Below are 72089 nucleotides of genomic sequence, written 5' to 3' on the forward strand. Positions count from 1 at the left end.
TAAGTGATGATGAATCGTCAACTAAGTATCTACTTAGCAAACTGGAATTGTTATGAATTTAAGTTTATCTTGTGTTTTCAGGTTAGAGAAAGTGATAGTTTAGATTGGGAATTTACCAAGAATAACTGTGTGGTATTCACCTTTGTTACCTGAAAATAAATTGGGAATAAAACACAGATGCTAGTCTGCAAATCCAGAAACTGGGAAAAGAAAGCACACTTTTGGCCAAACCCACAAAATGTCTTTGGAAAATGAGCAATGTGTTTGATCTTGAAGTCCAACTTCAGGCACTCTGAGACTCTGAAATGCTCATTTTCCTTACTGCACCTCAGCCCTCCAAGGGCATAACCTGGTGAAGTCCCCTTGGGTGCTGAAATTTCTGTAAACCAGTCCTAAAGTTGCCAGTGTACCTGTTGTACTTCCTGGCATGGACTCCCATCGCAGGCATCGCCCTGCCCGTCCCACCTCTGAGCCCAGCCCAGGAGGTGATCTCAGAAAAGCCAATGCCAGGAGAAGTCTAATGGACAAAAGTTTCCAGAATGTGTCTTCTTTGTACTAACAGCCCAGTAGTTCCATACTCCTCTGGAGAAGGGAGGAGAAGATCTGACTGCAAATCCTTACTATTTGGGAAACAGTGGGAGGAATCAAACCCACATCTTCTATCTCCTGGAAGAGGACCCCCTAACAAGAAGTGCTGAGTGAACCAGTGCTTTCTGGTCCCACTCATATCTAGTACAAAGCCAAATGTCTCTGAAAGGCTGTCCCCTCCACAACATGTGATAACCAAGTTGTTAGGGAACTCCCTCACTTCCATTTTGTGGGTGCTGGCACACCTTTTATTAAAATATTTCAGTTTAAAGCAATATGCTGGTCTGGGCATGTAACATTTGAATGGAGCTTAGCACAATAGGGCCCCATCATAACTTTTCTGTCTCCTCCAGGTGCATAGCTGGATCAGAAATCTCATGAGAATGAGCTTACTCATGAGATATCTGTTAATTCTTACTTCCAGGTGTTCTGTAAATAGTATGAGAACTGCCTTTCTAGCAGTTTTAGGGAATTTGGCTCCCAGCCATTGCTAGAAAGGCCCAGGCTGTGATATAAGTGCAAAATAAGGGGGAAATAAAAACTCTCCAGACCATTAGAAAGCTCATTTCTCCAGAAGCTTGCTGAGGTAATTTCTTTGGCTCTACTCAGGTGAATTGGCTCCTGTTGTCAATTATTGCAGACATGTCTTTGCAAGGTGCCTCACACAAGGCACTCTCATCTGTAGGCAGTTTCTTAAATGAAAGTGCCTTGACAGAGTTGTTCTGTGGCATCTTTGAGGTAAAGAGGGCTATACCCAAAACTGCAAGGAGAGCTCAGGACTCCTGCAACAGCCCTTTGGTGGGGGGGGGAACCTACAATGGAGACTCCCAGCCTCACTGATCCTATTCCTTCTACTTCCCTCCGAGGTGCTGGGCTGATGCATGTTTTTCCCATCTGACTTCCTGCATGAGTTCAAGCTACCTGGTCTCATGTGTCTAGCTTTTAGTAACAGGTGCAGGAGCCAGAGGCTCTGCCTTTAAGTGGGGCCTTTGGGCCCACTGTAATGCAAATACTGCCTCGAAAACAAGCTGGGCATTGGCAGGCAAGTGGCTTTTTTACTTTCAAGAAATCCCACAGCCTCTCTGAAAGTCATTCAAGCATATCATCCTACCTCCAAAACTAAATAAGAAAGTCATGTGCTGAGTTTTGTGCTCCGCAGGCCCCGACTTGAACACCGGATCCTATCTCATATGCAAATTATACTTAGTCCTGTTATCAGAAATACAAGTTAGCACATTTCTATAAACATCCTTGAGTGTTATTTACACTTAATATGCTTGTGAGGATGGGTCGGGTTACCTGACTTATTGACTGGAGAAAGTGATGAGCTTTGATGAAAATGAGAGCTCCTTAGCCTGAAAAGATCACATGAAAGTTACTACATGTAGCAAATGAAACAGTAATGAAACATTTAAGGTATGGCCTTGCTTTCAGTGGTAGTAGTCAAGATATTGTGTTTTCATGATGGCACTGATGTCACTTCCAAATCATTTTTAACAGTCATCAGAAGTATGAGAGGTGACTTAAAACACCAAACAGAGATGGGTCACTACAATAAGGAATTGAGTAAGTAAATGGTAATTACCACAGAAAATACTTTGTTGAAAGAATACCTCACACTCAAAAGATGGAAAATGTCAGAATCAAGGTTATAGACGCAAGCTTAATTCTGTTCCTTCCTTACACCTGCACCATGAATATGAATTATGATATAGTTTGTAATTATATGACCACATGTTATTTTTCCATAAAATCCTTGACGTATTCAGAATGCAAGACAATTAGATGATTAGATATCTAATCCTCTATCCTCTAATTCTTTAATTCCTCTTTCTTCAGAGGAAGCCCACCTTCACTTCCAGGGGAGCCAAAGATGCCAGGTAGTTGGATGCTGGACTCCAGTGGTGGAGGGAGGAAGGTTTAATGTAAATATCTCCCCTCAGCTACATAACAGAGCTTAGGGATTGCTGACTGAAATTCAGAGAGCTGGTCATAGAAGATGGCAAAGGATGACTGCCAGAGAGGACATAAGCAGTGGAACACCAAAAGATCAGAGCTATACGGATTCTGGGGAAACTTGAGCCATGAATGCAGAGGCTTGAAGTACCTGGTGATCCCTGCAGAAATGGTTCTTGTGAGGCATGTTGTCTCAGAAGAACTGAAGTTAGTTTCTGAGACACAAGACACATGTTCTGTGGCTTAGCAGTTTCCCTTTTTGATGCATTGTGATAGGACTTTACAATAGCTTCCAGAAAGCCCTCCTACTCTAACAGCTCCTCAGTAAAATGCTGTGAAAAAGAAACTTGGGTGTGATTATCACACAAGAATGTCCCATGACTTGTAGGCATGAGAATCAAATACTGCTTCTACAGTTGAATCTGGTTCAACAAATATTGATTTGTCTTGGGGTTTTTGCCCCTGCTGCTTTGCAAATTCAACTGTTTTGCAGTTGTAGTTTACATCTCTTTGATCCTGATTGGGTGATGCTACCAAAGTCAACAGTTGTTTTGTCATGTACTGTATGTGTCTGTGAATCTGAATGTTGTGCCCATCTTTCACTTGGTACAGTGTCCAAAAAGCTGGTCCTTTAATGTGGCTTAGTGTCTAATAGTCAATGATTTCAAGAGAATTTAGGTGCCTATGTGCTTTGGGACTGACTCAGTCATCTTCTAAACTCTGAGTAAATGATCCACTGTGCCAATAAGATAGCCGAAGTGACCTCTGAAGAGCCTCATGCAACCAGAAGGGTCTGAGCATGTGGGACTTTAGACTGATTGTATAGGAGTCTATGTATGATAAGGACTTTTGACAGCATTTATTGAGAGCACCTCTGGAAACTGCTGTACATATGACACACTAACTCCAAATGATTTTCCAGTGCCTTATGTTACAGAACATCATGTCCTAAATTTCTCACTGTATTTACTTTTTGTGTTCTTCATGTTATAGCAAAGCACACATATAAAAGAAAAAAAAAAGAAAAAGGACTTTGCAAACATTTGTGGGAACAGTGGGGATTTGTATGCAAATGAGTAGCCACAAAAAATTCTTCATAAACAGCCTAGAAGTTGAAATGCATTTTTATAAAAACTTTGTTAAATGGTAAAAATGTTATCAGACACTGAAGTCCTTACAGACAGCATGTGCACCCAAAATGGTTGAAGATCAAATACTGTATTTTGTCATATGGACAATTCCAATGCAGACAGAACACCCTGTAAAGCAGCTGAGGACCAGGGGCTCTTCCTCTTCCCTTGCAAACAGTTCTGTTGGTAGCAGACAGGAGAAATTGCAGTGAGACTCCTCTGAGAAACAAATGTGACAGAATCTAGTAATTTACGTTTATTTACAGGTGTACCATCAGATACCACGCGTGTACAGGAGCTGATTATTTATTTCCATGACTGCACCATCCAAGCATCTCAAACATTTATATATTGCTTCTTCCCTAAGCTCCATGTAACAGGGAAGTATCTACTGATCCCATTTTACAGGTCCATCGCTTGAACACAGCCATGACAGTTCATAATGTTAAGGCTAAGCAAGTGCATGAAGGGGCAGAGGGACATCTAGCGGGATTTCCACTCTCTGTGCATTTGCAGGCTATCAGAAATCTTCCCAGACTGTTCATCTGACATATGACTCACAACATCAGGGAAAGGTACCACGACTTTTAAGAGCTCCCTGCAAGTGTGAGGTGAAATGCTGTATCTCAAGTTTCTGTGGAGGAGGTTTAAAAGACCATGCTTTTTCTTAGAGCTCAGCTGATGTCCAGTAATGTTTGGCTGTGGTAACTTCTTCTGCATCTTTCTGGAGTGACTTGTCCAAGCTCATGCTTGAGGTCTGTAACAGAGCAGTACGTCTCACCTGTGATCTCCAGATCAGCACCCAAGTCCCTGAACCACCTTCATCTGGTGAGGTTATGGAGTCTGATGTCTGATTCAGAAATTGTCTGCGAATCTTGTGTTTGTGACCTTCTGAAGATTTGGAGCCTGGTGTGGGAAGGGGTAAGAGGAGCTGTGACTAATTGTAGGAAATCTCACCTTGACAGACTTTCAGCTGTAGTGAGTTTGAAGGCATTTTGAAGGTTATCTTCATAAAAAGGACTGGAAACTTGCTTTGGAAAAAAAATTCTGATTAGCAGCTTATTTCTCAACATGACTGATTATAATACGTTATACTGCCCTTCTCAGCTGGCATAAAACAACACAGCTTTGTCCACTGAAATCAATAACTTATGACAACTCATACCAGCCAAGGGTCTGGGACTAAATTACTGTGCCAGGTAACCAGTTTGCAAGCTCTTCATTTTCTGTAGATACCCTCAACTTCTTTGTCTTTGTAGAGCAGAAGTTCTCTGCTGGCCCATATATGAATTCTTTCTAGCCTCTGACTCTGTCTCTAGGCAAGACATCATGGAAAAAAGAGCAGGACTTTGCTAGGGACACAAAATTGCACTAGAAGATAAATATCTTTCTAGATTTATACATTTTACAAAGAGCTTATACCCTAGCTGTATGCTCTGTGAAGAAGTTTCTTTCTCTGTAAAATGGGATGTGCTGACCTCACAAAACCCCTTAATTAAAAGCACTATTTTGGCATTTTCCCCTGAGAGATTCTTTGCTATCACAGGTCCTAGCAGTGCTGGCATTTACTTTTACATCTCTCATAGCAGCTTTTGTGGCTTTCGGCATTATTGGGCTTATTCTTCCTAGAGCAGGTGTGAATTTCCTAGGACAGGGGAGGTGGGGGAAATGGTTCCGTACACTTTTTATAAAACAAACCTCAAGATATTCCCTGACCCCTGCTAGTCAGGGGCACACAGATACCCCCTTCAAAATGGATGAGAGGGGAGGAAGAGGAGGAACCTAACAGCTGTAGCTATCTAACAACCTTTACAAACAGGTGCTGTGCAACCAGCATTAATGTGGGACAGAGTCACCAGTAACTGTCACTGATGATGGTGTTTGTGATTGCAAGACAGGATTTGATATATGAGTTGCTCGCTTCCAAACCCATCTTCCTATGAAGACAGATCCAAACACAGTGAGAAGTGTGAGAAGTCCCCTGCATGGCTCTGATACAGATGGAGATATCTTCTTCCTCCTCAATGGGCGAATTTCTGTCTCTGGTTAATACTTTGGGTTAAAGAAAATTAAAGCCTTAAGCATTGAACTATCAGCTGTGGACAGCCATACTGTTGAGGAATCAATGATAGATAGTGCAGGCTTTCAGATTGCAGATGCAGTGCAGAATGGCTCTGAACATCTGGCAAGTGTTTACAGGGACAATGATTTATTTACATGGCACTAGTGCCTAGGTCCTCAAGGATGGATAAGGCCTATGTTACTCCAGGCTTTGTAAGAAGAAGGTGAGCCCTTGATCTGCCATTCGTACTCATGCTGCACATAGTACTTGACCTCTCATGTACTCCCAGGGAATTCAGCTGATGGAAGCCTAAGCTGTGACCACTGAGTGGGCAATAAAGTGGCATAAGGATTTCCAGAGCCCCTGCCCAGTTCAGTGACAGTAGCTCTTCCACAGTGATAAGTTGCATAGAGCTTACTGAATGCTCCCCGTGTAAACTAATGGAAGGGGGTGACAAGTACTTTGCCCTGATTTTGGTCTGACTTTGCTGCCTCTTACTTGGTGACTAAAGACCTGGCTAGACACAGAGGAGAGGTCTGGTTGTTGTCTATATATGGATACAATAATGTACCTTCAGTAAAGCAGGGGATTCTGACTCACCACTTTTCCCGGTCTGTTCATGGCACGCTGCACCAAAACTGTCCTGTGCTCTGTGCTTCAGGATGCTACCATGGAGCAAGCTGTGTGTCTGTAATGAAGAAGGGACATTATTTGACAGAAGTGAATGCAAAAAATTAGAGATTTGTAGTCTTTTATTCTGAGAATATATTTAGAATGCCAGGAGCTAATTCTGTCCTTACAGTTTCACTGGAAAAGGGCTGGTACAGGTGTGAAACCTGTTGTTAGGCCTAGGACAAGGGGAGGTAATATCAGTTTTTTGGTAGTTACACAAATCCTGCGTTTTCTTAGTCTGACTCTGTTCTCATGGAAATCAACTGCAAATCTCCTCCTACTTCTGGTGAATGTAAGATCAAGCCAAGCACATGTGATCCTAGTCAAGCTAACAGGCAGCATATCTGAGGACAGGGTAGCCAAATGGGTGAATGTCTGCAGGACTGGCTCTTTAGTTTTCTTTCTCCAGAGGTCATAGTCAGAACTTGCATTTTTCTTCTGAATCTATTTTGACTGTATTTCTACGCATTATGTTTGATTTGGGCAAAGATGATGTAGAATCCAGTAAGAGAGTGGCATATTTCAGAAAGCACAATTACCTTATTGAGGGTTCTCCTTATTAACACTGACTTGCAAGGAACGCTGATCATCCTTTGCTTTGCATTAAGTTTAATTGAAGAGTTGACCCAAATTTGCTAAAATTTAGATGCATTTTCCTTTCAGTCAGATTATCCTTTGGAACTGTGAACAAACCCTGCCTGACAACAGAATGGAATTTTCCCATGGATCAGCTAAAGCTGACTCACATGAAAGACTTGCCCAAAGTGGTCATGCCCTCTGAGCAAATACCACAGGCTTGAGGATCTCTGCTCTTGGCCTAACAGCAGTGCTGGGATTCCAGAGACCCAGCCTAAGAAGGCAGATTTTATTGGAGAAGGGGAGGTCACCTACCTGTGACCCAGCCAATCTGATCCTCTATTTATCCACGTTGCTTACTTGCAAAGGTGGTGAATGTTTTGTGCTGTTACTGCATGTTGTGAGATATTTCCTGTTCTGCCCCTGTAATACACCAAACAGCACTGGCTGTTTGCTTAAGCAGGTAAAACACACAACAAAAGTCACTTCTGTGACTCAAAGGGGAAAGAAAATCATCTGATCGTTAAAGCTTTCAACACTGGGTTTTAGTGCTGTAGTGAAAATCCTTAGAAGGGTGCAGTGGAAGCTATGCACCCTTCTAAGATAAATATTTCCTTGACTGGAATTGCTGAGTATATTGCAGAACAACAACCAGCAGGGCTTGTTTACTCATCCCTGCCATGTATTTCTGGGTGGTTTTCCTTTCTTTTAACACTACTTGGGAATGGATCTCTCTGGATGTCCTTGCTTATTAGAAAGACAAGCACATGCTATGCAAAGTATCAGACCTACAAGACAATGATGCAGATAGAGTCAGAATTTTGGAGTGATGCTTCCAGCACTTAAAAAAATAAATGCAAAAGAATTTCCCTTTATCAGAGACACACACACAGAGTTAAATCTCCTGGCAAATGTTCTGCTGATAACCTACAGCTAAAAGCATTTTGAACTAACCTTTGCTTTCCCCTCTGTGCTTTTTGTTTACTTTCTGCACTTTTTCTCAGTGAAAATAAAACAGTCAGAATAACTTCACTTTCTGTTTTCAGCTTGCTTCTACTTTATTTCTATACTCCTGTAAAAAAGTCTTATGATAGAATTGCCAGTATTTCAGGAAGCCATTTTATTGACTGGGTATCTGTCCCTCACTTTCCATTTTCTCTTCTCTGATTACTCTTAAAGAATAATTATATAAAGAATATATTAGAACCATTTATAGAATGGGTCTAATTTATTTGGCATTTTCCCTTTATAACTAATTTGGTTCATTACTGCACTTGAATTTGGTTGTCAGTAAGATCACATGTGATCTGTGGCAAGATGGAACTAAAGTCTATGTCCACATTCCTAAAATGTGCGGCACTGGGGGCAGCAGACTCAAAATTACGCGCCAGCTTCATTTAAACAGAAAAAGTCCAGTGGGTTTCACCCAGTTGTGTGTAAAAATCCATAACACACTTGGTAGTCCCTGTGTTATTTATTTTAAATTATATTCCATTTCGTATTATTTCCATCCTCTGTTTTCAATATCCATCAGATTTTTGTATTGACAAATGTGTTACATCTACAGGAAGTTGTTGTGAGGAAAACCTGAGTTTTTTCTGTATGGGCTGAGCATAGCTGTGGCTTCTGACCCTGTAGAGAGTTGAGTTAGGGATTATCCTATTGGATGTTTCTAATAAAACTACTAGCAATCAGAGAGCTTGTTTATATTATCACTATGCAGTTCCAGGACTAACATCCCCATGGATACGAGTGGGGTAAATTCTGAGTGTCTCTGTTTGTCTTGAACTCGCTGCTGGTTCAAGGTGTAGCTGCAGAAAGAGTGAGGTTCCACAGAGATTGCAGCTGATCCGAACCAGGGCTGTTCTGCCCCACCTCATGCCCCTTCTTCACTCCCCATCTGCACAATGAGCTAGCTCAGCCTGCCAAACCTGCAGGAATCCCCTTAAAAAAAGTGAGTGAATAGTTTTCTTCCAGCTTAACAAGCTGAAATGACTCACCTTGGCATGGGATGAGCATCAGTGCTGGCACAAATGAAAGGACAAAAATTTATAGCTGCTGTCAGGAATGAGGATGGGATCATGGCAGCCCTAAGTTAAATGGACTGCGCTGGATGGGAGCTATGCCTTGTAAGGGAAGTTGTACTTCTTCAAGTGTGTGCTCCCTCTGCTCCCCTTGCCTTGAGGCTAGCTGAGAACAGCTCACTTAGTTTAGCTGAGCTGAAATGAGTAAATGCATCCTAAAGACACAGCTCCCCAAGATATCGGTGAGGGATTGCTCGTCTGGCCAGGTTGTCTGGGCTGCTTTAACTTGCTAGAGCAGTAGATGCCTAACTCATTTGAGTAGCTTTCTGTTGAGTTAGTCAAAGTGGCTCACAGAAGTGAAATGGCAAGTGCTAAAGCACAAGGCTGGGGGGAGCACATGGTGGGTGGACAGAAGTAGGAACAAGCCACCACAGCAAATACCCTTTCCTGTGTGGAGGCTTGAGATGCTATGCTGTAGATCTGAGCTTTTTGACTTAAAAATAAACAAAAATATATTTTAAAGGCAAGCATTTTAAGTTAGATATAAATACATGAATAGACGATCACTAATAGTACTTCTAGAGGGGCTTTTTTCCACATTGTTTCAGTTTATAGTGCATCTTGAACTGGCAGAACTGAGGGTGTGGTGACCTACAGCACAGGGATGCAAAGGGGTGGTTGGGCCAGGTCGGGGAACACTGAAGGTCAAACGGTCTCTTATTGGCTTTGCTAATTGGGAGAACATTCATGCAACAGGGATCATAGCTCTACCTCTGATCACTGGTCCATAGTTGCTGTCAAAACAAGACTGTCTTTCCATAATCGTTAATATTGGATGTTTGCACCACCTGATTGCTCACCCCTTTTTACAAGATCTGAAATAGGCATAGGTGTCCAATGGCTTTTCTACCAAAGGAGACAGAACACGTGATATGCTGATGTCCTTGCTGTTATGCCATCCTTCACCCAGACTTCCCCTGGTCCACCACAAAGCCTAACCTTAGAACATTAATGATCAGATTTTCTTGGACAAATTTGAATCAACAGAGTGAATTTTGTATCAGACTACAGCTTTGTGCCTCATTTCTTTAGGAGATTTTGATCCAATACTAGGAGCCCTAGAACTGGATTTGCTGCATCATTGAAAGGCATGGTTTTAAAATCAAAGCGAAAGTAATCATCAAACCTCACAGGATAAGCAAGATCTACATTAAAAAACACTTCTCATCAGAGCTCCATAGATCTTCAAGATTTATTTAGTTTTTAAGGCCCAGGCCCAATTTCTGGGCTTGCCTTTTATACTGAAGCAGAGGATGTTGTATGTTACCCTGTTGGCTGGCTCACACTTTGTTTTCTGGCAAGCTGATCTATGCAGTTCAACAGAGCCTAGGACTCTGACACTTCTCTGGAAGGATGACTGGTGAGTTGCACCTAGGAGATGCACTGAGACCACTGCCCTACATGCTGTAGGAAGAGGAAAAGGCTGGAGGTATTTCTAAGCTGGCAGAGTTACAGCTGTGACAATATAATGATGATTATGATGATAACTGAAGCAAGGGATTTAGGGGGACAGTTTCTACTGCTGGATATCGTGATATCACTGGAAAAACATAAAAACTGTCAATCACCCAAGCCCTTTTCCATATGCCAAGGTAGACACTGGATAAAACCTTTCCATGGCTTTTTCTCTGGAAAGCCATATTTCCTCATATCCATGAGCAAATTCATGAGCTTATAGCAGTGTTCATCCAGCTATTCTCTAGCCTTTGGTACATTTTCTTTTTGACTGTGCTTTTGTTAGTGGAGCTGTGATAAGGGAGACCATGAGAGAAACTGCCTTCACTGAAACCAGGCTAGGAAGTGACAGAGAAGGGGGAATCGGTGGCAATCACACTTGGTAGAATTAGTTTCTTTCATCCTCTTTTCTTTCTTCTGAAAAGAGCCTGGTCCTTCTTCTGTCTGGAAAGTGTTTTCTCTCTATGTGCCTGATTTCTTATGGGTCCAGAAGAAGCTAACGATGAGAGCTGGCCAGATATGGGAAACGGCACCATAGCAGGACTAAGGGCAGTGTCTGAGTGAGAGAATATTGTTTTTTGGAAAACTGCTGGAAATACTCATCTGGTCCTTTTGGCTGACACTGCTTGCCACGTTCAGCCCATGCTGCGGACAGTCGCTCTGGCTGGACGACATGTCCCCACGGTGCAGGAGCACAGGTGGCTCTGCGCCGCTCCGTGCTGCCGCCTCCTCTCTGTTTTCCCTCTGTTGTGATTTATTGGGTTGGGTTCTGTGGCTGCTTCTTGGCTGAGTGCAGCTAAGGTATGTAAATTGCTTTTTAACAGCTAATACGCACCCACACATACAGTTACTTTTAAACAGCAAAACAAAACAATATGGTCAGCAGTGAGTTATAGGAGATCAAGAGGACATAAAGAGGTGAAAGTCACCCACTGCAGGCCAAGTCCTGCATGCAGTTAAGGCTCTGCTGAGAATAAACTGAATGGACAGCAAGTCTGATAGCTTCAAACTAGGATTTTACAGGAGGGGACTGTCTCTGTGGATATAATGCATACTTTGTGATCGGGACTTTTCCAAATCAGTTACATTTACTCTTCACAGAAATTTTTAAAATAAAAACACAGTGTTTCAATCTTCAGTGACATCTTGCTACTTGTCCCAGCTCTATCAATTTTAAACATGACCTGCTTTTTCTTTCTGCTGGTGTGTAACTTTTACCAACCAGAGAAAGGAAAATGATCACAGGAGGAAAAATTATTATAGATTCTAGCTTCTTAATTTCTGTTCTCAAGGCACCAGGAAGAACGGGGTGGGAATTTTCAAGCATTGTCTGCATTTTATTTGCCTTTCAGTGGTTGGTGTGAGGAGACTTATTCTAGAATCTGTAATTGGACCTGACTATTACTATGCTCAATGTTCCTGGTTTCCAGGATGCTTCTTACTACTCATTCGAGACACAATTTTGGAAGAAAACCATAGTTCTTTACAGTTTACTTCTCCAGACAAAGCTTTTTCTTCCCCTTTCCCAAGGGGAAGTTTCAATTTCTCTTTTGTCTTCAGCTGGTCTGCGCTGTTAGGCTGATATTGAGGTCAATCTGATTTAAAGCAGAATGTTAGAAAAGTAGAAATTAAAAACACTCCCCCCAAAAAAACCTTGGCTAAACCCAAAGTCACCTGTAAGAAAACCTTCAAGTGTTACTTGAATTTCTACCAAAACTGGCAGTGTTGAGCTATATGGTTGCAAGGGAAGTAACTGGGGCAACAGACCCTGTGCCTCGCGGGAACAGCCGGAAGAAGCGGCGGGTGACTGTTGTGGGTGACTCCCTGCTGCAGGGGACGGAGGCACCTATCTGCCGACCTGACCTCTTGTCTAGAGAGGTTTGTTGCCTGCCGGGGCTCGCGTACGAGATGTCGTGGAAAGACTGCCAAGGCTTGGCCACTCATCGGACTAGTACCCTCTGCCGCTCTGCCATGTGGGCGCTAATGACACCAAGGGCAAACTGGAAACCATCGAAGAGGATTTCCGAGCTCTGGGGATGGTGGTGAAGGGTCTGGGAGCCCAGGTCATCGTCTCCTCAATCCCGCCAGTGAGGGGGATGGAGGAGACGGACTTTCCAAGCCAACAGCTGGCTGCGCCGCTGGTGTTGCCAAGAGGGTTTTGGTTTCTACGAGCATGGGCCCCTGTCTGAAGATCGACAGCTGATGGGGAGAGCTGGGCTCCACCTCACTAAGCGGGGCACGTGTGTCTATGCCAACAGGTTGGCCAGCCTGCTAAGGAGGACTGTAAACTAGGAAAGATGGGGCAAGGGGAGCGTTAGAGTGACCGGGTAGTTGGCAAAACACGGCTCGAGGCGGGGTGCCTGCAGCCAGGGAAGTGCGCATGGGCTGTGGCTACGGAGGAGCCCCTTGTATCCCTCCTGGGAAAGCTGCGTGCTCGATCAGCGCTCTGAAGTGCCTGTACACCAATGCATGCAGCATGGGCACTAAAGAGGAAGAACTAGAGAGCTGTGTGTGTGGTTGCAGGGCCATGATCATGAGCTCATGCAATTACAGAGATGTGGTGGGATCATTCACATGACTGGCGTGCTGTCCTAGATGGCTACCTGCTTTTTAGGAAGGCCAGGCCAGGAAAGCGAGGTGGTGGAGTTGCTCTTTAGGTGAGAGAGCAACTGGAATGTATCGAGCTCTGCCTTGGGGTGGCTGAAGAGCGAGTCGAGAGCTTATGGGGAAGGATAAAAGGGCAGGCTAGCATGGGGGACACTGTGGTGGGTGTTTACTACAGGCCACCTGATCGGGAAGAGGAAGTGGCGGAGGCCTTCTACAGACGGCTGGAAGTAGCCTCACGATCACGGGCGCCGGCTCTCATGGGGGACTTCAACCAGCCTGATAGCTGCTGGAGACACAACACAGCTAGGCACAAACACTCCAGGAAGTTCCTGCAGAGCATTGGTGATAACTTTTGGACACAGGTGGTGGAGGAGCCAACGAGGAGAGGTGTGCTGCTGCTGCACCTCGTACTAACAAACAGAGAAGGACTGGCCGAAGATGCGAAGGTCGGGGGCAGCCTTGGGGGCAGTGACCGCGAGATGGTGGAGTTCAGGATGCTGCGAGGAGGAGGCAGGGCAATAAGCCGGATCGCAGCCCTGGACTTCAGCAGAGCAAACTTTGGCCTCTTCAGGGACCTACTTGGAGGAATCCCATGGGTTAGGGCCCTAGAAGGAGCGGGGGGTGCCCAAGAGAGCGGGTTACTAGTCAAGCATCACTTCCTGCAAGCTCAAGATCGGAGCATCGCTATGAGCAAGGAGGCAGGAGGCCTGCATGGCTGAGCAAGGAGCTCCTGGCAAAACTCAGCCAGAAGAAGGAAGTAGAGAGAATGTGGAAAGGGGGACAGGCCACTTGGGAGGACTATAGGCACGTTGTCAGCGTCTGCAGGGATGCGACGAGGAAGGCCAGGGCCCATTTGGAATTAAATCTGGCAAGGGATGTCAAGGACAAGAAGAAGGGCTTCTTCGCATACATCAGGAGCAAAAGGAAGACAAGGGAAAATGCGGGCCCGCTGCTGAATGGGGTGGCTGCCATGGTGACGAAGGATGCAGAGACTGCAGAGTTACTGAATGTCTTCTCTGCTTCAGTCTTTCCTGCTCAGGCCAGCCCTCAGGACTCTCAGACGCTGGAGGCAAGAGAGAAAGTCTGGAGAAAGAAAGACTTCCCCTTGATTGAGGAGGATGGGGTTAGAGATCATTTAGTGAAAGCTGACACCCACAAATCCATGGGCCCCGATGGGGTGCACCCACGAGTGCTGAGGGAGCTGGCGGATGTTATTGCTAGGCCACTCTCCATCATCTTTGCAAGGTCCTGGAGAACAGGAGAGGTGCCTGAGGACCGGAAGAAAGCCAGCGTCACCCCACTCTTCAAAAAGGGCAAGAAGGAGCACCCAGGGAACTACAGGCCAGTCAGGCTCACCTCCATCCCTCAAAAGGTGATGGAGCAGCTCGTCCTGGAGGCCATCTCCAAGCCTGTGGAGGACAAGAAGGTGATCAGGAGTAGTCAGCATGGCTTCACCAAGGGGAAATGATGCTTAACCAATCTGATAACCTTCTATGCTGGAATGACTGCCTGGGTAGATGAGGCAAGAGCAGTGGATGTTGTCTACCTTGACTTCAGGAAGGCTTTCCACACTGTCTCCTGTAACATCCTCATAGACAAGCTCAGGACGTGTGGGTTAGATGAGTGGCCGGTGAGGTGGCTTGAGAACTGGCTGGCTGGCAGAGCTCAGAGGGTTGTGCTCCACTGATGTGGAGAGTCTAGTTGGAGGCCTGTAGCTAGTGTCGCCGCGCCAGGGGTCAGTCCTGGGTCCAGTCTTGCTTAACTTCTTCATCAGCGACCTGGCTGAAGGGACAGAGTGCCTCCTCGGCAAGTTTGCTGATGATACAAACCGGGGAGGAGTGTCTGATGCAGCAGAGAGCCGTGCTGCCATTCAGAGAGACCTGGGCAGGCTGGAGAGGTGGGCAGAGAGGAACCTCCTGAAGTTCAACAAAGGCAATTGCAGGGTCCTGCACCGAGGGGGGAATAACCCCATGCACCAGTACAGGTTGAAGGCTGACCTTCTTCTCTGAGGAGAAGGACCTGTGAGTGCTGGTGGACACCAAGTTGACCATGAGGCAGCAATGTACCCTTGTGGCTAAGAAGGCCAATGGTCCCCTGGGGTGCATCAGAAAGAGTGTTGCCAGCAGGTCGAGGGAGGTGATTCTCCCCCTCTACTCAGCCCTGGTGAGGCCACATCTGGAGTACTGCGTCCAGTTCTGGACTCCCCAGTACAAGAGGGATGTGGCACTACTGGAGCGAGTCCAGCAGAGGGCTACAAAGATGATGAGGGGACTGGAGCATTTCTCTTATCAGGAAAGGCTGAGAGAGCTGGGCCTCTTTAGGCTGGAGAAGAGAAGACTGGGAGGGGATCTTATCAGTGTGTACAAGTATCTGAAGGGAGGGTGTCAAGAGGATGGAGCCAGACTCTTTTCAGTGGTGCCCAGCAACAGGACGCGAGGCAACGGGCACAAACCGAAACACAGGAAGTACCATCTGAACATGAGGAAATACTTTTTCACTGTGAGGGTGACAGAGCACTGGAACAGGTTTCCCAGAGAGGTTGTGGAGTCTCCTTCTCTGGAGATATTCAGAACATGCCTGGATGCAATCCTGTGCAATGTGCTCTAGGTGACCCTGCCTGAGCAGGGTGATTGGACTAGATGATCTCCAGAGGTCCCTTCCAACCTCAGCGATTCTGTGATTCTGTGATATTGCCTGGCTTTGCTGCCTGGAAATCCCTTTTAGAGGCAACTGAGAGTATGGCCTGCAGATCTGTCTGCAGTCACCTCTTCTTTTCATGAGAGGTGTCTGTTTATACACAAGATGGTGGCTTCTGTCCTTCTTTCATTATCACTGAAACCAAAGACATACTGTATGCATTTTTCAGTGTGAACATGTGCTAAACAAAGCATTTCCATACCTCAGGCATGCAAGTCTAAGATTCTCTCACAGAGAACTGTTGGTTACTGACTGTCATTCCCCATCTGTCATTCCCACCCCAAACATTTTGCCTGCACCTGTAAGGGGTGAGCCAGGAACTTGTGGAGTTAAAGGCCTCAAGCAGCACTGCTAAAAAGCTTTGTGATGGGAAGCAACTTTTATGAATGACTGCTTGGGATAGCTTGATTTTCCCTTCCTTTTCTTCTCTTTCTCCCTTTTTCCACACTCTACCCTGCAGTCCCTCACCCCACCCCAGATATCTTCTACAAGACAGTAAACTCCAAGACTCTGTTTGGGGAAGACGGGTTCATTCGCATCTTTGAGGTAGCGGTGCAATTCTGAGGGGTGGACCTGTGGTTTCCGATCCAAGGAGATTCACTATTTCTAAGTTCAGTGCCCACAGCCACTAATATTTATACAGCAAATACAATCCATATCAATCTGCCACAGTGTGAAATGTTACAGTTCTTGGAGAAAGGAAAAGAAAGAAGTCCCAGCAGGTAGGTTCAGGGTTGGAGGTGCAAGAAAGTGCATTTATCTCAACTGTACAACCTGCTGCGTTTGCTTTTATTGTTTCAGCTCAGGCATTGGTTGTCTGCTACTCTTTCTTTTTTGCAGAGTAAATGTGCTGTGGCAGGCTTATGACTCAGAGGTACATGTTTATCAGCCCCCTTCCTCTGCACCTATCTGCTCTGGCCAAGAACAGTAGCAGGTGGAAGTTGTTGCTATCGCTGCTCTCTGCGCTGCGAAGCTTGTGGCTGTTCCTGAGGTCACGCAGCGGCATCGGGAGGAATGGCCAGGCTGCAGAAAGACAGCAAAACTGGCCTGATTGTCTCAGACTCAGGCCCACAAAAATGAGTGTGATGGGAGTAGCAGGCAGCTCGTCCAGAGCATGCTGAGGTATAGCGCCTGTTCTCTCAGACATGAGTCAAAGCAGACTTATGTCAGCTCTTGAGTTCAAGAAAGAAAGTGTTGTGCAATGGTGCTCAAGCCTGTTCTTGCTGCAAACCATTCTTCAAGCCCTCTCCCTCTCTTTTCTTCTTGATCTTTTCACCTTCTTCCTTCTCATTTTTGCTCTATTTCTTCTTCATCCCTTCTACATCCCTTTCTCATCTTCCCTCCACCTTCAGTAACATCTCCATCAGGAATTATTTTTCTAGTATAAATCTGTGAAATCTCAACTTTCTGAAATAAAGAAAAAAGAGAGATGCAGGTTTATGAAAGTCATCAGGTATCTAGATGCACGCCTTGGTACTGTAGCAACCTTCCATGAAAGTTAAATACCTAACATGGTTAGTGCATTTGTGTTGTGCATTTTGTATAATTGTCTGATTTAGCTTTGAGCATCTAAATGCTTCTGGAAAGCCATGGCTAATATGGTTAACTTTATCCTTGTTCTCATGGCTTTGCTTGCACGCTGTATTCTGTTCCCGCATCTTTGTAACTCTCAATTTAGAATGAAAATTCTTCAAGGCTGGCACTGCATCCTCTGGTGAGTTTCTACAGGCCTCAGCGCTTTTTCTGGACACCAGCACATTACAAATAAACATATCTAGTAACTCCAGTCCTAGTTTAGACTTTCAACCATCACCCTCAAAGGTCTTCTGTTAAAGGAATGTAAAATAAAAAGCAAACAAATTTAGATAATCATGCTGTTGGCTAACGTGTTATTGAAAATGATGACAAACCTCAAAGTTTGGTGATTCATCCAAGCACCCCAAAAGCCCTTACAAGAAACCACATAATTAATAATGCTAGAGGTCAGGGACAGTTTCATATTGTCTATGGATGTAATTTCATACTTTTAAGAAACCATCCTTGTCCTCTCAAAATAGATAATAAATGCTGTGTTGTTATTTAAAGAAGGCCATGCCTTATTTAGAAGAACAAACTTCTCCTCTTTGGCTCTTGTTCCTATTTACTTATTCTTTGCATAGTACCTAGCACAATAGTTGGACAGGCAGCAAAAAACCAAATAGCACAGACTGACGTGTGGAAGGCCAGAATTGCCTCCTGTGTATGCTGATTTTAGTGGTGGCATTTCACGTGGGTGACTTCAACTGTGCTATGCACATGAGAGCAAAAACTGACCCTAGGTTCCTAGCTGGAATTCAGACACACAATCCAGATTTGTGTGATGGGAATCAGAGGACAGAGCCTGAGATCCTCCTCTGGGTTTCAAGTAACGCCCCCTCGAGGGAGGAGGGATGCAGTGACCCCCCATCTCACATGGCATGGTGTGAACTGTAATGTGGCTTTCAAACATTAAGATGTTCTTACTTAATTTACTTTGATGAGGGGAAAATTATGTCTACATTTGAATGAGCCTGACTATAGCTGTAAGCCATGTAAAGCTGTAAGCCATTCACAGGAAACTCTCCTTTCTGTTATTTCAGCAAAATTTCAGTGCCTATGTACCTTTGAAGAGCTGGAACAAAGCAAATGGGTTCCAGCTTGCACAGTTTACCAAATGTGGCATAGATGGTCAACCCTATGGTGATGTAAAGGACAGAGCTATATTTGTTTAAGAAACCTTCATGCAGAATTTCCAGCGTTGTGAGTGCTAGGAGAGAGGAAAGTGGGAAGCTCTGAGGAAAACAAATGTTTCCTGAACTTTGAGTTTCTTCACTTTGATATATTACCAAATTTTTTCTGTGATGTGACCACCTGTGAGTCCTCCTTTATAAACTTTGCTTTATCTTGGTGACAATTTGTGTCTAGAAAATGATTAAACTGTCATATTTGGGCACGGGAAAAAGGAAAGGGTTGAAAGAGTTTGTTCAACCTGTAAAATTACAGCTGAGTCCCTTTGCAGACATGCATTTCACTGACATATGCACGTACCACGTGCTGGCCCTTGCCTGCTCCTCACAAAATAGGATTTATAGATATAAAAATCTATATTTATAATATACATGTATAAAAAATATATAACCTGATCAAGAGGACTGTGGGACTCAACAAAGTTCCCTATTACTTATTAGCCAGCCAGTGGTCTGGCCTGTCTGTCTCTGTCCTTGGCAATAAAACAAAGATGAAAGGTAACCGCTTATTTGGAGGCAGACTTGAAAGTACAGTAGTTATCTCAGGCATTAGCCTTATCAAAGGCCGGGACAGCAATAACAGTACTAGACGGAGCAACAAGGACGTAGTGGGCTAGGCTGTCAAACAGTTACACCTTGTGCGCAAACAGCAGCTTCGCATCCCAGCAGGCACCAAAACGCAGTTGGCAGCTGAAGGTAGATTTCAGCAGATGGTGCCTGATTGTGGTACCAGCCTTATTCTCCAGGCCTGAACAGAGGGGCATGGCATAGCAGGGCGTCACCTCATGGGGACAAGGCTTTTCCTGTAGTCTGCTAGCAAAGTTCAAGGCCTGGGCAGACCTTATGCTCCAGGGTGTTAGTGGAAGCTCAGCTGCCAGAAACCTGGATCTGCAAGGCTGAGAGATTCATTTTACACAGGCTTTCTCATCTGAGATTTCCACAGATCTGCTTCCAGTCAGGCTGAAAGCAAAGGGTGGCGAGAAGAGCCTTCTCTAGGGATATTAAAACTGTCATCTCAAATTCTGGCAGGATAGTGGGGTGTTGGAACTATTACAGTAATATTTTAGGGGCAGTGGATACACCCTTTAGAGATGATTGTTACACTTCTCTCATCATCTTCAAGCACCGTGATAAAGACATATGTACTCTAGCTGATTCTAGTGGAGAACTCATGTGCTTAGCTGTGACTCAGATCAATGACTTAAACACAACCGTGGGGCCTCTCTCAAGAAGAAACAGGCTGAGAGAGAGATTGGACACTCCCTGCACATTTTGCTTGCCTCTTAAAATGAATTTTCTTCAGCTAGTAAAATTGCCCATTCATTTCTATAATGAACTATGGTTAGATGTACTTGAAAAATTGTGTCCTGCACAGTACAGCCAGCAAACATGGCAGAAATGGTAGAAAAGAGTGCTTCATAGAGCAGTATAACACTGGGAAATTCTCATGAAAACGTCTTGACCAATGAGGACTGACTGTGGAGCCTAGACCCATGGGATTGAAATTCAGCTGTCAGATTTCAACAGTAAAGGTAAGAGATATGCATTAACAGGATATCATACAGAAAGTTGGTGTGGTAGAAGACAAACTGAAGACTTTACTTCAAAATCGCTGGATAACCTGGGTCCAAATGCTGTAATGTGCAGTACTAGTTAATGACTCTTTGTGGACCATAAGTTCATGCTTCAGTTCTTAATCTTTATCTTGAAAGAACTAAGCAAAAGTCAGAAAGCCAATTCTTGTTGGTTGATAAACCCTCAAATATTTGGAGTTGGAAGTGCTGCAATACAATGTGGAAGCTGGAGTCTGAATGTCTCTTATTCCCATTCCCCTTTGCAGACCAGGTTTCTCTCTAGAGAAAGGAAGCAGGAGAGAACCACAGAGAAGCTGGCCAAGACACAACATATACGACAGGAGGCATCAAAATAACAATACTAACATAAAAATATGTTTGCCTTGGGTCACAAGGACTTAATCTGGAGAAAAGACAATAGTCTAATGTAATTTCTTCAGAAGACTCCTGAGTTCTCCTGGCAGACTTGCATGCTTGATCACCTCTCTGAAATGCCTGTACCCCAATGCATGCAGCATGGGGAATAAACAGGAAGAACTAGAGATCTGTGTGCGGTCGCAGGGCCATGATCTCATTGCAATTACAGAGATATGGTGGGATCGTTCACATGACTGGAGTGCTGTCATGGATGGCTACATGCTTTTTAGGAAAGACGGGCCAGGAAAGCGAGGTGGTGGAGTTGCTCTTTAGGTGAGAGAGCAACTGGAATGTATTGAGCTCTGCCTAGGGGTGGCTGAAGAGCGAGTCGAGAGCTTATGGGGAAGGATTAAAGGGCAGGCTAGCATGGGGGACACTGTGGTGGGTGTTTACTACAGGCCACCTGATCAGGAAGAGGAAGTGGCGGAGGCCTTCTACAGACAGCTGGAAGTAGCCTCACGGTCACGGGCGCTGGTTCTCATGGGGGACTTCAACCAGCCTGATAGCTGCTGGAGGCACAACACAGCTAGGCACAAACACTCCAGGAAGTTCCTGCAGAGCATTGGTGATAACTTTTTGACACAGGTGGTGGAGGAGCCAACGAGGAGAGGTGTGCTGCTGCACCTCGTACTAACAAACAGAGAAGGACTGGCCGAAGATGTGAAGGTCGGGGGCAGCCTTGGGGGCAGTGACCACGAGATGGTGGAGTTCAGGATGCTGCGAGGAGGAGGCAGGGCAATAAGCAGGATCGCAACCCTGGACTTCAGCAGAGCAAACTTTGGCCTCTTCAGGGACCTACTTGGAGGAATCCCATGGGTTAGGGCCCTAGAAGGAGCGGGGGGTGCCCAAGAGAGCTGGTTACTAGTCAAGCATCACTTCCTGCAAGCTCAAGATCGGAGCATCCCTATGAGTAAGAAGGCAAGCAAAGGAGGCAGGAGGCCTGCACGGCTGAGCAAGGAGCTCCTGTACACTGTACACAAGGAGCTGTGCTGCCATTCAGAGAGGCCTGGGCAGGCTGGAGAGTTGGGCAGAGAGGAACCTCCTGAAGTTCAGCAAAGGCAAGCGCAGGATCCTGCACCTAGGGAGGAATAACCCCATGCACCAGTACAGGTTGAAGGCTGACCTTCTTCTCTGAGGAGAAGGACCTGTGAGTGCTGGTGGACACCAAGTTGACCATGAGGCAGCAATGTGCCCTTGTGGCTAAGAAGGCCAATGGTATCCTGGGGGGGGTGGGGTGGGGGAGGGGGGGGTGCATCAGAAAGAGTGTTGCCAGCAGGTCGAGGGAGGTGATTCTCCCCCTTGACTCAGCCCTGGTGAGGCCACATCTGGAGTACTGCGTCCAGTTCTGGACTCCCCAGTACAAGAGGGATGTGGCACTACTGGAGCAAGTCCAGCAAAGGGCTACAAAGATGATGAGGGCACTGGAACATCTCACTTATGAGGAAAGACTGAGAGAGCTGGGCCTCTTTAGGCTGGAGAAGAGAAGACTGGGAGGGGATCTTATCAGTGTGTACAAGTATCTGAAGGGAGGGTGTCAAGAGAATGCAGCCAGACTCTTTTCAGTGGTGCCCAGCAACAGGACGCGAGGCAACGGGCACAAACCGAAACACAGGAAGTTCCATCTGAACATGAGGAAATACTTTTTCACTGTGAGGGTGACAGAGCACTGGAACAGGTTGCCCAGAAAGGTTGTGGAGTCTCCTTCTCTGGAGATATTCAAAACTCGCCTGGATGCAATCCTGTGCAATGTGCTCTGGGTGACCTTGCTTGAGCAGGGGGGTTGGACTAGATGATCTCCAGAGGTCCCTTCCAACCTCAACCATTCTGTGATTCTGTGTGACTGTACCAACAATGGCAGGTGTGAGACCATCTCAAATACTAAGTTCAGTGCCAGACGTTTTGTTTCACTCAAGAATAATTGTGAGGTGCTGGGTGAATGTACAAAGATCTGGTAATAGTATCTTGATAAGTTTTAAGGAGCTTTTAATAAAGCAGTGTCATATAAAATACCTCGGGGATAAATTTCAGAGTCTCTGAGTGATGCTTCAGGTAACATGAACCAGGAGTAGTGGGTTGCAAAAGACCTTCTAGAAAAATCTCCAAATACATTTGCTAAAAGCGTGAATCAGCATTGCTTAGAAGCCCATCTGTATGACACAGCTGATATTTCTGACAGCACCATAAGAGCTGCTGGAACCAGGCTACCCAGAATTGTGTAGAATGGTTCACTTAACTTCACTCCTAACATGAAGATTCTTGGAAGTTGCTTTAGGAACAGTAACTATGGCGCTGATTTGTTTCATTTAGCTAGAATGAAATAGGATCCTGAAGGGAACGAACGTGATGGGAGACATGATGGCTAGTGAGACATCCTTCAAACTATGTGTTTTCTCATTCCTAAGTTGCTGAAAACTTAAGCTTGGAGCATTTTTTTTTTTTTTAACTCTGATCTGTCATTCTAGTGCTCAGTATTAATTTTAAAGACCAAGGTTTTTAATCATTATTTAATTTGAAAATATCTGGGGTGGCAAGGAGACAGGAGGAACATAGACAACAGGTTTGGAAATGACATCCAAAGTTGCTGAGTCCTATTTCCTGATGCTGATGCCACAGGAACCACTTGGTATAATTCCTTTGGTACATTGATCAATCTTTTTTTTTTTTTTTGGAAACTGGGTAGAAAGATTTTCTCCTGCTACTCCTCTTGAAAGCTCTTCCAAAACTTCCTTCCTGTAATGGTTTGAAATTTTCTTCTCATTTTCTGCATACATTTCTCTAAGGCTGGCTTATATGCATTACTGTGCAAACATTGTCCTTAGCTTAAGTAGCTCTTCTCTTTCCCTAATACTTTTCCCAGTGTTTTCAGAAAGGAAAGTCATATTCCTACTCAGCTTTTTTTTGCTAGGCTAAGTAGACTAAATAAGCCACATTCTCTTGGTTTCTTTCTGTTAGTTCTGCATACACCTTCATAGAATTCCTTTTTTGCAACTCTTTCAGTCAGAGTTCATCTTCACTGGGCCTGAGTGACCAGAACTGTATACAGCTTACAGAAAGACCCGTTCACAGTGCTTGGTATGGACATTGTTATTACTCACTAGTCTCAGCAGGAAATGCCACTCTTGATACAGCCTAGGATCACTTTTACCTTTTGTCAAGGTGACTCACCTTGGTAATCTTGTATCTGAACAGTGCATCCAACTGTTTCTTTACCTCTGTTCTTTGCAACCAATGAGCTACTGGTTTAAGGTAAAAAATCTATAAATACATGACTTTACACTTTGAACTGAATTATTGCATAGGAATATCTGAAGTATTTTGGGGTAGAGATTAGCTCTTCCTGCCAGTTTCAGTGCACTGAGCTCCTTGAATTTTGCTTTCACCATGGATAGAATGATTGTCATCCCTAAAGAGTCCCTCCCATTTGCCATATTGCCTTTGCATCACCATGCTCAACATTACCCAGGCTGAAGAGAGCTGCAAAGAAAGTGTTCAGATTTTAGACCATGTCTAGGAGGTGCCTAATCTCTGCCTCATGTTCTCCTTCTCTATACAACATCATCTATTATTTGTTTCAATTTCCTTTCATGCTCTAACTCAGCTCAGCTTGGAGAAAAATTCTCACTTAAATCCATAAATGTTTTGGCCTCCAAGACATAGCTGTTTCTGCAGATCAGTCTATTTTCACAGTCCCAGTATCTTTGAGTTCATTATTCATTCAGGGAGGTGTGAGGGACTTCGGGGGGTAGCACAGCAAACAGTAAGGGTAGGGGCAATACAAGTTGGTCATGTATTAGCCTCACCTCCTTATTCCTTGTGGGCAAATTTTATACAGAGATGCTTGACTGCATTTGCCATGAAGTCAGTGGCAAGTGTATCTGTAATTCTGAAAACAGTTTTGCTCCTAGTGAACACCTTTATGGTGAAAAAAAACTAAATTAAAATTCTCTCAAGGATTTTCTTCTTCCTATTTTCAGCAGCAGAAGCCTAGAGACATTTCACTGAAGTTAGTAGAAGTGCTGGTTAAAACTGAAAGTGGAGCCTAGCCACCAGTCCTCAGTGGTGATTTAGATGGATAATTAGTCAGGTAACAATTCCCATGTTGAAAGGGCTGTGAGGCTGGGATCAAACCAACTTAGCTGCAGGCAACTGTTATAAGATAAAAAGATAAGGTGAATGAGTTTATGTTCACATTGCACTTGGAATGCACAGAGTCCAATGTACATGTAAAATATTATTTCTAAGTGCATGAATGCTCTGCTGTGATGAAATTTCCAGCAAAAGCAGCTGAATGGATGAACTCCAGAGACATGGATGGGTCATGAAAACAGATTGTGTCAATAAAACAGCACCCTTTCCTGGGTTACACCCTGCTCTTCCATAATAATGTCACCTAGGCAAGATTTATGCCTGCACACAGTGCCCATAGTAACGGGAATGATTACAAATGCAAGACCTCACTTGTGCCGTGTAGGTGAAACCCAGAGAAGAAGATCTCTAGATTTCCATCATAGGGGAAACTGATACCATGGTTTGATCTTTCTGTCAGTGCCAGCCAGAGGCTTTGGGTTTGGGGATGCCCAGTATAAAGGGGGTTTAGCAGTCAGTGAGATAAGGCTGATGCTAAATCTGCTGGAACTCATGCACAGTTGATATTCAGTTGCACAGCAGAAAGGTAATATGCCTGACACATTAGACTGGACTGTACCTGTGCCCACTAAATCATTTAAGAGGCCTTGATCACCTAACTTGAAGTGTTGCATGGTGACCAGCTGACCAGGTCAGGGAATCCCAACCCTCCTCAGGTACTTCCATGGGACAAGTATTTTGCAGTCAAGTTCCGCAAGATGAGGAATGGCATCAGGATTTGGCCCTTGGGACAGACGTTCCCCAGGTCCTGACCGTGAATAGCCTGCCTGTTTCTGCACTACTCACATGGTGCCATCCTACCCCTCAGATGGCTGTCCTGCTCTGGTAGGCAGCATGGAGCAGGTGTGGAGCAGAGGGAGCAGATCCATGGGCCTTAATGAGCCAATCTCCTCGGAGGCTAAATGCCTTCAGAGCTGGATCCGTAGGCAGTTACCACGCTTGCAGCATGTTAAGCCAAGTGCATTGCTGGCTGAGTCTCTGTGTATAAACTTTCCCATGATCATCTGGGCAGGTTTTCTCATTCCCTCAAGCACAAAGCTTGTAAATGGGACCAGTGCCACTAAGACAAATTTTTGCAGGCAGAAAGCAACAGATATGCTCAAGTGACTTATTTACACTTACCATTAAGATTGTCTGTTCTGACAGTCAGGGAATCATTACAGAATCTCTCCCAGTGTGCAGTTATTTTAACCAGTGTTTCAGACATGTACCAGCAAAAGCAAGTGGATTACTTATGGATGATCTCAGGATCAATCACATAGCCAAGCTACAATTGCGGACTGAGCCTTATTAAAGTTGTTCTGGTACATTGTGCTTTTATTGCACACTTGCTTTTACTTTGTGATTTTGTAACACGGAAAAATCTCACCAGCAGATTTGACATCTTGTGCATTTCTTTCCAAACATACAGAGAAAAAGGAAGGCTAGCTGGGAGCTACCATAAAACAGTGTTACTGAAAGGCACCAGGGAAGATTTTCAACACCAGGAAGGCCCCTTTGTAAACCCTTTGGCATACCATACCTCTGTAGTGCTGCAAAAGGCCTTACTGGAAATGAGTATCAGGCTAATTGAGAACACAGGCCTAAAAATAGAGGTGCCTGGGAAGTGATGATTTTCCCACAGAAACATCAGGTTTTCATAAAAAAACTGAAAACCCAGAAGTTTTAAGTATAACACAGACAGGTTTGAATTACTGAGTTTAGACTTTACATCCTTCTCTCTTATCAAAACCTGAATATTTTTGTTGAAAATAAATTCTTTTAAAAAAAATTTTGGTTTCCTAAAGAAGACCACAGATATTGATAAAATATTTAAAAAGACTTAAACATAAAAAGAATTTTAAGTTCAGTTTATATTTTTTCTTGCTTCTCTTGTCCTCATTTTTTTCTGTCTTCTTTCCTCTCCTTCTTATGTTCAACCCATTGCTGGTACAAAATGGGTAGCAAGATCTACTAAGGAAAACTAGCACTTCCCTCTTCCTTCTCAACTCAGCTCTTCTCTGTTGCTTTTTCTCTTTGTTTGTATTTGTTACTGTTCTTTAACTTTTCATTTGTCTTGAAGAAAAATTGTCGTCTTTCCTCTTCATATTCCTCATCTCCCTTTATTACCCAGCACTTAGATGTCTCTAATAATCTTTGTTCCTTCCTGGCTCCATCTTTTATTCTTTCTGGCACCTTTAATATCTGTGCTTACCTTTCCTTGTCTTCTCCCTAGATATTGTTGCCTGTTGGCAGTCTTTCCCCACCTGTGTCTCTGAATGGGACATATTCCACAGGGCTTTAAAAAGGATAATTAATTTATCATCACAATTCTACAAGAGCACAATAAGTAAGCATTATTATGTTCATTTTATGTGTGAAAAAAACACAGGCAGCAATCGTGTCTCATTTGACCAAAGCCAACAACTCATTGTTAGTCATCTTCAGTGAGTCTTGTGGTCAGTCTGTTAAACTGCACTGCTCCTTCTACTGCTACAATATTCTCTCTTAAACTTTCCTGGAAGCACTTTGGTACTAGATTACTGCAAGCTTCAGCCCTACTCTTTGTCTTCCATCTCTTGGAACTTGCCCCATAAACTCTTCTCATCTGGACTGACAGCTAGGAGAAACAGATTGCCTGAGGACTGCTGGGTAAGAAAGCACAGCTTTCAACATTTGAGGTCGCTATATATGGTCATACAGTGTGATGAGTTGAGACGTGCAACCAAATAGCTGTGAGGACCAATGAGTTCAAATGAATTCAAACCAAACTGTTGTTCCAGCAGAAAACTTCGCATATGGCAGAACACTGGGTTTTTGGAAGAATAAGCAGTGTGGCACTAAGAGGAAGAGCAAGAATGGGTTAACAGACATACAGCCTGTTCATTTGGATTGCTTAGGCTGAGTTTCAGATTCACTAACCTGGGTGTTTTTCACATGGGTTTGAGTTTCAGAATGAAAGCTTGTGTAATGATAACATGCCTTGTGAGACTAGAGAAGGAACTTGCCCCTGCTTCAGGCTGTGAAGGGTTAGTCCCTGAAGACTGAAAATTACTTGCATGTGCATGATGTGTGTGAGTGGAGGATTTTTTTTTTTTGTTTTATCTTAAAACCAAAGTATGTATCTGGGTCCAGTGTGTTGTGTAAGCAAGTACTCCATATTTAAAAAGTTTCTTCTCTTGCATGCTGCAGATGAGAGAAATCTGAAATCTGATAAACCTTGGAATGCATGTCCAAGCAAAACTTCCCAACTTTGAGAGGCCATGGTGATTCTATTTTGAGTTAGGGCCATACATTAAATATAGACCTTCTATTTCTAGCACAACGCCTCTTCTTGCCACCCCAAGTGAGTTCAGTATAATATCTAGGAAAAGAGGTAGTCTAGGCTCAGTTCAAATCAAACATACCATGGGTTTTGTGCCTTCCCTCATCATTTCTGGTAGGCTCAGGCATTTCCAGAGGAGGGAGAAGGAAGACAGATGCATTCCATACAGAACTGAATCCTTCCCTTGCATGGCATGAGCTTGGGCTCAGCAATCTGTTCAATGCAATCCTCATGCAGACCGTGTTTGTGGAAGGGCTGAAGAGTGGAGATGAAAATCTGCAGTGTGCTGGGTCTTCCTGAGATGAGTATGGTGTTTATTCTAGAAATCAAGCAGCAAACCTCAGAAAGCCTCACAAGGCTTTCATTCTGTGCCTCCCATCTTACTTTGGGCTGCACTCTTGTCAGCTCTTGTAAGCTAAGCGTGTTTGGGCTTGAGTGGATAACTAGCAGAGAGAGCCCAGTGCTGGAGGAAGCAGGGCTGGTGACTCAGTAGGTAGCATTCTTCCCTCTGAGTCAGCATTGAACCAAATACCCGCATGCAGTGTTAAGGGGGGCTGTTCTGCTAGAGATGCTGAATTTGGACAAGGCTGAGAAACCAAGCTCCTAACCACTTAGGGCTTTTGAAATGTCCATGGTCTTTTCTCAGAAGTAGTGGCATTTATCCCAGTGTCTTGGTCACATTCCAGGGTGGAAAATGTATTTCACTCATCTACAGTTCCCCCTGTTACTTCAATGAAATACTTTATTCTTTGATACTACAGCACAATGCATTAGTAAGGATGTGCTGTATTTCATGCTGCCTTTTGGTTTTGATACTGGTTGAAATGGTTTGCACTCACATGACAAAACTCTTTTTCATATACCAGCCCTAGGTCTCAAGAGATATCCTGAGTGTCCTGCCCATACATACACAGTACTCCCACAAATGTTCATGAGAGATATGCATAGGTAAAAAAAGCAGCATATTCGTGAAAGCCCACTGTATCTCAGGGCAAATAATGACAGGGGTAGCCCTTGACTTCATCCTGCAAAATCCTTTTGCCTCTCTCAGTTCACAGAGAAGTGCTAAAATTGCTTAATGTCCTAGTGGAAGCAACAGCCTTCAGTGTTTGGTGTTAAGGGGGGGACATACATTCTTATGAGTCAGCATGCCTGGTTTGAATAGGTCTAAATTCTCCTCTCTGTCCTGCTACTAGTTACATTCACGACAAAAGTGATCATCAGAGGCTACCAACTCCAAAAAGTTGTGCTTGAGTACTTTGTACCTGCTTTGCTCACTTGTCACGGCTGATATGTCTCACTATAGTGATGAAGAGGCCTTGTATGCTAGCATCAAAACACATATGCTGCCTGATGCTCGCTTTGTTTGGTATGTGATGACAGCTCTTCATAAGTGTCTGAGAAAAACAGATGAATGGAGAAGCAGTTCCTGGTGGCCTCTGCCAGTTGTTGACAATACCCAATAATTTGCTTTTCCTGAAACAGACCTGATGCTTCTTGTGGATGGTGTGGTGCGTAGGTGTTGTGTCAATCAATAAAAATTAAAAGTTGCTGAAGGACAGGAACAGCAGCTGTGAGATTTCTTACCACTTTTTGTTCACAGGGAAATAGTATCAGAATCTGTTCAGTCGCTTATGTGATTTACTGTCATATTTATCTCGCATGCTTTATCAAGAACTTTCACAAGCAGTTTGGTGTTAGTCCCCAGCTTTTAAAGATGTAATACAAATGCTTCATTCATAAAAAAACCCCACATGTTTGTAAAGCCTTTTCTAGGCATCTAAGCATTTGTTCTCATTTGTAAAAACTGCTAAGCAGTTTGCTCTGTGGGAACTTTTTTATTGTTCAGTTCATGTCATTCTTCCTCATTATGAGATTTTGCTTAGAAATCACATAACTTGGTGATTTTGGAGTTCACTGGAATATAGGATAAGAGGTAAATGGGTGAATGACTTAATTTCCCTTGTGTTACAGGCAACTGCATTATGCAGTCCCTATTATATCAAACTCCATCTTAAAGGTAGGTAGAGTCCCTACTCTTGCTACTCTGTTCAGAATCTTATTGTTCTGATGACTGTGCATTTTCAAATGATTTAATCAGTGTTTGGTTAGGTTCTCCAAATACCAAAGGGCTAGAAGTTTACTTCTGTAATGGAAAGGCTCAGATGTTCATGTAAAGTGTTTTTTCCAACAGCATCAAGGAATGCTTGCTATCATGGACTTATGGCCTTGTGATGTACAGAAGCCCAGCCTGCATGGAGACCCTTCTCTGAATCAATGTGTTTGTATTTTAAGGGCAGCTCTAGCACCCTGCTCTGACCAGAATACCCTTTTTTTTTCACACCAACATCTCCTTCCTCTAAGCCACAAGCATTGGGAAACTTACAATGAAATGATTGGAAATGGCAAGGTTAACACTGGAGGTGTCCAACAGCTTTGGAAGTCAAACCTAGTAAGTCAGTACTTAAGTGGCTATTAACTATGTGAGGTTAGGAAGTAATACATATAGTCTGAATATCATTGTTGGTGTTTGGAATTCAGCGACTTCCTCTGCAATATCTGGTACTGATCCCTGCAGAAGTAGGAAGCAGCACACATTGATTGAGTATGGCATACCCTAAGTTCCTATACAATAATGGCTCTTAGCAAATGTCTGCCATGCTAAGCAAGCAGAGAGAGAGTAAAGCAGTGTTTCCCTCCTGAGATACTCTGTGTCAAAAACATCAGCAGCCCTTGGGTATGAAAACAATGAAATAGCTATATTTAGCCATTCATGAAATAGAAGAGAAAGTGTCTCTTCTGTTTGAAACAACTTTACCATGAGGTCTGGTTAAAATGTTTCTGTTGAAATTGTTCTTTAGCAGGAAGAGAAGTTTTAGACAAAGTGGATCTAATAGAAAAGTGGATTTAGGGAAAAAATGTCTTCATGCTGTAGAATACTGAGATATTGCACTGAAAAACAGAAATATTTCTGAAAAAATGAAAAGTTTTGTACAACATTTTGTTCTAATACAATACATTAGAAATTCTGCCATAGAGCCCTAGAGGTAATAGACCAAGTTTTCTAGGATTACCACGTCGCATGTATTTGCAAAACTTCTATAAAAACTCCATGCACCACTAGTTTAATGGTAAGCCATGGTCAGTAGGTAAGAATGGGAACATGAAACACCCAGAATTATACCTGTCATAAGGTGGTATACCCACCTTATTTAATACTTCATTTTTTGTGGCAATGTAGTTGATGTTATGGCTTTCAGTCAGGAATCAAAATTTTCCTGAGAGGAAAAGTTGGGTGAGGAATCAAAGAAACCCCATAAAGTGATCAAAACCATCTCCCAAACACCATTTCCCACTATTCATATTTTAAAGAAACAATCATGGTTTTAATGCAAGGAATAACTCTACACTAGCCCTGGGGTTATGAACTGGATAAGCTATTAGGAATTTTCCATTTCTAACTGATTGTGATCTCATATCAGTGTAACTATGCTCACTTTAATGGAATTATTTCAAAATTACTCTGATGTGAAAGCAGAACAAGGTCCTGTGATTCTATAACTATTCATACTAAGCTGTTCACATATGCCTCCAAGAGGAGCAGCTTTTAAGAAAATATAGTGGAATTTAGAGCCCATATTTCATCAGTTCAGTTAATCAGTTTACTCTGGTCTGCTGATCACTTCTGCTGCTTTGCATGTGATTGTCCTTAGAAGTGAAGTCAGGTTTACAGGGAAAGAACATATCTTTTACAAAAACAGCTGATATTATTAAAAGAAAACAAGCAAATTTCAGGCTCTCTAGTGACTCAATTTTTTTTTTAAAATCCTTTTAAAGACAAAGTTTTACCTGCAGTTAAACATTTATTGCTGTATGTTATATTTTCCAAGTAAAGGTGAGTTGTACTTAGGAGACTGTGAAGCTGGATCTTGATTACTTCTGTGTCTGTCAAGGGGAAACTAATGCTTACCTGTCTGTCAGGAAAATTCATTCATTAAATTTTATAAAAACACTCTGAGGTCCTCACTTACAAGATGGCATATGGTTCTCATCCAACTAAACACATAAGCCTGTGCTTAGTTTTAAGTATGTGAATAGTCTCATTGAGGCAGTGAGTGTATGCTTATGTGCTCTGAGGCACTGTGGTCTTGTTGTGCATACTCTTATTACAGAGTCCCTGAATGTGTCAAGAGTGCTGTTCTGCTCTTCCCTTCTGCTCCAGCCTTATCCAAAAAAGAACTTCCTAAACATTGTTCTTAGGCTAAGAAGTGGTCCTGAATGGTTCCTTGATTGCATTGCGAGCATAGGGGGATGGAGCAGAAGGGGATTCAAGGGCTGATGTTCCTTCTGCCTGGCTCCTTCCTGCCCAATATATCTACCATTTGAATGGCAGGATGTGGGCCACACAGTTGGGGAGTCACAGAATAATTCAGGTTAGAAGAGACCTCTGAAGTCCAATATCCCGCTTAGAGCAGGCCTAACTTCAGTGTTAGAAAAGGTCATTCCGGATCTTTTGGATCATCTTCAAGGATGAAGATCAATGCAATAAATGTAGGACCAGTTATCTATTGGAACAAAACAGAGATGGGCTTGTGAGTCAGGTTTGGAATCAGATTTAAAATAGACTTAGGCTTCAGGGATTTAATACAGCCGCCTTGGCCTTTTTATTTAAGAGTCTCTTAAAATTGCCTTAAATGGAAGAGAACAGTTTAACCAACCTAGTTTCAGTGGGGCTGAATGCAGCATATAACAATATCCGCAGAAGAAAAGAAGTAGCTTCTGCAATCTTCTGATTAACCAAGCATAAAATGAGCCCCCCTCCCCTTTTTGTTTTAATTAGGTAAGAATGAACCAGTTCAAACCACATTAAAAAATTGACTCCTGACTCCTCTGCATGTACATTAATCACTACCTCAGAAAACCAATTTTCCTAGAACAGGATTGGCATTTAGAAGTCCTCCCATCACATTTCTTCATCCCAGAACTTTCTTATGCACTGCTCTTCAAATGGCAGGAGGACCAACAGCCCTTGATATCAATTAGTGGTAGCTAAGCACCAGTAAATTTGGATGCAAATGAAAGCAGGCTTGCACTGAAAGGCTTTGTACTTCCTTTGACTCTGTGGGAGATACCACAGGAGAAAATACTCTTTCCTCCACAGAGGACACTTGCTTTCTTCTAAAGTTGGAAGTGTGTCTGGCCCAATGGACTGGGCCCTATGTCTGCATCCAAAGGGGAATTTACATGTTGGAGGCAAAGCTGAATTTTGTGGCTAGTTCATTGGCATGTGGCATAAAGAAAATCTTTCCAAGTTGTTTGCCATCCTATAGACCATGAAGTTTTGGAGCAATTGGTAGACATGGACATAAGTCGATGCTTTGTGCGGGCATCACTGTCCTCTGCTGGGTCAATCACACCTGCTCAAGTGTCTTGGCTGGGAACCACCTTCTCTAGTGGCTGGCTTGTAAATGGCACAAACCCTGCTACAGCTGCTGTGCCGCTTGCTGAGCTTTGACTAGGGTCTTTGCAAGCCAGACACAGGAGATCTGTACTTCATCACCAACCTGCAGTGTCTTTGTGTGCTTTTAGTCAAGATCCAGGACAGACTAGAGCAGGGAAGAGTATGGATTCTGCAGGTGTGAGTATGGACTGTGCAGGTGTGAAAGTAGTTACTGCAGGGAGAGGATTGAGTGTGAACTTCTAGTACATCAGCAGTAACTACCTGTGCCCAGGCTTTTACACCAGCATACCATCTGGAATGGCTAAGCAGCTTTGCCTTTCTTTCATTGAATAAACCATGCATGAGTGCATTTGCTGCAAAGTAACTGACACACTGCAAATTTATGTATCCCACTGCCACTTGTTTCTGTATTCATGCCTTAAATGTCTGTTTCAGACAAATTCTGGCTTCATTCCTCTAAAGACTTTCATTCATTTGCCATAAATACCTTAAGCCAGTATTCCTATAGATGCTCTTGCAGAGGTTTAAATATTTGTTTGATAAGACCTGATACAACCATCTTGGCTTTGGAAGTCATGCGTTCTGGAACCACGTTCTAGAGCAGCTCATCTGACAAGACTGATCATACAGAGGGAACAGAGAAGTAAGAAGAGGGGGTACTGAAAGCAAATGACGTGGCAAACATCTTGAGAGAGATCTGAAGACATGTTTCCATAAAACCATCTTCAAGTTGTCTCAAACAGAAAATGTATGAAAATCAGTGTATCCCCAGGATGTTGTCTGTACAAGAAAGATGCAGTATTTAAGAATTACACAGGGAGAGTGAAGGTAATTCACTTCTCCTTGGACAGGGGCAGTTGTGCTGGAGTGAAGATTCTTTGTATTTATAGCAGAGACTACCCTGTGGAGAAGTACATCTATTGAGATGTTAAGCATCTTTGTAGAGATTCAGCCATGCTTGACAACAGTGCAAGTCTATTTTTATTTTAAAACAATCACGCCTTTATCCAGAGCAGTATAGAGCAGCCTGATGGAAAAAGGAGCAGGTGTCTTATAAATGGTGTGGTGCCAGTAACTGGTTCAGCTCTGTCACAAGGCCTTGACTTCAGTTCCATGTAAGTTAGTAGGAAGACCCCATTTAGACCCTCACGGGAAATCATCACTCCTTAAGGCAGTGAGACCAAGGGCCAGCAGCTACTTTGGGGAAGCTGATTAAGAGCCTGTTAATGGCAAGCTGATCATAGGATGCTTTCATTAAATAGTGAGCTTTGCAAAGGCAGGAGTGCAAATGGCTTTGCCTTGGTACGTGCTGAATGACTGTAACAGTGGAGGGGATAGGAGAACAGTAGATAAAGACAGCTGTCAGAGTGCTTGACATGCAAAAGTTAATTCCTGATGTTTCTACTCTAAGGGAGCACACAGATTCAGTCTCTTGTGGTCATGTCACTTGTCTGGTTCAACTTCTGTGTAAATGGTTGCTGGCTTCTTTGCACAGTCAAATGAAAGATGCTCTGTGTCACTCACTTACTGTACTGATATTTGCAAGTCCTCATTACAGCATGCAGACTGTACAAGGGCACAGTTGGGTTGTGCCAGACACCTATGGGGAAATAGGAGATACTCTGCTCCAGGAAAAGTAGAGAAGCTGGAGGCAGAGACCTGGTCCCTACGGACCATACAAACTTTCCCACAAGCTACTTGAATCGCAAGAGCTGCCAGCTGGTCAGCACTGGACTAAGAGCTTGACCCCCTGCCCTTTAGTACTCAGGCATGCAATCATTTTGCAGCTCATAAAATGAGCCATGGTGCCTGACATACATTCACACATGGAAAAGGAGAACTGACTTCTGAGCATTGCCTCAAGGAAATGGTGCAGACTGCTCATTTCTGAAGACCCCTTGAGTTTTGACCTTCCATTATATAAAGGCCAGGATACTGCAGAGCTCTAGCATGCTCTGTGTCACTGCCTGTTCCAGTAACAACATCTAGCCTTAAAACCAATCCCAGTGCATTTTGGCTAGGTGTAGAAAGCTGTATTTTGACTTATTTCTCCTTTCACAAATTCCAAATAAAGTCTCACCCAACTGAAAGCTTTAAAAGCATATGAAGCTCATGTAATTAAGGCACAGTTTAAAAATTCTTGGTCTTTTAGATAAAGCTGTCCAAGCCCATTCACCTAATTAGTGGACAAAGATGCAGGCGAGACAGAGACTTTAAAAGGAGTTTATATCATGAATACTTAATATGAAATCTAAATTCAGCCTGGCTGAGTAGTCAGATACATATAAGGAACTGAAAATTGTTATGCAAAGGATAATATTTAGAGTGTACCAGAGTCTGATAGGGGTTGTAAAGGGGCTACTGCTAATGTTGGTTGTATCTGTAAAGGAGTGCTATAGTAATGCCTCTTATAGTGTGCAATGGATATGTGAAGAGAGCTTGAGTGACTGAGATGTCTTCTGCAAGTAACTGCTACCTAGTGTGAGTAAGAAGATCAAAATTTTGGCAGATTCCACAAATGCACAGTGTTGGGGATGGACAGACTGCACGACGGGAGCTGGAAATACAGTTGGTAGATAAGAAGCTTCTCACACATCTGGGAGAAAATATTCAAAAACCTAAGTATTCAGCAGGATGGTAGAATCTGAAAAGCAAGCAATGCTGAGAGACTCCTCGGTGATAACAGCAAAATAGACATGAGTTTTCACTGTGATAGGCAGGAGAAGGAAATGAATGCAATGTGGGCTTTATATGACGAGGCAGAGAACCAGACTAAGTGGTGTGTCCCCACACTGTTCTTCGTGTCTTGTGTTCGTGACCATAGCTGAGCTTGGCTCTGCATTGCTAGTGAGGAGGAGATGGGCACAGATCTCTGGAAAGCACAGAAACACTGAGTTATAATAAGATTTTGGACAGCCATATGTTCCTTATTTAGCAAAAAACTTCTTTGTGACAGACAGAACAATCCGGAGTGCTGTTGTTTAATATCCACTCGGGAGAAGGCAGGTGTGCTGATTTAGGGTTTTGCAGTTTTTGCACCAGAGTGATTTCCCAGAAGTCCCTGGGAAGGCAGTGCTCTACCTGTGAGAAGTGTGGATTTTTCTGAGCCCATGCAATGGGAGGCATTTTGTGTTTCTGTGTCAGCCTTTAGAAGAGTCTGAAGCACTGCCCCAGTATTAAACCACAGAATTCACAGTACTGGAGTGAGATATCTTGTTTCTCAGTTCAACAGAAGGTAAAATAAGGCGTGGAAAGGTTAAGTGACGTGCCTTATGTTGCACAGGTCTGAGGATCTGCCAGGAACGGAAATACCCCTGACCCTTTTCTTCTTGAAAGCACCAAGCCAAGGGAACTTCTACAAGGTCTCCAAGGATTTCCTCCTACAGCAAAAGCTTTCAGCCTCAGTCCAATTCTAGTAAACCAGAGAGGCTAGGGAGAAATAACCAGAGAAATGCCATGCATTATTCATGTGCTTGCAAAAATGTGGAATGTGAGGGCTGAGGTGCAGGAGGTAGTCGTGCCTGCCCAGGAAAATGCCTGAACAGTTCAGGTGGCCGGCTGGCAGGGATCCACACAGCAAGCGAAGGATGACTCAACAACATGAGGGGGGATTCAACAACACTCTGCAGTGCCTCCTGTCTTGCAACAGGCTGGCCTGGGCAGTGGAGAGCAATGCTGTGTTCCAAGGTCACCTCCAGGAAGCAGCATTTATGAGTGAAGTGGAGGCAATATGGCTTCAGTGCTAAACCTCCCCAAATATGTGGCAGGAAACCTTAGCCCCCGCTCAGTAAACTATTTAATTTTGCACTGAAGCCAAGCCATATGTAAAGATACATCTGCAAACTCTATAATCCTATTACAGTTTTGGGCTCTGCCAGACTGGAGGCATGGGGGGCAGAAAAGTCTGAGTTGTCTACTTAAGATGGTGCTTTACAAGTTTCAGAAAGGAATTTTAGGACATGATTGGTTGGGACTGCAATGATCAGATTCAACTACCCAAGAGATCCCTACTTCTCTTGCATCTTTTTTGGGCCCTACAGCAGTCATTTAATCTTCCTAGGTGTCAATTTCCTTAGTATGAAATGTGAATAATGTCCATTCTCCAGGTGCTGGTACTGCATAATGATACAGCTCTTTGAATGGAATATATCATAAAAACATATCCTGTGACTATTATTGTTTTAATTAATAGGCATATATTCCTTCTTAATGGTGAATCACGTGTAATTGCTTTTGTGGATCAAAGCCTAAGAAAGAGAGAAGTCAACTTCTGCTGATATTTTTGAATCCCTGTAAGAGAACAGCTTCCTGAATGAAGTGCTTGGTGTTTGAATTATTTGGGTCTATATTTTTAGCAGCAGTTAGGTGCCTGACTCCTATTGAAACTGATGAGATTAAGTACCTAAACACCTTAGGAAATGTGGCCCCATAGCTTTTGTTATGCTCCTGGAATACCTGTGGGCAAGGTAGGTGGCTGGGTAAGTCACATTTTTGTATTCTTCTGACTCCTGCAGACTAGGAATTTGAAAAATGCTTAATGCTGGCTTACTTCTGTTCTTTCTGCTGTCAATGTTAATTTGAGTTCTGTGGGAGCTGCATTAGAGTTGAGGACTACTGAAAGACACCATACCAGTGGTCTCAGTTGAATTTAGACTCCTAAGTGGGTTTTTAAAACTGGGCAAAAATAGATGAATTCTTACTGCATGTGCCTTTCCATGACCCCAGAGTCTCGTTTAAGTGTTTTTGAAATTGATAAACACTGGAGAAAGTAAAATCTGGTCTCTGGAACATTCATTGAGCAGCAAATGGAATGTTCACTGAAAGCAAACCCTTTTGGAGAGCTAAAGCTAAAGATCTCCAAAATGTGTTAATGAAAATTTTTTTTTCCAGCAAATATTGTAAAAACTTATTTCAGTATTCACATAGTTTTACCCCTAGCATTGCAAAAAACCTCCCAGAAGTTCAAATGCCCCAAATAAGCTTTGAATCTAGGAGTCACTTGGTTCCTGTCAATCATAAAGTCAAATGCATATTCTGGAGACATTTCAGCTCTTTTTCTCTCATTATTTGATAATAGAATTTGGTGTGTCTAGTTAACAAATTGGTAATAGAGAATGAAACAGTCATTCCAGATCTGTTGCAGCAACTATGACTACTAGTCAGCCTCTAAGGGCCAAAAATAACAAGTATAAATATGACATATTACCTTAAGTATTATTCTGGCTGTGATAGCAATCAGCTGATGCAACTACTGAATGTTAGTGGCTGATTATTATTTCATTTGCACTGTGGTAGTATCAGAGAACCATCTCAGAATATGACCCCTGCTGTATTAGATACTGTACAAAGATGATACAAAATGATTCCTGCTCTGAAGGACCAGCAATCTGAACTGTCCTTCCTTGCTCATTGTTTTACACTGTTTCCTCATTTCTCTTGTGTCTTCTGTTTCTAAGCTATTCATGCCACCCCCTGATATTTAGCTTAGTTTTCAGTTTTTTCATCTTCAATGTGTTTATTCTTTTTTCTCCTTTTCTTTTTTTGGTAAATCAACATCTTGTTTTTTTCTCATTCTCTCACATTGAACCCATCTCTTCCTCTTGAAGAGGTCCTACTTTTCCTTATTGCTTGTCTGATAGTCTCCACCTTTGCTTCATTGAGGCCAGATTTTCAATGGGCCTGAATCAGCAGTTTCGTTGATGTTAAAAAAAGGATGCCAGCTTACCTCTGCTGAGTCTGGCCTCTTGTTATTCTCTTCAATCTCAACAGTATTTTACCACCTCCCACCTCCATCATACAATACTTACCATTGCATAACATTGTACAGACGTTATCCAATGAAACATCTCAGTGATGGGATAAGGTAGATAAAATTATGCTTATTACACAGGTAAGTAAGCATAGGCAAAAAAGTAACTAGAGCCAAGGTCACAGGAGTCAATGTACAAGTTTATATTAATCCAGAAATCCTTTGTTCTCAGCTCTCTGGTACATCAGCTACATTTCATGCTAATACACTGCTGGTCTTTGAGGCCAATGGCCAGCATGGCTTCTTAATAGAGCAGCCAGCCAGCAGCAGTGGGGAAACTGCTTGCAGTGATTTTAATGTTTGTGGAAGCAGCTCTATCCTGTGCTATTGCCTGTATTCAACTCAGTACCATTACACTTCAGTAGATTCATGAGCTGCCTCCTTATCACAGTCCAGTGGTCCCAGCATTTCCAAAGACAGAGTAGTTTTGCCAATGATTTCTGCGTAGTGGAATTCAGTTTTGTTTCTGCGTAGAGTTATCCTTAACATTCACACAGTCTCAAAAAGACAGGGTGGCCCACAGTGACGTGCTCTGGAGGGTGTTTGAACAGCAAGTAGAAACCTAGAGGGAATCCTGCAAATCCACAAGATTATTACCAACTGTACACGGGGGCTGTGGTTTTGTTCAAGCCACTCCCGGGGCTGCCACAGCCAGAGGGAAAATTAAGTAAACAATTCCATTGGCCACCCTCTCTTCCACCCCAGCCTCTCCCCAGTCTTGGACCCCTTTCCAAAAAGCTCTTTTGCAGCTAAGTAGTTAGTTTCACAAGAGTTCATGACGCCGTGGGTTATGGAGCACTGGGATGAGTTCCTGGGGTCTTCCAAGTGCTCTCACATGGCAGGAAAGCTTTCCATGGGAAGAACCAAGGACATCTCCCTCAGTGAAGAGTCTTGAAATGACAGAAACAAAACATTGCAGTGAATTTGGGAATCTGATTCCTCTTGGAGCATATTGCACAGGTACCTTTGAGAGAGAGAAACTCAATAAAAAGATGAGGTAATAGCTCCTAGCTTGCGAGAAGAGGGTAGGTTAGTGAAGAAACAGACAAAAAGACCAGTGAAGCCAGGGGAAGGATTTCTTTGTTGTCTTTAGGGGATGTAAAGCTCAGCTAAATAATGATGGGGGTTGACGTGAGCAAGTATTTTAGAGGGTAAACAACCTCTCAGAAACTGCTTTGGATTATGAAGAGCATGACTATATATGATCCAACTAATTAAGCAATGGAAGTGTTAAGTAAAGTATCAGGGAATGCTTCCTAATAGTGAGGTCTGTTAGCCTGGAACTGGTTCTCAAGGGAGAAATGAAAGCCAAACCTCTTGGGTGAATGAGAAGTAAATGTTCCTTTCCTGCCCTCTTCTAGAGGGAGTAGAGCTTGTCTAATCAATCTGCAGAAGCTTTTCCATCCTTGATTTCCTCTTATTTTCTTTCAATAGGCTATCTGATTTAATTATATAAAATTCAAGAGCACAACTGCAGGAAGAGTTGATAAAATCAAGAACAGCTTTAATGAGGCCAGAAAAGGAGTAAAAGTGGAGTCAGCTCAGGGGATCTCTGAGGTGAGCAAGTGAGACTGATCAAGAGAGACAGACCACCATCTGGCTCATAGAGGAACGACCAGGAGCATGTGTCCACACACAAGTTTGGCAAAGAGAAATGATGACCAGGGACTGGTCAGAAACACAACTTTTTACAGAAAGTACCAATTTTCTGAATTCAATTCTATTAGCTTACTAGTTAAAATTAAACTTAGTAGGAAGGTGGGAAAGGACGGGAATTTCATCTAAGGTAAAGAATGTACACTAACACCCGGGTATTCCTCAGAAAAAGAAAGAGAAGGGTATCATTGCCTACTCCACTGAAATTTTGAAATGTCTTGATGTACACGGTGGTCCCAAGGGCACTGGACACAGCTCTAGGGCCTGAGTGAGCTGGTGTGCTGTTCCAGTCTGCCTCCTCCCTGGAGGGTAGAAAATCTAGAGCTTCACCTAACCATCAGGCTTTGACTAGGGGCATCTTTTGATGTCTATACATGCTTCAAAGGACAACACAGCATGAACACTTTGGAAATTTGACCACAATTGTATGGCTACAGATGCTGAATCATAATGGAGTAAATGCAACTGATGTGTCTAAATGATGGAGACCCAAAGAAATACAATGAAGGTGTTGAGTGAGAAATTAATTGAGTAGAACTAAGGAAAAAATAAAGAGAAACTGCAGCGGGCTTTGGATATGCAGAAACCCCCAGGACAGGAGAAAGAATGCTTAGATGGCTGCATTCAATTTCAAGCACAAGATAATACAATCAGGGGCACTAAAGATACCTCCATGACTAATAGGCAAACAGAACAACCAGACATGCCATCACCACAGCTGTCCAAAATTATGAGGAAGGTAATTTATGATATCAGCAGCAGAGACCTAATCAGCAGAGAAGCCGTTTGGAAGCCATTCTTCCTGACAATGTTACAGTCAATCTATCATTGACCATGGGGCACTTGGATTCACTCTGCAATTACAGTGAGCAGCAGGCCTGAAGCACTATAGCAGAGACAACAATATCTGTGAAATTAAGAAACAGTAGGTCTCACTCTGCTTTTAGTTATACAACCACAAACCAGGAGTAGGTGATGAACTGAGCCACTCTGAAGCTGGTCTGTGACCAAATTAAGTTCCTGTAGGCTGATTCATTGTTTGGTATTCCCTGCCCTTCTGCCTGACCTTATGCTCCAACAAAAGAATTCACAAAGATCCAGGTGTCTGCGTGGACTGGGTTGTGAGGAAAAAGGGTGTGCAATGCCTATTATTGTCAGTGGAAGGATGAGCACACAGGGTATTGAATCAGGGCTTGGAAGAATGCTCTTCCCCATTTCTAAGTGACTGATTCCTTTAAAAAGATGCATTTGGCATTCAATGCACGGTCACTTTCTGGAGCAGCCTTCATTAGCTGCGGAAGCAAAAAATGGGGTGAGGTTTCCCTTATCTCACCAACATGAGACACTTAGTTCAGAACTTGTTTTCCCATTACATTAGAGCGCAGACCTTCACATGAGGGTGTCCTATGAGGCAGCTCAAGCACAGGCAAAGCAGGCATTTACATTGGACGACAAGCTGGGATGTCCAGAGTGTGTGTGCAGAATAGGTATAGCATAGCTGTCTGCTTTGTCAATATGAAAGAGCACTGGAAAGCCAGGATGGTATCTGGTGTTATTATCATTGAGGGAAAGGACAAGGTTGTAGTTACTGCTGGGGGGTGGCTGGTCTTAGGTCACTCACGTTGTCCATTCTGCCTTCCCTCTGCTCCTCTCCTTCCAGCCTGAGAAGCAGCTTGGCTGAGGCCCAGTCTGAGCCCTTCATCCTTAGGGCAGCAAGATGAAACTTAGTTTATACAGCTGAGAGGTTCTGGTGTCTCCTCCCCAGCTATGGGGACTAGGGAGTATCCAGGGCAGCTTCTTTCTCCCCTCTGTACCTTATCCAGGGGGATTCACTGTGTCCTGGCTGCTGCTGGGAAGTGTTGTTTATGTTCCAGATCATTCAAGAAGCTTCAGAATGCTTGAAAGTTCTTGCATCTTATTTATTATATTATTCTTCAATAGTATATGTTTTATATATCCCATCTGTAGACACAGACAGATAATATTTTAGCATGAATGTCTCCCTAAAGTCTAGCTGCAAATCTCAGTCAACTTTTGACTTATGGTAAGAAAATCCAGTCCCTTCCTGCAGAGAGAAATGCTGCACTTTAATTTTGGATATGCCCACAGTGCATTGCTCCACTCCTGCTGTATGCTTTTAGCTGCCTGTAACCCAGGATAAGCAGCTAAAGCAGCAGATGAGGAGTCCGTACTGAGATCTGGATTGGTTTCTGGCTCCAGAACCCACTTCTTGGGGTCAAGTCTGTGCCCTTTTTTCTCCCTGGGTAAAATGGGAATAATTTTTGCAGAGGGCTACAGAGGGAAAACATGGTCAATCCTTCATTTTTCTCAGCTATTTCAATTAATCTAAATTATTGTTGCAGCTTAGACCTCACAGGTGAGGTATTGCTATTCCCAACCAGAATAAACAAACATAAGAAAAAAGAAAGTAAAGATTTATAACTAATACCTTTACAGAATATCAGGGCAAGCATCTGTTTCAAAAACAAGGACAGTGATTAATTAAGTATGAGCACATGGAAATCAGAGTGCTGTTTTCCTAATCACTGTCAAAATAGTTGTTAAACAAAGATTTCCTCACCAATATTTTCTCTTTGACGAGAAAATCAGAAGAGGATAATATCCATGTAGTAAACCACAGTTATCACAATTGTACACTGTGCGAAAGATTTGCAGCTGGAAAATTAATTTCATTTTTCCTCCACTCAGCAGCCAAAATATTTTTGATTAGATTTTTTTCTGCCCTAATTAAAAATATTCAGAGCTATTTTTCTATAAATCTAAGAAAGGTCTCACCCAATGCTGTTCATTCTGCAGAATGGGCCAGGTGTAACCTTTTTATTATCACTTCTGTTCTGAAACTGTCTTCATAAAAGAGCAGCCGAAGTACTTGGAAATATTAATGAAGTGTAGGGAAAACAGAAAGTATTTGGTTCACATTGCTGTTAGTGACAATAATCAGCATCCAGACAAGCATGGATTCCAAAAAATGTGTCATAAAACCACTTTATATTTTAATCAGACCATGAGAGACATTCGAATTCTTCATATGGACCAAAAAAAAACAAAAAAGGAGAGAGGGAGATTTCCTTCTACCACTCAGTGAGAGATCATGCTTTCCTTTGGTGTGTTTTGTGGCCAATTGCAAAGCCATGTCATGTGAACAGATGGAAGCAAAGGATCTCAGCTTTCACTGGGAATGGGTTGAAGATCTGGCACCTGGGACAGTGGGCTGGGCACGGCTTAGCAGCAGGGGCTTTCTGCCCTGCAACAGCAAGACATCCCTGAGGCTTGCTGGGGTGGCAAGGATTCTTGCAGCAGCACCTTGGCAGGTTCTCAGCAGACCGGCACCAGCTAAGCCTCTGACTTGTATAGGCACTTCATGTTTAAGAGCATGTCTAATTCAATCATCAGCAGATTGGAAGCTATCTGCGTACCTCCCATATAGCATATTTTTGCAGGCTTGAAAGCAATCTTCTCATCAGCCTTCCCTCTTGTCTTCCTATCAGTCTGTGTAAGCAGTGGTGCTCCCCCCTTGGGCATGCAGCACTAATCCTATTTACTCAGCCCATCAATTTAACAGCTCTAAATATTCACAGTGGTTAGATGGATGCAGCTGAAACATTAGCAGCATCATTTGGCCAGCAAGATAGGGGGAGAACAGTGTGGTGAACAGTGAGAGGCAATCTTTCCATGTTGGCAAAAGCACAAAAAAGTTACTAAAAATGCTGAAGGCTCAAGTAAATCACAGACACACAAACACACATACACACAGAGCAAAGTGGACTACATATGTATAACTCAGTGCACACATGTGCACACACCAGCGCAGTTTCACTCCTGACAGTACCTGTTTCTGTCAGTTAGCCATTTCTCTCAGGCCATAGTTCAGATTTTTACAAAACTCTTGCCCTTCCTTTATGTGGGTTCATGAGCATGCCAACATGCTGGGGCCAATGCTTCCTGGTCCTGCCTTCTGTATTGTCACTGGTATTGGTGTGAATGGTGTGATCAAGTGGGACGTAGCTCCTGCCTGTGTTAGCTTGGGCATATGAACCCACACATTCCCTGTTTCTTTCTCATGTTTAAGTTGGAAAGCATATGTGGAAGGATTTAGGCAAGAATAAACTCAAAGGGTGCCAAACACTCTGTAAAGAGAACACTGACCACGTGCATGTCCTCCCCAAGTGCAAATGCATATGCAGGTTGCAAAAGGAGAGGCTCACCCAAGGGGGCTTTGCGCTTAACTCTGGCCTCAGCAAAGCAGTTATACATCATGTACTCTGGCTATCAAGGCCTTCTACAAAGAGTCTGCAAGAGACTCAGGAAGCTGTAGATACTCCCAGTCTCTTGCCACTGCTTCAGATGATCCTGGGCTTTGGAAAGAACCAGCATCAGCTGCTGAAAATGCAGTGGAGACTGCAAGGAGTTTTTGTTTGCCCTTCCTCCAGCACTGGAGACCTTGTGCATTGCACTAACCACTTTACTCCTGGTGTGGAACAGACCTTGGCTTGTGTTTTTACTCACTTGCATGAGTGACACCTGACTTCTTCTCTTTACCCACTGGAGATTAAACAGAATTGGAGTGGCTGTTGTCTCCCAGGGCATCGGAGTCTTTGATGTGCAAAGGACATATATTTGTCAGCCATTTTGACATGGCATATTTGTTACATCTAATCTGTTCTTTTCTTTTCTAGCTGGTTCCTGAACTGTTAAAAATAATTTTTGACTTGTTACTTGTGCTAGTGGAGGTAATGTTTGCTAACAAAAATCTCAAGAGATTTCAAGCGCTAGCTGACTCCAAACTTGGGGATCATTTTTGATGATCCAAAATTGGGCTATGCCATTCAAACCGGAAGGCAGATTTCCATCATTTTGAACTGAGACTTAAGGCTGAGATGGAGTGAGAAGAGGAGTTGCACTGGATGTCCTATTTCCTCATGCTGCTTTTCAAGACCTAAAGACACTTCTGTAAAGAGATTGCAGTGTTTTGATGTAGTGGACAAAACCATATTTCCCAGGCTGAGAGCACTTTGGGCAAAAACTATGCAGTGACTTTATGATTCAAGAGGGGTATTCAAACCTTGCACCAACAGTGTTGCAGAATAAGTCAGATCAAATAAAGGTCCTTTATTCATCTGATTGCAATAGGAGGTCTTGGCAAAGGATAGCATTCAAAGTGTGCACTTTTCAGCTGCTGGCATGCTGCAAGCCTGACACACCTCTAGGAATCCAGAAAGAATTCTTCAAGCATGAGAATTATTTTTCCCCCAACAGCTCTGTCTCCCTTTCTCTTCCAGGGGCCAGGGCATGCAAATAAGATCCAAGAGGATCTGAAAACCTTGCCATTCTTTCTGTTGACTTCATGGGGCTTTGGATCAGGCCCTGAATTTTCAGAGACAACTAACTTTTAAAATTGTTTGGAGAATGAGAAAGCCAAAACCTCCCACTTGATGTTTAGGGCTACATGTTGGTTTATCCGTTGTGCTTATCGGCAGTTTATGTGCATTGATGGAGACACAGGCATTATGTTATTGCAGTAGATCAGGGTCTAGCTCAATATCCTTCTTTTGCAATCTCATTTTTCTCTGTTTCATTTCTTGGCCTTAATTGCCCATACTGTCCTACACCTTGGTACAATAGGACCAATATTCTCTTGTCCTAGAAGACTGGGAATGTACCTGGTAGAGAACAGCAGAAATCTTAGCCAGCATAGCTTTAATTAAATGTGTCAGCAATGGTGATATTCAACCATCAGAGAGTAACTTGCTGGGAAAAGAATGAGAGGAACTACACAGCAGAGGATGCTACAGGTCATCTGCATGGGGATAAGGTCTGGGTGGGAAGGCAGAAGATCCAAACTGAGGGGAGAGTGAGACATCTAGAGAGGCTGGATGGGAGATGATAGACAGGAATCTATGGAGAGTGGTAACAGGATTCAGGACTCGGAATGAAGATGATGGTGAGGATGGGATGTCTTCAGTCAAGCTAGAACAGCTTTCAGCTAGGAGGCCATTAAAAGTGGTGGTGTTCTCCTCCTTTCCCTTGGCACCGATTGCTTGTTCTCATTGCCCTGTGTGGTATCTCGGTGAGATCTCAAGCTGTGACAGGGTCAGCTGAATGAGGTGACTAACCTGGCTGAAAATGAATCATTTCCCCTCTCCCCCCTGCATTTAGCTGTCAATGGATCAGTTCCAAGATTTGACTTCCACACAGATCTTCAAGCAATGACACTGGCACAAGGGAGGGGATGAGAAAGCACAGCTGGGGTCTGTCATCACTCAGAGAGAGTGGGGACATGGAGAGCTACATTCCCATATTTCACACATTCCTTCTTCTGAAAGTATAAGGCTAACACAGCTAGCGGATTAGCAAGAGCCCACTCTGGTGCTTAGGCTTAAAGAGATTATGTGAAGAAGTAACGAATAATTTAAAGGCTGAGCAGGCCTGGACAGAAATTAACAGTCATTTAACGACCACAAGCCATTGCCGTTCACAGGCTGTAGGCCGCACAAGTCATTACACAGCATGTGAGGAATCCGTGCAGGCAGCTTGGCTTTCCCAGGCAAAACCTGATCAAAAAGAGCTGCAAAAGGCAGTCCACAGGGCCTCACCACATAAGCTTTGCTCTCAGCTTCAGCAGCCTACACTCTCTAGCAGCATCCCCACTAGGGAGCAGCACCAGTGTAAACACATGTATTTCTAAGTGGATATAATTAAAGTGGTCAAAAAAAAAAAAAAAAAAAGACTACACTTAGACCAGTTTTAGATGGAAGCAGCAACAGACAGAGCTATATCCCAGGAGGTGAGATTAGCAAGGCAGATAGACAGATAGATTAGAGGCGAGACAGAAATTTCACCCAAATGGAGAGGACTCCTTAGGACATATTTTTCCAAATAAAGGTTATATGGCTTTATGACTGTATTGCATGGTACCACAGGAGGTGGGTCAAATCCCCACCTGGTGTGGAAAGCCATCCTGCCAGCAGGGCTGAGGATTTATTTCAGTTGCAAATTGACTTGGTGTGCTGATGGCAACAGTCAGTCAGGCTTTCAACACTGTCTCCCATAACATCCTCATAGACAAGCTCAGGAAGTGTGGGCTGGATGAGTGGACAGTGAGGTGGCTTGAGAACTGGCTGAATGGCAGAGCTCAGAGAGTTGTGATCAGCAGTGCAGAGTCTAGTTGGAGGCCTGTAGCTAGCGGTGTCCCCCAGGGGTCAGTCCTGGGTCCAGTCTTGTTCAACTTCTTCCTCAATGACCTGGATGAAGGCACAGAGTGCACCCTCAGCAAGTTTGCTGATGATACAAAACTGGGAGGAGTGGCCAATGCACCAGAGGGCTGTGCTGCCATTCAGAGAGACCTGGACAGGCTGGAGAGCTGGGCAGAGAGGAACCTCCTGAAGTTCAACAAAGGCAAGTGCAGGGTCCTGCACCTGGGGAGGAATAACCCCATGCACCAGTACAGGCTGGGGGTTGACCTGCTGGAAAGCAACTCTGCTGAGAAGGACCTGGGAGTGCTGGTAGACACCAAGTTAAGTATGAGGCAGCAATGTGCCCTTGTGGCCAAGAAGGCCAATGGTCTCCTGGGGTGCATCAGGAAGAGTGTTGCCAGCAGGTGGAGGGAGGTGATCCTGCCCCTCTACTCAGCCCTGGTGAGGCCACATCTGGAGTAGTGTGTCCAGTTCTGGGCTCCCCAGTACAAGAGGGATGTGGCACTACTGGAGCAAGTCCAGCAAAGGGCTACAAAGATGATGAGGGCACTGGAACATCTCTCTTGTGAGGAAAGGCTGAGGGAGCTGGGCCTGTTTAGCTTGGAGAAGAGAAGGCTGAGAGGAGATCTTATCAATGTGTACAAGTATCTGAAGGGAGGGTGTCGAGAAGATGGGACCAGACTCTCTTCAGTGGTGCCCAGCAACAGGACGTGAGGCAACAGGCACAAACCGAAACACAGGAAGTTTCATCTGAACGTGAGGAAATACTTTTTCACTGTGAGGGTGACAGAGCACTGGAACAGGTTTCCCAGAGAGGTTGTGGAGTCTCCTTCTCTGGAGATATTCAAAACATGCCTGGATGCAATCCTGTGCAATGTGCTCTAGGTGACCCTGCTTGAGCAGGGGGGGTTGGACTAGATGATCTCCAGAGGTCCCTTCCAACCTCAGCGATTCTGTGATTCTGTGACGTCTTATATGTGCTGCTGCTTCTGTCACAGTCTGTGACACTTTTGTGAAAAGTACTTGGTCACCACAGGAGAGGTGCTGTGAAGCCCTTGAATCACCCTCCCTTATTCTTGGGACACTGTTTTTCTTATGAACTTTGATATGAAGAGGTAAGGGCCACATGTTCCACACCCACCTGACCGCCCATCAGCTGCTGCAGTGTGTTTAGCGCCTCACAGTGCTTCAGGCAGGGTTCATCTCCTATTCACTCCCACTTCCTCCCTGCCTCGGACTTTGCTATCAGCTGTAAGCTTAACTGGAGCTAGATCACACACATCACTAGACTCCTCTTCCCTGACAATAGAAACCAGAGTGACCCTGGTTGGCTGCAGGAGAAGAGACGCAACCTGCAAATCCCTGATGATGGTGGTGGTTCTGCCTGTTGCTGTGCACCAGCACAAGCAAGCAAATTCCAAGAAGATGCAGTCATCTGCAGCTCTGTGAAGACAGGAAAGTGGTTACAAATGCTTTCTGCCTCAGAAAGAGAGAAAGACAAAACCACAGTCTGGCTGCAACCTCACCTCATGCTTTCTGATAATCTGCTGTTCAGAAACATTTGCTGAGGCACTATGGTACCCGTGGCTAGGTAGATGTGAAAACAAACAAGTCAATGGATGCAAAGGTGCTGGTTTATCTCTGGCCAACTCAAACACAGTCTACTTACAGCATGCATACAATAGCACTTGTGTGCAAAAGGGAACAGAGGGAAACATTTCTTCCCCAGAACTGCCTGTGCATTGTGTTCCGGGATAGAAAAACCTGCTCAGGCATGCAGCATAGCCGTCCACTTCCAGTCAATACAGGACTATTTTGCCACAGCCCAGGCTCTAGGGCCCTGGTGACTCAAATACTGCATCTTATTCTTGCTCTGAGGTTATTTGGCAGGCAAATAAATCTCATCATTCAAAAATTTTCCTCCAGTCTTCTGCCTAAATTTTCTCCACCTTAATAACCATCTTGTGTTCATTTGAATCTCTTCATCTGAAGAGGATGGAGCAAGTATTTGCACATATTCCTACCTTGACAGTAAGTGGTAGAATTAACAATGAGCCTAGCTCTCCTTGAACATTACTCTCCAGTTGAAAGTTTCCTGAAATATTTAATTAGCAGTTTAGGGGCCAGATTCTCCACCCAGCCCAAACTACATGTATTGCCCAACTGGAAATGATAGGGGTTGGGGGAAAGAGGAGAAGAAAATAGCATTGATGTCTTCCTAGCCAATTTTAGCAGTCCCTCAGGAGCTGTGTCACCAGCTGAAGTTACATGTTCCCATCACATCGCTCTACTGCCCTGGTATGCCCCTGGCTTTGGGCACTGTAGGAGAAAGCATGTCTCTATGCTGCTCCCCCAGACCCACACCATTGCTATAAAGCTGCATGGTTCCTTTTCTGCCCCAATCTGACAAGACCACAACCAATCACAGATTCTGCCCTCCATTATCGATATCTGAGATTTCATAGTTTTATTATCAAACGGTTTTACTGAAGCCTGGAATTTGCCACAGTGGGTGTCCTTTCAAAATCTGCCAAGTTTGCTTTAGAAAAAACAAATGACATTACCTTGGTATTTGCAGTATTCCTTGTGCTGCTCTTCCCACTTCAGTGGAAGACTGCTGAGGATGTGTCCTGGACTGTTTAGAGAGGCTAAAATAAATGTTCTTCAACTTCAAAATAAACAATAGAGGCTAATATGCAGCTTGTATCATTCATGTTCATACTGAATTCCAGTTTCGATTTACAGAGAGCTGCTCCAGAGTTTTCAAGCCCATCACTCCAAAATCCAGTAGGATCAAGGGGGCTCAGTTATGCATAAAGCCTGGTCTTGCCTATGGGGCACGCACGGCTTTGCACACAGTACTCTAAAATGAGCTGCTCCACTTCCCACCTTTCCTCGTGTTGGTCTCCACAGTGCCCCAGGACCATTACACACCTTCGTAGAGACGTGTGTGATGGGTTTGCCATTGCTCTTGGGGTGGGCCTAGAAATTGGCAGTGCTGCTGCATCTGGAGTGCAGGCAGCCAGGACTACACAAAATGTGGCTCCTGTTGGGGCTGTTCTGCACAGTTGGAGGAGATGGGTCTGCTGACTTTCTCCCACATGAGCGCACTCAGTCTAGAAGATAGACACTAATGTTCTTGATCAAGTCCATACATACTGTCTTGGGTTGTCTCTCCACCCAGGCACAGTTCCTGTAAGGGGACCTCATACAGAAATTCACAGAGAAACAGTGACTTCACTGGAATTTGAGGTAGAAGTGAGGGCATGTGTGTTTTCATGTGTATATGCGGATAAGGAAGTTTCCCAATGTAAAGTCTCTGTTTTGAGATGGTAGCATGTTGCCAGCACTCAGCAAATAATAAATAATAATAACAGTACAAGAATTCTTCCACAGAGTAATTCATCAACCACAAAAATTATCATAAATATTCACCAGCCTCTGGTCTGGCAGGGCAAAAGCCAGAAGCTTAACATGCTGTATAAGGGGAAAAGAGAAATTCTCCAGGGCAGTCCTTTAGTGATCAGAAGTTATTGTTGTTTTCCTGCTCTGAGCTGTATGCAACCCAAAGAATAAAGTTCTGAGTCAACTCAGCTGATTATTCAGACCTAATGTTTGAAAAGACCAGATACTGAAGCCTTGGCGTTTAGTCTTTAACGCCATGTTATTCTGTCTCCCATGTGTTTGGGTGAACACAGGTGTGTATTTGTTGCACCAAGAGATGATGAGTATAATATATCATCCTAGCATAAACCACATGAGGTGCAACAGATTAGGGGAACAAGACTAAGGTAAATGATTGCTGGTTCAAGCCAAAATTTGATGGAGTAGGTCACTGTTTCATAGCTAAGTGAACAGACAAAACATAAATTGCTCTTAGTCCTTAAGAATATGGAACATAATCTGTTCTATGGCCTGACCATGCATCTCCCAAGGAACACAATCAGATATACCTCACATACCCCACTCACACTAACAGGGCATCTAAGAAGCACCTGATATAAAACACTCATCCATAAAATCTGGAGCAAAACAAAGAAGAAACAGCTGCAAAATTCTGGCAGCATCTGTGCAAAACACAACCGCACAAAACACATTTGCATTTGATCTCTTTCTAAGAAGATATTATCTTAGAAACATTTTCACATGTAACGTGCTAAGCTGACAGCTTACTACTCATTCAGTGCATGGAGGACTGAGTTGCTGAAAACTTCATCACAGGCTTCATCACTGCTAGCTTTGAGATGTGCTATTTTTCTCTGTTGCCAAATCTAAAAAATTGCGTTTAGTTTCAGTGTGGCCTTATTGCTACCACAATGTTAACTGTGATCCTGTAGAGAAAGCAAGGAACAGCAGTGCTGTCTGTGGTGCCTCAGCTCCATAGGACAAGATACTGGCCTGGTTCTTCTCTCACTTACATGGATGTCACTTCACTGGCCTCAGTGGTATAACACTGAGAACTCAAAATCAGATCTGCTGACCTTGATGTGTATGTCTTCAGAACATTGCTGCTATCGTTGTCATTACAGGATCAAGCAATGGCTGACTGTATTTGTGTTTCCCTTTGTTATGGTGGATCTTTGAAATCTACCTGAAGGAAGTTTTGAGGTGGGAAGTCTTTTGTATCCTGAGAAATCCCACTTAAATTGAGCTGAAACAGAAATTGCTTGAAAAAATCCCCTTGTCTTTTCCTCACGATTATTGGGAGAATCCTGGAATCTCCCACAGAATCACTGTACATGGATGCTCCAGAGAGAACACATATGCCCTCCCCCAGAGGAGTATGAACCTTCCTTTCAGAGCAATATGCCTTTGGGAATATCCTGTAGCTTCTTACATGGAGAGCTAGCCTTGATTATCCACCTTGGCCCTACTGCCGGACCTAACACATGATATGCAGAAAACATTCCTGTGCTTCTGGGATTGAAACATATTTCTGCTGATACTGAACGTAGGTGTTCCTGCAGAAGGAGCGGAGGAAATCTGTGCTGCAGTCCTAGATATTCAGGCTATAAATCTCTTCTCTGGTGAGCCTGATAGGTAGGATTCTGAAATAACAGAATTTATAAGGTTTTCCTTCTAAATGATTCCAAGAGAATCACCTACAAAACCAATCTTACTGAAGTAGCACTGCCAAGTGCCTGAAAGTAAGAAAGTGACAGATTCTGATTGATTGTCCAGACAACATTAATTCTACTTGCTTGTGTGCATGAAACGGGGCAATATTTGACAGCAAGATTTACCCTGGCATCTCAGCCTCATCAGGCCCACAGTTGGGGAGGACAGGGAGGGAGAACATGGGTTTCACCCCTGGGAATTGCAAGACCGTGAGTTTCTGTGTTTTGTGTGCTTTGGGAAGTAGTGGAAATGGGGGGAAAGGAAGGGCAGGGGAGCTCATTTGTTTCTAGATGAAGCAGAGTTTACCCCCTTTTCTGCTGAGCACATGAGCTTGCCCACTTTTTCTTTACAGCCAGACCACTGTGTTATAGGTAATCACAATGTAAACAATGTTCTTTTAGTGCTGTTTTTGTACATGTTTTCAGTAGGATGTAGAGTCTTCTTATAAAATCAGACTCTGTCATACCAGGCGCTGAAGAAAACACGTTAAGACACAGTGGCTGTTCTCAGGCTACAGACTAAATAAAATCAGATCAAAGGCGGGAGGGAAGCTGAAGCCTGGGTGAGGGACTTGATAGAGTCCCTACAGCAAATCAATGGCCAAGATGGGAATTGAATCCAAACATCTCCTACCCGGCTCATAACCATTAGTGTGGGCCTGCTTTCCAAACCCCTTTGTACTGATTATTAGGTTATGATTTTCCTGCTTGTTGCTATAACACAGAATCTGGTTTGTAAGATATTTTAAAAATATGGGTTCATTAATACTATGATCAAATTTCTGCATGCCGGCCATCCAGTCTCTTTTGTATATTCAGGATTACCAGTACAGATCCCTGATAACCTAAGGAGAATTACACACACTCATTTTGCCTCACTTCTGAAGTTCTGGAAGTATTTATCCCTAACCACAATTCTTTCCCTAACCTTGCTCCTGTCCCCAGCCCTTATCCTATCTTATCCTAGACTGGCAGAATAAAAGTTTAAAAACAGATATGAGGCCAGATTTTTTTTTTTAAATACATCTTTATAGTCTTAATGTGTGGAACATAGAGCTTCCAAATATCACAAAGTGCTGTGATTGCATGTGTCTGCTCTGCATGCTTCTGTACTAAAGTTTATACAGCCATCTTAATTTAAGGGAAAAGAGGGGGTTATCCTCCATTTACAGAGTGAATATGGTAAAAACTCAGGTAGGCTGATATTTATGCATAACCATCAGAAATAGGGTAACCAAAGTTGAGAGGATAATAAAATATGTTAATATGCCTGTTGTTATTATTTATTGTAATGGCTGTTTTGCATGTTCATAACTGGTTGTACAGTGCCTGTAGTAACTACTATACAGTTATGGTTGTGCTGTGTGTTACAGAAGTCCTTGACAAGTTCAGGGTGAAGAGAAGGAAAAGGAGTAAAGAGAGGAAATGAGCTACATATTGTCCCATAAGCTTGCCTACAGCCAGAGAAACTTTAGTGAGGGACAAATGTTAGAAACTTAGAGAGGCAGCTAACTTACCTTGCAGCTGAAGTACCAGTTCCAAACGTTCCTTGGGCTTTTAGGAGCTTCCATTCCATGGACTTCATAGGGCCTGTTTAAAAGTGAACAAAAAGGCAGTTTTGCTCTTGACTTTAAAGGGAAGAGGATCTGGCCCTACATGCAATCACTTGCAAGGATGTTGATAAAGCAGAGGCACTCCACAGTGTTTTGCTTACCTTATATTCTAAGGATGCATTGCCTAACCCTCAGTGGTAAAGTACTATATGTATAAGATGGCAGTTGCAGCTGATTATGATGATCACAGAATCAGAGAATCACAGAATGGTTGAGGTTGGAAGGGACCTCTGGAGATCATCTAGTCCAACCACCCTGCTCAGGCAGGGTCACCTAGAGCACGTTGCACAGGATCGCATCCAGGCAGGTTTTGAAAATCTCCAGAGAAGGAGACTCCACAACCTTTCTGGGCAACCTGTTCCAGTGCTCGGTCACCCCCACAGTGAAGAAGTTTTTTCCTCATGTTCAGATGAAACTTCCTGTGTTTCAGTTTGTGCCCGTTGCCTCGCGTCCTGTCACTGGGCACCACGGAAAAGAGTCTGGCTCCATCCTCTTGACACCCTCCCTTCAGATATTTGTACACAATAATAAGATCCCCTCCCAGTCTTCTCTTCTCCAGCCTAAAGAGGCCCAGCTCTCTCAGCCTTTCCTCATAAGTGAGATGTTCCAGTGCCCTCATCATCTTTGTAGCCCTTTGCTGGACTTGCTCCAGTAGTGCCACATCCCTCTTGTACTGGGGAGCCCAGAACTGGACACACTACTCCAGATGTGGCCTCACCAGGGCTGAGTCGAGGGGGAGGATCACCTCCCTCCACCTGCTGGCGACACTCTTCCTGATGCACCCCAGGAGACCATTGGCCTTCTTGGCCACAAGGGCACATTGCTGCCTCGTGCTTAACTTGGTGTCTACCAGCACTCCCAGGTCCTTCTCTGCAGAGCTGCTTTCCAGCAGCTCAGCCCCCAGCCTGTCCTGCTGCAGGGCCTTATTCCCCCCTCGGTGCAGGACCCTGCAATTGCCTTTGTTGAACTTCAGGAGGTTCCTGCCTGCTCATCGCGCCAGCCCCCTCTGACCGGCAGCATGGCTCTCTGCTGCATCAGACACTCCTCCCCGGTTTGTATCATCAGCAAACTTGCCGAGGAGGCACTCTGTCCCTTCAGCCAGGTCGCTGATGAAGAAGTTAAGCAAGACTGGACCCAGGACTGACCCCCTGCGCGGCGACGCTAGCTACAGGCCTCCAACTAGACTCTCCACATCAGTGGAGCACAACCCTCTGAGCTCTGCCAGCCAGCCAGTTCTCAAGCCACCTCACCGGCCACTCATCTAACCCACACGTCCTGAGCCTGTCTATGAGAATGTTACAGGAGACAGTGTGGAAAGCCTTCCTGAAGTCAAGGTAGACAACATCCACTGCTCTCGCCTCATCTACCCAGGCAGTCATTCCAGCATAGAAGGCTATCAGATTGGTTAAGCATCATTTCCCCTCGGGGAAGGCACGCTGACCACTCCTGCTCGCCTTCTGGTCCACCACAGCCTTAGAGATGGCCCCCAGGACGAGCTGCTCCATCACCTTTTGAGGGATGGAGGTGAGCCTGACTGGCCTGTAGTTCCCTGGGTGCTCCTTCTTGCCCTTTTTGAAGAGTGGGGTGATGCTGGCTTTCTTCTGGTCCTCAGGCACCTCTCCTGTTCTCCAGGACCTTGCAAAGATGATGGAGAGTGGCCTAGCAATAACATCCGCCAGCTCCCTCAGCACTCGTGGGTGCATCCCAGCGGGGCCCATGGATTTGTGGGTGTCAGGTTTCACTAAATGATCTCTGACCCCATCCTCCTCAACCAAGGGGAAGGCTTCCTTTCTCCAGACTTTCTCTCTTGCCTCCAGCGTCTGCAGTCCTGAGGGCTGGCCTGAGCAGGAAAGACTGACGCAAAGGCGGCATTCAGTAACTCTGCCTTCTCTCACCAGGGCAGCCACCCCATTCAGCAGCGGGCCCGCATTTTCCCTAGTCTTCCTTTTGCTCCTGATGTATGCGAAGAAGCCCTTCTTCTTGTCCTTGACATCCCTTGCCAGATTTAATTCCAAATGGGCCCTGGCCTTCCTCGTCGCATCCCTGCAGATGCTGACAACGTGCCTATAGTCCTCGCAAGTGGCCTGTCCCCCTTTCCACATTCTCTCTACTTCCTTCTTCTGGCTGAGTTTTGCCAGGAGCTCCTTGCTCAGCCATGCAGGCCTCCTGCCTCCTTGCTTGCCTTCTTACTCATAGGGATGCTCCGATCTTGAGCTTGCAGGAAGTGATGCTTGACTAGTAACCAGCTCTCTTGGGCACCCCCCGCTCCTTCTAGGGCCCTAACCCATGGGATTCCTCCAAGTAGGTCCCTGAAGAGGCCAAAGTTTGCTCTGCTGAAGTCCAGGGTTGCGATCCTGCTTATTGCCCTGCCTCCTCCTCGCAGCATCCTGAACTCCACCATCTCGTGGTCACTGCCCCCAAGGCTGCCCCCGACCTTCACATCTTCGGCCAGTCCTTCTCTGTTTGTTAGTACGAGGTGCAGCAGCACACCTCTCCTCGTTGGCTCCTCCACCACCTGTGTCAAAAAGTTATCACCAATGCTCTGCAGGAACTTCCTGGAGTGTTTGTGCCTAGCTGTGTTGTGTCTCCAGCAGCTATCAGGCTGGTTGAAGTCCCCCATGAGAACCAGCGCCCGTGATCGTGAGGCTACTTCCAGCTGTCTGTAGAAGGCCTCCGCCACTTCCTCTTCCTGATCAGGTGGCCTGTAGTAAACACCCACCACAGTGTCCCCCATGCTAGCCTGCCCTTTAATCCTTCCCCATAAGCTCTCGACTCGCTCTTCAGCCACCCCTAGGCAGAGCTCGATACGTTCCAGTTGCTCTCTCACCTAAAGAGCAACTCCACCACCTCGCTTTCCTGGCCTGGCCTTCCTAAAAAGCAGGTAGCCATCTAGGACAGCACGCCAGTCATGTGAACGATCCCACCACGTCTCTGTAATTGCAATGAGATCATGGCCCTGCGACCACACACAGATCTCTAGTTCTTCCTGTTTATTCCCCATGCTGCGTGTATTGGTGTACAGGCATTTCAGAGAGGTGATTGAGCATGCAGGTTTCCCAGGAGGGATACAAGAGGATCCTCCATAGCCACATCCCATGCACACTTCCCTGGCTTCATTCACATGCTGGAGGCATCCTGACTTGAGTTGACTTGATCCCCTACATTATGGCTGCCTAACAATTTCAAAGTGGAAAAGTGAAACTTTAAAACCGTAACTAAATAAGCATTCTAGTGTATGCCTGCAACTGGAAATCTGAAAAGAAATATGTTTGTTGCTGACACCTGAGCAGGAAGAAGATCAGCCCTGAGCCACCTGAAGGACTCAGAAACACAGAAGCCAGGGCAGTGACTGGTTTCATCAGTAGACTGTGGAGCATAACAAGGAGGCAAGACTCCAGGTAGCTATCTCCATGACCACTGATGTCTGCAACAGGAGGACAAGGTGGTAGAGCAAGTAGTCTTGGTTCTACAAGACTAGGACTGACAGCCTAGTGCTGGCTCATTCAGGTCTCTCCAAGTTGCTGGTTTACATTTTCTCTCAGGTAGTTTTGTTTCAGCCCTGACCTTTGCATTTGCAGGTGGGAAGTTGCTGTTCATGAGGATGTGGCTGGGGAACACAGGAATTGATTTGTCAGTATTCCCAAACTTGTGAGGGGGAGGGGGGAAAAGGGGTTTAAGTGTGACTCAGTTGCTATTTTGTATTCATGCTTCAGGCTTGTGCTGGCTGTCTGAAGACTAGGAAGAAATCTTCTGCAGACATGCTATGATTTATCGCCTGCATTGTGGAGTTTAGTTTCACTTTTGGAGCACTGGATTTGCCCTGGCTAGAAAAAGGAGGTTGGACAAGCATGCTTATGCTTGTAGTGGTATTGGAAAATTTCTCAAGTACCTGTGGGGAGGTGTGGCTTACATACTTGGGTTAAACCAATTGCCAGATCTAAGGTCAGGAAGGAATTTTGCCCTTGGTCACACTGGCAGGGACAGTTGTGTAGTTTTTGTTTTCTTGCTTTGCAGTGTGGGTTGTGGTTGGCTTCCTCGATTATCTAGTACCATCTTAAGACATGCCAAAGACCCAGGCCTTGAGCCCACAACTGGAAAGGTAGATCTGACCCTGAAGGTTGGATCTGCCCCCTATAATCATGTGGCCACTCTGTGTGCAGAGACTCCAAGCTCAGGAGTGTACAAGGCCTCCTCAAAGCCTTCAACATCCTTTTGATGGTCTTGGTGTCACCTGGGCATCTCTACCTAATAAAATTCCAATAAGTGTGTATTTTGGAAATTTGATCCTGCTTTAAATCTCTCTGATTATTTTCCTCTGGCACAGTGCAGGTTTGGTGGCAAAGGTTTTCAGATTATTTTGAATGATGAGACATTTGTGGCATATGCTGGGGGGGTGGGGAAGGGACAGGAAATGGATACTCCATGGAATTTTTCAGCTTACAGGATGCTTGTGACTGTGATGCCCTGGACCTGCTGATATAGGTGATCTTGTCTGAGTGCCAGGCAGCTGTCATTTGGTTTCCTGTGTTGCTGGAGTGGGGCTGAGTTTGTATTGTTCACTTTTTTAGCAGAGTTTTGTAGAAATTATTTGGAGGGTTACCTTTAATGATAATTGTTCTTGTACCTCTTGTGCAGGGTGACTGGAGTCACATTAGGAGCATCGCTTCATGATAGAGGCAAGCTGGAATGAGACAGCATTACTTTGGAGAGATGGCAGTTTCACAAGCAGGCACTCTTCTCTGTCAATCAAAGCACTCCAGGCATAATTGCACTGTTAATTCATTTCAAATATGTTGCTGCATCTGAATTTCCTAACTACTCAGTGATTAAAACAACGTGCTTGTTAGAAGTCTGTTGGGGAGTGGCTTGTGTGATGGTGGTATTAATAGGATGAAAACAATCAGAAAGTTAGGGGCATTCTTCTGAGATTTTGAAAACCCTTAATGAGGCCCTTAGTTATGCAATAATTACTTTGCAAGCAAACACATGCCCATTATCATTATTATTGTGCCGATTGTTGATATCCCACTGACATGAACAATTTAGAGAATTCCAAGTATTATGCAGCTCTCCTGCCAGCAGAGAATAGGCTGACACAATATAGCTACCTATTTAAGAAGATTAGCTGGATTTTATTTGCATAAGAATTTAAAGCGACAAAACCACTTACCACACCCAGGAAACGATCATTAAAAATGAATTACTGCACATTCTTTTATTAGCTGTGTGGTTAACTTCTGAATGCTACAGTAAATGCCAAATCCAAAGAGGCATGCCCTGAAATATTTTCCCTTAGGTCTTCCAGGTTTTTGGAAGTACAGAGCAAATGTCTCATTATCCATGCTGGCAAAAAGGGATGATGTGTAAAACATATATAAATAACCTTAAGCAGGCATTCCTTAACTGGAATGACAAGTAAATCCTTGAATGCCTTGTGTCACGAGAAAGGGAGGGACTGAAGGCCCTTCCTTATCTTTATAATTTACGTTTGCCTGCCAGAGCCCCCCTGTTTGAGGACTTTCCCTGGGTCAGTTTCACAAAGTAAAAAGAATAAGATTTTATTAAAGTGACAGGTACAACAGGTTCAGAATTGCCGTTGATAAATGCACTTGCTGCTACAAATTTTCTTTCTATGAGCTCAAACTAACAATTAAGCGCTTTCAATAACAATATATTTTCCCGGGTAACGTCCAACATTTGTCGGAGGCGCAAATCTTACCAAAGAGGCGTCCCTGTTTGGGGGAGGGGAGAAGGAGGCTCGCTCATCAGCAATCTCCAGTGAACAGGTCGGCGGTTCAATTTTCTTCCCTTCCAAAAACTTTAGTGAGCTATCCTCTGTTTTATAGTTGCTGAAGGTGGGATGTGGAAGCGCGGCAGACATACTTTATTGGCCAGATTGCCATTTGCGTGGTTGTTGGGGATATGCCCCCCTTATTTACATATCATTATGCAGCAAAGGGCGTGATTTTTAATATGGTAAGCAGGGATAATGAGGCTAGGGGTACTATAGGTCAACAGTTAGTCCGTGAGCAGCAATTATTTTTTGGGATGCAACCCTTTGTGGTGGGGGCGGACCGTGATACCTCCATATCGCTCCCTCCTCCACCGTGCAGCTGGAACAAACTGTCTGGCCTTCACCAGCTAGTTCGTTACTCATGTTGCAAAAGGGTGGTGTGCTTTGGCTGCCACGTACTGTTTTTCCCGTGTGCCCCCTTATCTTTCTCCCTGAATTCTCTCTTGTTCCCACATCATCCACCCCGTGGCTGCTGCCACTTTCACATCCCGCTCTCAGTCACAGGTGTATTGCTAACTTGTTGGAAGGGTGACGTGTATGTTTCTGGACTGACTTCCACTAACGGGGTGTAGGAAGTGGTGAGTGGACACAACTCTAGGGCACGGCTCATGAAGGTTTTTAGGCAGCTAACAATAATGCATAGCAATATTACCACAATGATAATGATAACCCCAGTCTGTAACAAGCTTTGGATCCATCCGGTGACACTGAGTCCAAACCAGCCAAACAGTTTTGACAGCCAGCTGTTGTTCATCGACTCTTGGAGCTCGCGAGTATCTTTGGCCACCTGTCGTATGGTTTCTAGTTGGGTGTTGAGGTCCTGTGTGACGTTTGGAATGTAAACACAGCAGTCCGTGCTTGAGAGATTGAGGTAACCACACAGTCCATTTTGGTGCAGTAACATCAGGTCCAGTGCCAGGCGATTCTGGAGAGCCATCTTAGTCGTAGCTTGCAACTGCGTGTTGATCAAGGACAAGCTGTCTCGTGTGGCGTTGGCTAAAAGTTCTACTTGGTAGGCTAATTTACTTATCCATAACCGCGTTCTTACTGTAGCGGACCCAAATCCCCCAAATCCTTCCATTCCCCATGCTATTCGGACGGCTGCTCCTGGGTCCTGCCACCCCTCAACCTTACCTCCCAGCTCCCTTCTTGTGCGAGCAAACCAGTGGGGCAGGACTGGGGTTCTCTTCCATACAGGGCACAAAGTGGGGATGCCTAGTGTACACTGGGGGTTAGGCAGTCTAGTCTAATTCAAGGTAGTATACATGTGACCATCACTACAGGCCCAAATTAGGCCTGCTGGTGCATCGCCAGAGGTGATGCGGCAGTCGTTGTGGGGTGCGAATTCTGATCCTACGTATGCATAGGGCACGCTGTGGTTTCGGCACAGGCAGCCCATTTTTAGGGTCATGTAAACTGACCAGTAATACTGTACCCACTTGTATTGTTCCCAGTTGGAGCAATTTATCACCGTTCGGCAAGACCACAGTGTTGATCCATTTGACGTGGGAATAAAAGGGGACCCATGATCAAAGGGTATGAAGCCCCTATCAGGATCGGACCAAGAGCAACTATAAGGACAATTTACAGCCAGTGTAGCATCATGGCATTGTTTTGGACATCCCTGGCCCATTCCATCGTCCCATTGTATGCACCAGGACGTGTTTACAGGCTGGGTATATTGCAGGATGTTGACTGCATGTCCCCAAGACCATGAACTTAAAGCACCCCAAGGCAATGCACTACAGCGTGTACTCCAACTGCCTGGGTTCCAGATCATTGAGCCATTAGGCTCCTCTGTGTAGTTCCAACTAAGGGTGCAGTCAGTTCTGGAAATTGTTGAGAAATTGAAAGCTCCAGTTGGTGTTACAGTTAGTGGTGCCTGATGTGGGGCATGCAGATTTACAAATGGTATGGGTCCACTTTGATTCCAGAGATGTAATAGACTGGTTTCTATATCTGTTGGAATTATTCCCATAGACAGGGGATCCTCAACTGATTTGGGTAGGGGCAGGCAAGCAGTGATGCTGGACTCGTTAAGCATTGCTGCAAAGCCCCTTATCAAGGCTAAAATCAGATTATCATTCAAATCATGAGGGAATTGATCACGGCAAGTTCTCGTACTGTTCTGCCAATTATTCTCTTGGTTTACACATATGTGATTATCATTATACCTATTAAGCATATACACGTTAAGCTCAAGAATATTTTCTCGGCGCGGCCTATGTATCATGTTGACAGTAAGTTACAAGCGACAGTGCAAGCGAGGCTTTGATTACAATTTTGGCCTACAGACAATTATAAGCATTAGAAATACAATTACCCAGCAACAAACAATTAGTAATCCTTGGGGGCACTCCCAGTCAGTGTAAGGGAGTCCTTGATCCCAGGTGCAATTTCCCAGCATGTGGAATACCTGTGGAAACAAAGAAAAGATGCTCGGTTGTCGTCCAACCAGCGAAATTTATGTTAGAAGGTGGGTACTATCCATCTAGTACTAATTTGATATCTTTTTTCCGCCTACCAGTATGTCATCAACATATTGGTATATTATGATTTTTGAGGGAGTAGGAATGTCCTCACCGGCCACAAGCGGGAGAATTGTAGGGGGAGTGCGCGTACCACCCCATCAATTCCTGCCTGTGCAGCTGCAGACAGCATCAAGGAGCCATTGTGGAGCTAGCACTCGCCGGGCAGGGTGGCTCACTGCCCTCCCTGGGGATGCGAGGTTTTTGGTGTGGCATCTGGTAAGTCAATCAGGTCCTGTTGCGGGGCTGAGGGCTCGGATCTGCCAGGGGCTGAGTCATGCCTTATGGGCAGGGCCCCCCCACTCGCATCAATCCTTCGGCCCAGAGATTGTACCAGAGCCTGAAGGTCAGCCGTGGGGGTGCTGTGCAGTAACTGCCGCAGCACTCCCACTGCCAGTGCCCTGTGCCAAAGGTCCTCGTCAAATTTTGGTTTGGGGTCAGGCTGAGCCCGTACCTGGTGGACCCACCATGGAGGTTCAGTCGGTTCTCCGGGCTTAGTTCCAATCCAGCCCATACAGTCTCCGTAATTTATTATTTCTTGCGCAGATTCATTCCAGGAGGTTACATGAACCTGATCTCGTGGGGGCTGCGCAGCAGCTGCGCCAGTGTTCATCACGTGAGCGGTTTGTATGCGATCCTGAGCATTGGCCACATAAGTTTTCAGGCTATTGGGGAGACCGCGAATAAGGGGGGTTAACCTTGCCGGATCGATTGGAGCCAGCATGGGAGATCTCCTTAACGCCTCCCTCTCATACATTGCTTGTATGCAGGCTGCCTTCTGCACAGATACAGCGAGGTCTGAGAAGCCTGTAGTCTTAATAACGAGGGGATCCCCTCGCTCCTGCGAGTCTAGGCCACCGGCCCAATAGGCAGCTTGGGCGGTTAATGAATAATTCTGGTTGCCCAGAGGGGTGGTTAGAAATACTCCGGGGCCCCAGTAGCCCTCTGCCTCTCCTTCACTCAGCAAGATACGATCTCCCCCCGTGAGGGAGACTCGCCATACATATTCAGTCTTAGATTCTTCCGGCCATCTAGAGTACTTTTCTTGCAGCTTGGCCAATTCTGCCGGGGACCAAGGGATTGAGCATAGTACAGTAGTATGAATGTTATCCTCTTCCTCAGCTGCAACCTCAGTTTTAATCAGTGGTCATACTGGCACAGGTTCTGGGGTGGGAGTACAGCAATCGGAGCTTTCCAGAAAATCGTCATTATCGTCATTGTCATACCACATATCCCCATCCCAGGTCTCAAGGTCAGCGCAGCATACTAGTTTACGAATTTGCTGAGCCGAGACTGTGGATGGCATTTGGTTTAGGAGTAAGTCTAATTTTGCCTGCAGCTGCTTCTCTCGCCTTCCTGCTGCAGCTAGCAGCATCTTCAGCTCCCTATTTTCTGTCTTTAAATTCTGGGTTTCAACAGTGAGACTGTCTACTTGTGTCCCCAGCTTTTCTCGATTCTCTTTTTCAAAGGCTAGTGAGGTTTCCAGCACCTCGTTAGCTGATTTTAAAGCAGCATATTCTGCATCTGCAACTTTTTCGGGTGGAGGGGACTCTTTATATTCTTTCTGCGCGCAAGATAAGCAAGCCCCCAATACCGCACAAACAATTCCTTTTCCTTTACCTTTCCTGATCTTTTGCTGGCTTCTACACTGCTCTATTTGCTCTACCACTTTATCTTCATCTTTCCAAAATTTATGGGCCCATTCTTTCCCTGCTTGGGATGGTGCACACTTATATTTATGCAGCAGTTTATCCATGGCAATCCTGCCGACTACGCCAATTTACTGTCGCATGAAAGGGAGGGACGGAAGGCCCTTCCTTATCTTTATAATTTACGTTTGCCTGCCAGAGCCCTCCGTTTGAGGACTTTCCCTGGGTCAGTTTCGCAAAGTAAAAAGAATCTTTGTAATTTGCGGTCTTCTGCTAGAGCAGCGTAAAGGGAGTTTGGCTGCAGAAGGGAATCAGCCTCAGCAGCTCAGGTCTGAGCAGGTACATGAAAGAAGAGAAGGAAAGAGTGAAAGACGAGATGCAAAAGAGAGCACAGAAAACACCTCTCTTTAAAAAATCGCAGTCTCATGGCCTTCCTCATCATTTTTTTGATGCTACAGCAGTAGTCAGAGGCCCCTGCTGAGGTCAGGACTCTTCTGTGCTAGGAGTAAGATTCAGACAGGATAATTTCATCCTCTTTTTCTGTTGAGACCTGCCATTACATGCCCAAGGATAAAGAGCAGATTGAGCTCATAGTTGAAATTGCTGGATCCCTGGGTATAATTTAAAGGGTGAGTATCCGTCTCCATCTGGAAGCTGTCACACTGGCCTGACACTGTTAAATACTTCCGTGCTTTTGCTAGGAATAATGAACAGAGATGTTGATGAAAATACTGGATTCCTAGAACTCACCTCAGCGGGAACAAAGCACATTTCATGGCGAGACAGAAGCGACAGAGGGTTTAAACAGCCCCAGTCCCGGGCCGAGCGTGCCCTCTGCAGGCGATCCGGAGTCCTACCAGCCGGCTTGGCATGTTAAAGGCCTGGGTCCTCCCCGGTCCTGGGAACGGGGGAGCCTGATTTCCCAGGGAGCTGCCTGTTGGACAGAGCCCTCTCCTGTTTCGGCACCCAGCTGGGTGGCTAGGTCCAAAAAAGAGTTTAGCTGCTGGCGGGAGCTGCTGGCGGGAGCTGCTGGAGAGAGATAAGTACCGCTGGGCCTATTTAAAAATATTGACCTCAATTTGGAATGTCAAGAACTTTTTTTTTCTTTTTTTTTTCTAAATTTTACTCAAGCTATTTTAATGTCAAAACACTATTTAAATTATTGCTAATAATTTCATTTTGAAGCTTTCAAAATTTTAAAAGCCTCTTCAGTAAATCATTTGGAAAATATTTGCAGTTACTGTAAGAAAGGTTGCTTGAAAAGGATTTCCCTCCCGACCAACGGAAGGAGAGTGACATTTCAACCCCATTCCTAGCAGTAAGAGAGAAGTGAAAGAAATGCAAAATACCCACTAAAAGACAGTAACAGTGGTGAGAACACCTTATTTCCAGTGCTTCACCACTGTATGACACTTATGTAGCTCTGTCCGACCTGTCAGAGCTGCAGTGCTGAACAGCGCCTAGAAAGAAAATTGCAACTGATTCAGCCCTGATCACAATTAAGTCATGATCTATCCATACATCTCTGCAGTGAATTGTGACCCAGGAATTCCCAGCCTTCCTGATGAGGAACTGCATGCCAAAATCTGTATGTGACCAAAAGCAGCATGATAGCTTTGGAGAGCCAGGGAACAAGGTGCCCTGGGAAGAGTTCAGACGCCAGAGGTTCGGGATATTAACCAGAAGACCATGAGTCAGGAGCGAGAAATAGAAGAGCAGATCCCTGCGACCCAGAGAACCAGATTGGTGACAGATAGGGCAGACTGATTTAATGTTGCAAGAAGGTCAAAACAGAAATGTTAGCATCAAAGAAAGGAAGAGTGCTGCAAAAGCCCAGTGCTCACAAGTAGCACTTATCAGAGGTATCATATGAACTTAACCCTGCTGTCATTATTCCTATTGGAAAGAAATGAGGTGAAGGCCGTGACCTGCGAAGCAGAGGTCAGATGTTGCAGGCCATCAGACAAAGGAAGTGACAATGGGGACAGGTTCTTCTCTGAGGCATTACCAGAGGGTAGCTAATCTCAGTCAGAGGAAAAGGCATGGCCACCAAATCTTCACAGGCTCCCTGAACCTGACACTCAGACATTATCAAGCGAAAAGACATTTTTCCAGCTGTCACAAGGGAGACTATGTAGTTAATCAGAGTGCTGATTTGAGACAGAAATTGTCAAGATCAGAAATATAACCTGCATTTGCTGGTTAATGGCTTCTGTGTAGGAGCTGGAATCTGAAATGGCCTAGGACTGTTTCTGCCTCATTTGAAATTTTTCCTCCTGACACCTCTGTTGATTTGTGCAAATGACTTTGTTTTTTGTTTTCGAGGTAAGCTCAGTCAGTCAGATCAAGACTGGTATGAACTGGCAAAGCTCTGTGATCAACATTGTGTCTGCCCTAGTGACTTGTTTTGTGTTAGTAGTGGCAGAAATTCTGCTGTCCTTGCATTCAGCTGGGAACGTGTTGACTGCTCTGCTGGAAATTCCTGCAAGCTCTACTGAGGTGAGATGCCAGCATATTTACCTATCCGCAGTAGAGACAAGGAACACACAAACAGACATACAGGTAGAGATGAGGTTAGTAGTCACAAAGTGGCATATATTTGAGGCAGTAGAGCATGGTCCTAAGGGTAGAAACCTAAATGCTTTTTGTGGGGTTCATCACTATTTGAGTTGTGTTGAATCTTGGCTGAGTTGTTTACAGCTTCAGCATGCTTCAATTTTTCTGTCTGGGAGAGAGGGAATAGAGTCCCCGTTGCTCTGAGAAGCTGCTCCAAAAGTCACATGGAGAATGCAGAGCTGGGATACTGCTGTGCATGGCCAGAGCTCTGCACGGCAAGGACTGTGATCAGCCTGGAGTCTCTCCCATTAACTTGTTCTGTGGCAACAGTGGGTTTGCTAGGACTGCAGGCTAAGTACTTTTACTCTCTATCTTTTGGAAACTTCAGTGGCATGATTTGAGTCCCCCAGTTTGGCAGAGCACTTAAAAGAAAATAATGGCAGTTAAAGATGCTCATGAAATTCAGTGTATGCTTAAATGCTAAGCCAGTTTATTCACTGCTGCAGCAGTTAGTTCTCCTCAGCATTATGCCCGCAGGCAGTATCACACACACATCTGCATGCCTTTTTCCACAGCAAGGAAAAGCTGTGAAGATGTCATACCTTACTGTGATGCTTAGCCGCTTATTGCTGTCACACCTTGAACTGTTATGATCTGATTTAAGGTACAATGCCTGCGTGTTTGTATCTACAAGCAATATCATTTTGTGTGTCCACAAGGTGGGACAGCCAGTTCTGAACCCTAGAAGTGAGAGTGGCAACACAGGCTGTGGGAGGTGTGGGGCTGGGGGTTTAAAACTGTGTTTAAAATAAACCGTCCTGGGCCCCCTGGGGTATATCCTCAGTGATGCTGCCACATGCTGGTAGATGTCTTCCCAGTCCATTTCCAGGATACCTCAACCACTCCATTAAAAAGCCAGGTTGTGAACAGAGCAGAAAAATAAGCTTTATCCATGATTCTGGCTGTAAAACCTCTCATCTTTTGCAATGTTTTGCTGTTGTTGCATCCTGAAAAGTTCTGCCTCATCTTTTCAGTGTTGTTAATGATTCTATTTCGAAATGTTCTTACTGTGTTAAGTGTATATCTAACACAGGAAACAAAATACACATTACTTTTAAAGAGCCTTTCTCTTCGTTTTCACAGAATTCAACAATCTTGAAATTCCCTTCAAAATTTGGTTCTCTTGAAATTGGGGTGTCTTTCTGGTTTTTTTTTAGAGATCTTACTGTTATCACATGGGATGGAATCTGCAGGACAGGCAATCCTTTTAAAGTGAATGGACTGTTTTCCCCCAAACTGACAGCTATTTATTGGGAAATAGCTGTGAAGTTACATTATTTTAGAATTGCAGCAGTAGAACAGAGCTGACTGGAATTCAAAGCTTCAGTGAAAACTTTCAGCATGATTTCAGATTTTGCTGAGTAACAGAGTTAGAGATTTTGACTAAAAAGTTTCTGAAAATAGCCAAACTCACCCACTCAGAGAGCTGAATGTGAAACTTCAAATTTTGACGGGGAGAAAAAACGTGATGACATTTTCCTTCCAGTTTTGGATCCACCCCAACAATAAACTTTGCTTTATATAGGAACCAAATAGACATAATAGGAATTAAACTGTACAAAGATCATAAACAGAAAACACAAGAAAATAACACAAGTACTATCAGTCAGACTTATTCAGATATGTACAATGCAGGAAGCTGAATAATAACAGAAAAGAAAATCAGAGAAAGGGGGAAGGTGGAACTTATATATTGTAAAATGAGATTCGAGTAGAGATGGAGGTACAGATATCTGCAAGTTGTCTTGATGCAGCAAGGAGCGCCCTCACCAAGCAGCAGATGGCTTGGAGTCATGAGCAAGGAAAGGAGGCAAAACTGGGACTCTGAATTCCTCCCACAATTACAGGAATGTGTGTGCAAGGTAACGCCACAGCGTCCAAAATGCTGGTGTGTGGCACATGGAAGGCATCACAGGGCAAGGAGAAAGGAGGCCTGGTGCCCCTGAGAAGTGTGAGAGCACCTGGGAAGACAGTTCACTCCTTTCACTGAACTCATCAATATTCTGAAAAACTCAGTGAATTTAAAAGAAAAAAAAGGTTTTTTTAAAAATAGGCAAGGAACAAGAATGCTTCTGAAATTGCTTAAATTTTATAAAAGGAGATTTTTTTTTTTTTTTTTTCTGTATTGTCTTCCCCTTTGTATTTATCTGCTCAAGCAGTTTGCAAGTGGTTCCTGGTGCAGACTGAGTTTTGCTATCTATTTCTCTGTGCTCCGTGCAGTGGATCTGGGGGCATTGCAGCAGCACAAAACGGTGAGAACAGCAGTAACTGTGAGGTCCTCTCACAGGACAGGGAGGAGGGTTTCCAGCCTTCACTGCCCGTGAGCCTCGGCACAAATACAGACACAATCGGGCCTTGGGTTTTTTTACGTTCATATGTCTGGGGAAGGATGTCAGTGACTTTTCTCAGCCACTCTGTCGAACTGAAGCTAAAGGTTTGGGCAGATGGGGGAAAGAGAGAGAAACGCGTTGAACTGCCATCAAAAGAAACATGCATAATTCCTAGAAATGCTTTGTGTCAGCTTCAGAGATCCTGCTGGGAACACAGCTTATGCTCTGACCAACACTTTGCCTTTGCAAAAGACAGTAACTGATGTCTTTAAGTCTCCAGCAGCAGTCAGTACCTATGTTTCCTTGCACTCTAATGCCTCCGAGTTCAACCAGCTGCAATGTTTTAAATGCAGTAAGTGACTGGGCAAGTTCACATGTTGCTTTAATATGACCTTGAGACAAAATGTGGCCTCACCAATGTCACTGAAAGTTTTGCTTCAGTTCTCCACTGCTCTGTGATGGCTGCAGCAGGAAGGAAGGCAATACTTACCATTCTGGTAGAAAACACACTGGGAAGCAGAGAAACTAACAAAAAATCCCTCAAAAGCCTGTCCTACAGCCTTGACTAAGTCTAAAGAATATTCTTTCTCCTCCCACTGTTGTTCCAAGTGTTTAGAGATCTGTTTCCAGAATTTTGCTGTGTTGTAAATTGTTTTGGACTTGAGAAAAAAAAAAAAGTTTAAAACTATCCTGCAACAGTTAAACACTGTTATTTCATAGAACTTTAAATGCTGATCAGCATCTAGTGTACACAGAAAGAAATAAAATTTAAAAATGTATTTTCTTACAATGGTCAAGTCTAATATTTAACTTCAACCAGTGAATATTTCTGTTCAAGCCCTGATATGTTTGTGACATGTTCCTTGTGGTGTCAATGACACTTTTAATACCAGGTGGGAAAACCTGTCTGCTCCTTTCACTGAAATCAGCACTTTTCTGAAAAACTCAGTGAATTAGGAAAAAAAAGTTGTTTTAAAATAGGCAAGGAACAAGAATGTTTCTGAAATTGTTTATATTTTATAAAAGGAGTTTGGTTTTTTTTCCCTGTTTTTATCCTGGCATTGTACATACCAGTGCCATCCCTTTGTTGCTGCTATTGAATCAGATAGTTAGAATAGAAAGCCTAAAATCTTTATCCAATTTCTCTTTGCTGAATTCTTAAGGTCTTTTCTTGCAATTCTGTTTAATTTTTCATTGACAGAAGTCCTGGCACTGCCTGCTGAAATTTTTGTTGTTGAGAGCAGTAAGGTTAGGATTTCAGTCCTTGCATCTATAAGCATACCAAATATTCCCAGTTTGACCAGCGTGGCTCATTTTTTTGCCTGTGTCGTAGAATGTGAATAGATTTATATTGCTATAATGAGACTCAGAAAAAAATTCAGATTGGTCTCAAATGAGTAATCTGAAACAGTTTCCCATGTGCACCTCAGTTGGGTTGAGATTTGAATTCCCCAGACCTCAGTAATTCCCTGCAGTTTTGGGTCCTGCTTGGTTTAATGAGGCTGGCTTATTAACCCTCTGGGATCACATCCAGAGATGCTCTTGGGCCAGGGCTGCTGGTCCTCATTGTTTTCCAACTTGCTGCTGCCCTCATGCTGTCTCCTGAACTAAACACATGGATTCAAAAGTACTTGTGGTGTTTTTCACATCTTTCCTCATTTACGAAACCTACCTGGCTGTTGTGAGTCTGGCACACAATGGCTGTAAGTAAGGCAGGTGCAGGCTTAGCTTTTGGGATGCAGGCAAGTCCACTGACATCTGTGCAACCACTTGAGTTTGCAAAGTGGGAGCCTGGTCTAAGCTCTGCACAAATACCTGCTGTGCACGGGCATCAAATGCACCTCATTACAGTTTCTTAATGAGTGCCTAGTGTTTAAAGACAGGAACTGCTTCTGAAGCATTACCGAGATGAAGACAAAATCCCAGACAATTAAAAAGTCTTCTATACAGTTTGGTGCTGAGGCTAAAAAGATTAAGAATAGTGATGGTATTGATTAGGTTTACAGTAGCCACACAAGGATCCATATAAGACTTGAGCCCTATTGTCTAAGTCCTGTATAAACAGATTTCAATCTGCCCAGGAGGTCACAGAGCTTGAATGGAAAAGACAGACAAAGACTGGGATGGAAAATAGCAGTAAGAAAGATGAAAGCATTTCCTTAAGCTTGCATAGCAAGCCAGAGTTCTTGCGGTAAACAGATACAGGTTTGGGACACTCTGGCTGAACAAACTCTTTTCCTGTAGACTTCAGACTAGGAATTTAAAAAAT

Source organism: Apteryx mantelli, chromosome 1 (genome assembly GCF_036417845.1).
Source record: "Apteryx mantelli isolate bAptMan1 chromosome 1, bAptMan1.hap1, whole genome shotgun sequence".
NCBI classification, from domain to species: domain Eukaryota; kingdom Metazoa; phylum Chordata; class Aves; order Apterygiformes; family Apterygidae; genus Apteryx; species Apteryx mantelli.